This window comes from Callospermophilus lateralis, chromosome 2, assembly GCF_048772815.1.
Source record: "Callospermophilus lateralis isolate mCalLat2 chromosome 2, mCalLat2.hap1, whole genome shotgun sequence".
NCBI classification, from domain to species: Eukaryota; Metazoa; Chordata; class Mammalia; order Rodentia; family Sciuridae; genus Callospermophilus; species Callospermophilus lateralis.
In genome coordinates this window covers 160,572,196-160,644,284 of record NC_135306.1, presented here as the reverse complement: position 1 = coordinate 160,644,284, position 72,089 = coordinate 160,572,196, and the positions used below count along the sequence as shown (strand labels likewise).

The following is a 72,089-nucleotide window of genomic DNA, read 5'->3' as shown; positions in this document are numbered from 1 at the left end:
ATGACAAATATGCAATATGTGAATCTAGATTAGATTCTGGACCATAAAAAATAAAATAAACCTAAACAAAAGCTTCACCATAAATAATAAATGTTTGAAGAGAGAAATGTGTTTAGCCTAATTTAAATGTTACTCATTATATACATGTATCAAACATAACATGGCACCCCATTAATATGTACAATTCTTACATTTTTGTGTGCCATTTAAAATAAAAATAATATAAAATTTAAACAAAAAAATAGTTAAACAAAAGCTGGGAAGATGTTTGGCAGAATTTGAAATTGGACTGTGCATGAAAAGTATTTGGTTGATATTAAATTTCCCAGTGTTGGTCATTGTACTATGGTTTTATAACAAAACATTCTTGTTCTTATAAAATACACATTGATATATTTAGAGGTAAAGAGATATATTGCCTACTAAATTCTCAAATGATTCAGGAAAAAGATCTTTATACTTAGAAAAAGAGAACAAATGATAATAATTCAAATGGGATAAAACATTTTTTATTGGTTGTTCAAAACATTACAAAGCTCATGACATATCATCTTTCATACATTTGATTTAAGTGGGTTATGAACTCCCATTTTTACCCCAAATACAAATTGCAGAATCACATCAGTTACACATTCACATTTTTACATAATGCCATATTAGTGACTGTTGTATTCTGCTACCTTTCCTATCCCCTATTATCCCCTCTCCCTTCCCCTCCCATCTTCCCTCTCTACCTCATCTGCTATTATTCAATTCTCTTCCTTGTTTTCCCCCCACTTTCCCCTCACAACCTCTTATATGTAATTTTGTGTAACATTGAGGGTCTCCTTCCATTTCCATACATTTTCCCTTCTCTCTCCCTTTCCCTCCCACCACTCGTCTCTGTTTAATGTTAATCTTTTCCTCATGCTCTTCCTCCCTGTTCTGTTCTTAGTTGCTCTCCTTATATCAAAGAAGATATTTGGCATTTATTTTTTAAGGATTGGCTAGCTTCACTTAGCATAATCTGCTCTAATGTCATCCATTTCCCTGCAAATTCCATGATTTTGTTATTTTTTAGTGCTGCATAATACTCCATTGTGTATAAATGCCACATTTTTTTTATCCATTCATCTATTGAAGGGCATCTAGGTTGGTTCCACAGTCTAGCTATTGTGAATTGTGCTGCTATGATCATTGATGTGGCAGTATCCCTATAGTACGCTCTTTTAAGGTCCTCAGGGAATAGTCCGAGAAGGGCGATAGCTGGGTCAAATGGTGGTTCCATTCCCAGCTTTCCCAGGAATCTCCATACTGCTTTCCAAATTGGCCACACCAATTTGCAGTCCCACCAGCAATGTACAAGTGTACCCTTTTCCCCACATTCTCGCCAGCACTTATTGTTGTTTGACTTCATAATGGCTGCCAATCTTACTGGAGTGAGATGGTATCTTAGGGTGGTTTTGATTTGCATTTCTCTGACTGCCAGAGATGGTGAGCATTTTTTCATGTACTTTTTGATTGATTGTATGTCCTCCTCTGAGAAGTGTCTATTCAGGTCCTTGGCCCATTTGTTGATTAGGTTATTTGTTATCCTATTGTTTAATTTTTTGAGTTCTTTGTATATTCTGGATATTAGGGCTCTATCTGAAGTGTGAGGGATAAAAATTTGTTCTCAGGATGTAGGCTCCCTATTTACCTCTCTTATTGTTTCTCTTGCTGAGAAAAAAAACTTTTTAGTTTAAGTAAGTCCCATTTGTTGATTCTTGTTATTAACTCTTGGGCTATGGGCATCCTATTAAGGAATTTGGAGTCCAACCCCACAATATGTAGATTGGAGCCAACTTTTTCTTCTGTCAGACGCAGAGTCTCTGATTTGATATCAAGCTCCTTGATCCATTTTGAGTTAACTTTTGTGCATGGTGAGAGAAAGGGATTCAGTTTCATTTTGTTGCATATGGATTTGCAGTTTTCCCAGCACCATTTGTTGAAGATGCTATCCTTCCTCCATTGCATGCTTTTAGCCCCTTTATCAAATATAAGAAAGTTGTAGTTTTGTGGATTGGTCTCTGTGTCCTCTATTCCGTACCATTGGTCCACCCGCCTGTTTTGGTACCAGTACCATGCTGTTTTTGTTACTATTGCTCTGTAGTACAGTTTGAAATCTGGTATTGCTATGCCTCCAGATTCACATTTCCTGCTTAGAATTGCTTTTGCTATTCTGGGTCTTTTGTTTTTTCATATGAATTTCATGATTGCTTTATCTATTTCTACAAGAAATGTCGTTGGAATTTTGATTGGCATTGCATTAAACCTGTAGAGAACTTTGGGTAATATCGCCATTTTGATGATGTTAGTTCTGCCTATTTATGAACAGAGTATATTTTTCCATCTTCTAAGATCTTCTTCTATTTCTCTCTTTAGGGTTCTGTAGTTTTCATTGTATAAATCTTTCACCTCTTTTGTTAGGTTGATTCCCAAGTATTTTATTTTATTTATTTTTTTTTTTTTGAGGATATTGTGAATGGAGTGGTTTTCCTCATTTCCATTCAGAAGTTTTGTTGCTGATATACAGGAATGCCTTTGATTTATGCGTGTTGATTTTATATCCTGACACTTTGCTGAATTCATTTATTAGTTCTAGTAGTTTCTTTGTAGACCCTTTTGGATCTGCTAGGTATAGAATCATGTTGTCCGCAAATAGTGATAATTTAAGTTCTTCTTTTCCTATTTTTATGCCTTTAATTTCTTTCGTCTGTCTAATTGCTCTGGCTAGTGTTTCGAGAGCTATATTAAATAGAAGTGGTGATAGAGGGCATCCCTGTCTTGTTCCAGATTTTAGAGGGAATGCCTTCAGTTTTTCTCCATTTAGAATGATGCTAGCCTGAGGCTTAGCATATATAGCTTTTACAATGTTGAGGTAAGTTCCTGTTATCCTTAGTTTTTCTAGTGTTTTGAACATAAAGGGATGCTGTACTTTGTCGAATTCTTTTTCTACATCTATCGAGATGATCATATGGTTCTTATCTTTAAGTCTATTGATGTGGTGAATGACATGTATTGATTTCCGTGTATTGAACCAGCCTTGCATGGGATAAAACATTAACTCTTGGTGAATCTGAGTGAAAGGTATATGGGAATTCTTTATACTATTCCAATTTTCTGCACAGTTAAAGTTATATAAAAATTAAGTTACCCCAAAAAACTCTTGTTCCACCAGTGGAATTTTTTCTTAAATGAAATCCCATCTGGAAGCCTTATGCATCCAATAAACTCAGAGTTATTTTGAATGAAAAGAAGATGACGGCTCGAGAGCTGTGAGCACAGGTCCTCAGCAGCAGGGGAAGGGGAAGGCTGGAGAGAGATTGTCCACTGCCAGTCCCTCTCCACTGGATGTGCCTCCTTAAGGGAGCACCTCTGTCCTCATCCCTATTCAGATCCTCCTCCCTACTCTTCTCTGCCCTTTCCTCTGACTTCCACTCTCCATGCTAATCTGGGCTCTTCTTAATATTTATGCAAATGTGTTAATTATGCAAATATTTATGCAGAGATTCTGCTAACCTGTGGTCTACGATGCTTAGAAGTGTTATTTCCCAAACACACAGGGTTTAAGGGCTGCTGGTCCTATTTCTGCTCCAAGCTGCAGCCGCCCACACAGCTACACTAAGGAGGGTCTCAGAAGTGGAAGTTCTGTTGAGGAAGTGAATAAACTATATATACTACCTTCTGGTTCCCTTGCAAAATATCCTCTGGTTGCTGGAATGGAACTCTTTAGCATTGAAGAGATACTTTCTTTATTTCCTAGAGCTAATGTAACAAATTACCACTATCATGGTGACTTGACACAAATTTATTTTCTCACAGTTCTGGTGGTCAATAGAGCAAAATCCCTTTCTTTGGACTAAAATTGAGTCCAATTAGCACTGTTGGCAGGGCTAATTGATTTCAGAGGCTCTCTGACAGGAGAATCTGTTGCTTTTTTCTGCTGCTAGTGCCTGTGTTCCTTGGCTTGTGGCCTCTTCCCTCATCTTCACAGCACAGCACTCCTCTGTTATCACATTATCACATTGCCCCTCCTCTTTTCTCATCTCCCTCTGCCTCTCTCCTTCAAGACACTTATGCTTGCATTTAGGGCCTGCCCAAACACTCCAAAAAAACTCTGCCTTGCAAGATGCATGACTTCATCCTATCTGCAAAGTTTCTTCTCACATAAAGTAACATTCATAGGTCCTGGGAATTAGCAAGTGGGTCTCTTTTGTGTATATATATATATATATATATATATATATATATATATATATATATATAATTTTTTATTTTTTATTTTAAATTGTTACATATGACAATAGAAATCATTACAATTCATATTACATATATAGAGCACAATTTTTCGTATCTCTTGTTGTACACAAAGTAGAGTCACCTAGTTCCTGTCTTCATACATGTACTTAGGGTAATGATGACCATCGCATCCCACTCTTTCCTACCCATATGCCCCCTCCCTTCTACTCCCTCCCCTTTCCCCCTTTGCTCTATCTAGATTTCACTTAATCCTCTCATTCCCCCCTGCCCTGCAGCATATTGTGGATCAGCATCCTTAAATCAGAGAAATCATTCAGCATTTTGTTTTTGGGGGATTGTCTAATTTCACTTAGCTTTATATTCTCTAGCTCCATCCATTTACCTGCCATGATTTTATTCTCTTTTAATGCTGAATAATATTCCATTGTGTATATATACCACATTTTCTTTATCCATTCATCTACTGAAGGGCATCTAGGTTGGTTCATAGTTTAGCTATTGTGAATTGTGCTGGTATAAACATTTGATGTGGCTGTGTATCTGTAGTATGCTATTTTTAAGTCCTTTGGGTATAGACTGAGGAGAGGAATAGCTGGGTCAAATGGTGGTTCCATTCCAAGTTTTCCAAGGAATCTCCATACTGTTTTCCGTATTGGCTGCACCAATGCAGTCCTACCAGCAGTGTATGAGTGTGCCTTTTCCCCCACATCCTCACCAACACTTACTGTTGTTTGTATTCTTAATAGCTGTCATTGTGACTAGAATGAGATGATATCTTAGAGAAGTTTTGATTAGCATTTCTCTAATTGCTAAAGATGTTGAACATTTCTTAATGTATTTGTTGATTGATTATATATCTTCTTTGAGAAGTGTCTGTTCAGTTCCTTGGTCCATTTATTGATTGGGTTATTTGTGGGTTTTTTTGGTGTTAAGATTTTTTTAGTTCTTTATATATCCTAGAGATTAGTGCTCTATCTGACGTGTGTGGTAAGAATATATTCCCAATTAGTAGGCTCTCTATTTACTTCACTGATGGTTTCTTTTGTGGAGAAGAAGCTTTTTAGTTTGAATCCATCCCATTTGTTGATTCTTGGCTTTAATTCTTATGCTACAGGAGTCTTATTAAGGAAGTTGTGGCCTAATCCTACATGATGGAGATTTGAGCCTACATTTTTTTCTAATAGACACGGTGTCTCTGATTTAATTCCTAGGTTCTTGGTCCACTTTGAGTTGAGTTTTGTGCATGGTGAGAGATAAGAGTTTAATTTCATTTTGTTGCACGTGGATTTCCAATTTTCCCAGCACTATTTGTTGAAGAGGCTATCTTTTCTCCAATGTACGTTTTTGGCAACTTTATTAAATATAAGATAACTATAATTATGTGGGTTAGTCTCTGTGTCTTCTATACTGTACCATTGGTCTACCAGTCTGTTTTGGTGCCAATATGGTGCCGTTTTTGTTACTATTGCTCTGTAGTATAGTCTAAGTTCTGATATAGTGATGCCACCTGCTTCACTCTTCTTGCTAAAGATTGCTTTAGCTATTCTGGGTCTCTTATTTTCCCAGATGAATTTCATGACTGCTTTTTCTATTTCTATAAGGAATTTCATTGCAATTTTGATTGGATTTGCATTAAATTTGTCTAGTGCTTTTGGTAGTATGGTCATTCTGACAATATTAATTATGCCTATTCAAAAACAAGGTAGACCTTTTCCATCTTCTAAGGTCTTCTTTAATTTCTTTCTTTAGTGTTCTGTAGCTTTTTTAATAGGGATCTTTCACCTCTTTCATTAAGTTGATTTCCAAATATTTTATTTTTATGCTATTGTAAATGGGGTAGTTTTCCTCATTTCCCCTTTAGAGGATTTGTCACTTATATACAGAAATGCCTTTGATTTATGGGTGTTGATTTTGAATAATACTATTCTGCTGAGTTCATTTACTAGTTCTAGAAGTTTTCTGGTGGAACGTTTTGGGTCTGCTAGGTATAGAATCATATCATCAACAAATATTGCTAATTCAAGTTCTTCTTTTCCTATCTGTATTCCTTTAATTTCTTTAGTATGTAATTGCTCTGGCCAGTGTTTCAAGAACTATGTTAAATAGAAGTGGTGAAAGAGGGCATCCCTGTCTTGTTCCAGTTTTTAGAAGGAATGCTTTCTATTTTTCTCCATTTAGGATGATGTTGGCCTTGGGCTTAGCATAGATAGCTTTTACAATGTTGAGATATGTTCCTGTTATCTCTAGTTTTTCTAGTGTTTTGAACACAAAGTGGTGCTGTATCTTGTATGCTTTATTGAGATGATCATATGTTTTGAGATGCACCTATTGAGATGATCATATGTTTCTTATCTTTAAGTCTATTGGTGTGATGAATTGCATTTATTGATTTCCATATGTTGAATCAAGCTTGCTTCCATTGGATGAATCCCACTTGATCATGGTGTACTATCTTTATGACATGTTTTTGTATTCAATTTGCCAGAATTTTATTGAGAATTTTTGCATCTATGTTCATTAGAAATATTAGTCTAAAGTTTTCTTTTTTTGATGTGTCTTTGCCTGGTTTTGGAATCAGGTTGATAGTGGACTTAGAGAATGAGTTTGGAAGTGCTCCCTCTTTTTCTATTTCCTGAAATAAATTGAAGGGTGTTGGTATTAGTTCTTCTTTAAAGGTCTTGTAGAACTCGGCTGTGTATCCATCTGGACCTGGGCTTTTCTTGGTTGGTAGGCTTCTGATGGAGTCTTCTATTTTGTCACTTGAAATAGGTCTGTTTAAATTGTGTATAACATCCTGATTCGATTTCAGCAAATCATATAACTCTAGAAATTTTTGTCAATGCCTTTGAAATTTTCTATTTTATTCAGGAGTACAAGTTTTCAAAATAATTTCTAATTATCTTCTGTATTTCTGTAGTATCTGTTGTGATATTTCCTTTTTTATCATGTATGTTAATAATTTGAGTTTTCTCTCTCCTTCTATTCATTAGCATGGCTAAGAGTCTATCAATTTTTTTTTTCAAAGAACCAACTTTTTGTTTTTTCAATTGTTTCTTTTGTTTCAATTTCATTGATTTCAGCTCATATTTTAATTATTTCCTGTCTTCTACTGCTTTTGGTGTAGATTTGTTCTTCTGTTTCCAGGACTTCGAGATGTAATGTTAAGTCATTTATTTGTTGCCTTTTTCTTTTTTTAAGGAATGAACTCCATGCAATGAACTTTCCTTTTAGAACTGTCTTTATAGTGTCCCAGAGATTTTGATATGTTGTATCTTTGTTCTCATTCACCTCTAAAAAATTTTTAATCTCCTCTTTGATGTCTTCTGCAACCCATTGTTCATTCAGTAGAATATTATTTAGTCTCCAGGTGTTGGAGTAGCTTTTATTTCTTATTTTATCATTGATTTCTAATTTCATTCCATTATGATCTGGTAGAATGCAGGGTAGTATCTCTACTTTTTTTATATTTACTAAGAGTTGCTTTGTGGCATAATATATGGTCTATTTTAGAGAAGGATCCATGATCTGCTAAGAAGGAAGTGTATTCTCTCGTTGAAGGATGAAATATTCTATATATGTCAGTTTAGTCTAAGTTATTGATTGTATTAGTGAGTTCTATAGTTCCTTGTTCAGCTTTTGTTTGAAAGATCTATCTAGTGGTAAAAGAGGTATGTTAAAGAAACCCAAAATTATTGTGTTATGGTTTATTTGACTCTTGAACTTGAGAAGAGTTTGTTTTATGAACATAGCTGCTCCGTTGTTTGGGGCATATATATTTATAATTGTTAAGTCTTGTCGGTATATTGTTCCCTTGAGCAGTATGTAGTGTCCCTCTTTATTCCTTTTGATTAACTTATCTGACATTTCATCAACTTTGTTGTCCATAGATTCTGTTATTATGGTATCCTGGTTTGTTTGGGGCACTTTCTTCCCTTGTTTTTTCATGTTGTCTATGTGCCTTCCTTTCTTGCTGCATGGATCTGAGATATTACAGTTTCTGCCCTATATTCTTGTAGTACTGGTGCAGATTGTCTGTACCTCACCTTGATGATGGCCTTCTAGACCCTGCTGGTGTCCCTCAGTGTATACTACTGCAACTAAAGGTGGTGGCAGCAATAGCAGAGGTAACTCAAGATAATAGTGGAGGTACCTCAAGATGGATGCAATGTCTTACAGAGATGGGGCTGAAAGGGTGGGTCTTACACTGTCATTGGAATGCCTGCTCTGAGACGCAGCTGCTTCTAGGCCATTTCTGTTGTCAAAAAGGTAGGGGTTACTGCATGGGGAAGGCTATGGCCATGTCCGCAGTGTCCCAAGATGGAAACAGGTTAGGCTTGGGCTCTCGTGTTGGGGGAATGGGAGATGGCAAACTCGGACCTACCCTGGACCTGGGTCCCATGTATGTTGATGTGGGTGGATCTGGGCCAGGCCAGAGCTCCCACAGTGCTCTGCTGGTCTAGCAAGTGGATCTCTTTAGGAGCCATTCTTCAGCCCACCACTGAGACCTAAATTGATTGCTTCCCAATAGCTTTTATTTGCTCAAATACTCCAAAACTTTATGATTGTTTTCTGTCTTTCAACAAATTATTCCCCAAGTGCACTGATTTGAGTTCAACACTGCTCCTTTCCAAATCAATGCCCAACTTTTGCTGCTCTGCTCTATGACACCCGCTGCTGGTAGGTGAAGTTACAGTGCTGTGTCTGCACTTCTCTTAACCTGCACCACCTTTTATCAATTGATGCACCATGTTAGTGTTGGATAGCCCCAGCCCTGGAAGGAAACCTCTGAACGACACAGAAAAGGATTTGAGCAAGAAGAACCTCTGCCATTTTCCAGGCTTGTCTCTGGGGAGGGCTGAGGTCTCCCTGGGAGCTTCCATCAGCAACAACCACAAACATAAATCTAAAAGAACTGAACTTCCATACTCCTGCAGAATGAAAGGGGGGCAGGGGAGGTTGGTTCATGGTTAGGCTGATTCTAAAATATACGGGAATAAAAGCTTTTGGGGTGATGAATTTCCCTTTAATGCTGTCACATCTATAGTCCTAGAGATTTAACCTCTGATTTTTGGCTATAAAACCAACATTATTTCTGCAAACTTGACACCAGATGCTGCCAGGGAGAAATAGCTGAAGTGATAAAAATCTATTAAACAGATTTAGTGAAGCAAATACAAACTAATTAACAATTTTAGAATTAGGATTAAACACTAATTCTTTTAAACCATAAAAACTGAGATGAACAAAAGGAAAAAAAAAATGTTCTCCCTCTGAATAACTCAAAGGAGCCATCTGTTTGTCATTGAGAAAATGGCCCAATTGATAGATTTTGAACAAATTCTGACATATTTTCTTTCTGGATTTGAATGCAATATGGACAGTCATCCCAGAAAGAAGGCCCATTACTTCCCAGCTAATGTGTCAATCTCAGCTTCCCTCAAGCTCCAGAAAACGAGCTATTTGTGTACTGACTCAGAAATGAGGAAGCAAAGAATAAAAGGATGTCTTTATGAATCCTGCTTGAGACATATGTTTCTGGCCATTAGAAAGGAAAGACAGCCTAGAGTTCCCTGTAGCCTCAGTGTGCAGTAGCCATTCATTAGTGGGACACAGTTCCTCTACCAACTCTTCAGTGCCGTTTCCTAGGGAGGGCTGAAAGGCTTCATCTGCTACCATCTGAGTCTTTCCAAATTGGTGAAGTCTGGGCTATGAAATTGTGGCAGTTGATTCACCATCCTCCCATCTCCCCACCTGGACATGCTAAGCCTGAATATATAGTCTAATTCTAGAACACAGGCTCAAGAATTGACCCCAACTTAACTCTTTTTGCTCTAGCCCCAAATTTGGTTTCTTTAGCATCAGATCAGCTTGACTGTTGGTCTCACTCTGGGTAACTCTTGAGAAGATCTCAGATCTACTTGCACATGAGATTTTGATACAACTTGGGCCTAACCCAAATGTCTATATATACAAATGCTCAAATAATAATAATAAACTATCATTTAATGAGTGTTGATTATGTCCCAGACAGTATGATGTCTCATTGAGTCCTCTTAACAACGTCATAAAGAAGATATTATTATGATTTCTATTTTACAGATAAGAAAAATAAGTCCTAGAGAGATTTAATAATCTATCTAAGGTCATACAACTCCTAAGTGACAAGACAAAGTTAAAACCCCCAAGTCTAACTCCAGAACTGACTTTGAACCTCTATATATGGCCTGTGGCATTTGTGTAAGCCATCATTTGTTCATTCACATCCAACTTCATTCTGAAACACATTTGAGATTATTTTACAGAAATATTACCAGTATAACTCAACTGAGAATACTTTCAGGAACTAAAAGGGTAAAGTGGTCAATTGTTAAGTACCTTGTCCACCCAAATGAGATTGCCAGTGAGCCAAACCTGTCAACAGGGTACTGGGGTCAGGCTCAGGGATGAATGCTTTGCTCCTCAGAATATTGCCTCAGCAGAAAACAGAAAGCTATATAACACTCAATCCATAGGGGAACCCTGGGTGGATCAGTGTTGGAAGTTACAACTCAGAATGTCTTATTGGATTTGGGGATGATGACTGCCAGTAACATTGCAGTCCAAATTCTTTTTACCTGCCCATCCTGAAAAAGGCAAGCAAGCACATGGGTTTCTGAGAGTTGTTTGGCTTGGTCTGAGTTCCTTCCACACTGTGCAAGATTTTATTATATAACTAGAATCTATGCAGTTCTCAAGCCCTCTCAAAGACGGCTATCTAAAATTCTCCTGATGATTGAAGGTACACATTTAAACATAGAAATAGCATAAAAATTTTAAGACTAATGTTTCCAATCTGTCTTTCTGGACAATGAGTTGCCAGATTCTACTGCACGAGTTCCCAATTCTTACACTGAGCACAGGCAGAATGATAAGCAGTCACCATCAGAGACCGATGCTACATAAAGCCAGGAGGATCCGAATTTAAATGAGTTGAGCTACCTAAGTGTCCCCAGTAAATCTGAGAAGAGGTCAGCTTTGAGAAGGTCCAGGTGAGAGCAGGTAGGAATTGATTGGATCACCCTCTGACAATTTAAGCCTCTTGTCCTTCCTCCTTTGCCTGCCCCATGCCAGGAAGGCAGCTATGCCACTGGGCTTTTTATGCCAGCATCCCTCAAACTAGAGCCTCTGAACATTTTCTCTGAGTTTATGAGATTTTTTTTTTATTTTTTAGTTGTAGATGGACACAATACCATTATCTATTTATATGTGGTGCTGAGGATCGAACCCAGTGCCTCATATATGCAAGGCAAGCGCTCTACCACTGGGCCACAACCCCCACCCCTGAGTTCATGAGATTTTTGACATTGTTATTTATTTATTTATTTATTTATTTATTTATTTATGTGCCAGTAATTGGACCCAGGAGCACTTAACCACTGATCCATATCCCCAGTCCTTGCTAAGTTGCTTAGAGCCTCACTAAGTTGCTGAAGCTGACCTCAAACTTGCAATCCTCCTGCCTTAGCCTCCTGAGTTCCTGGCATTATAGGCATGTGCCTCTGCACACAACATGACATTGCTTCTTTAATTTTGTGCTTTTGTCTTGATGAAAATATAAAAATAGTCAATATAAATATCTTGGAGTTCAATTGGAAAACCAGCCCAAACTACAGAATTTCTATTTCCACGTGTAGGTGACAACATGAGCCAAATAGAACTGCTTTATCTCTCTCAAATAAATGCTAATGAAAAATAAAAGGCGTCGGGGTGGGAGATATAGCTCAGTGGCAGAGTGTTTGCCTAGCATGCGCATAGCTCTGGGTTTGATCCCCAACTCACCTCTGCAAAAAAAGAAAAAAATAAATAAATGGGATGAACACAAATGGTGTTGTCATCAAGTGAAGAGCAAATGATCTCACAGTATCTTGTAGAAACAAAAATGTGATGTTTAGAATAGAAAAAAAAATGGTGGAAGTGCTGAGACATACTGTGCCCTATTGCATATTCAGCAGAGCCACTGCCAGCTCACTTGAACCTCTGCCTTCGCTGGCAGGACATGTGGCACTTAATGATTTTGTTTTAGCAAACCAACATCATCCATCACACTGAATAAAGATTAACCTGAATGTTATTGACTTTGTGGATTTTTTTTTCATGTTTTATAAATTTGTAAAAGTTTATCTGAATGTTAACGTTTGCATAGTGCTGCTTATACTTCAATTTAGACATTCATTTTGGTTTTTAAAGAGACTTTACTTGGTTTAATACCTGCACATACTTAATTATGTTGATAAAAAAATTCATTAGCATTTTTCCCTCAAAATGGTCTCTATATCATTTAAGTTTGAAATATTTTTATTTCTGAATGTTACATCATCAATTTCTTTACTACAGTAGAGTTTGCCCTATGGGTCAGTGGGTGTGGCTAATATATGTCACCAATAAGATCGACTTCTTTACTTTTTTTATGAGCTCTTTGTTCATAATCTATTCCCCCTGAAGAGTGCTGTAAGAGCCAACAGCTTAAGAGGAAAAACTGTCCACCTGACCACATTAACTATTCTAACAAGGAAAAGAAAGTTCTGGAAGGATCTCAAGACAAGTCCTCAAAAACTAGAGTTTAGTCAAATAGGCAAAACAGAAGCACAGCAACAGACCTAGGTGGGTTAGATCCACCAGGCAGAAAGACAGCCCTCATGTTCATTCCCAGGGTTTCTTCTTCCCCTCCCATTCCCACTAATAAAGACAGGACTGGCTGCAGAACCTGCAGCTGGAAAGCCACTAGCCCCAGCTGGGAAGAGGGAAGGACCAAGAGGCAAGAGCCAGACTCGTGAATTCACAGACCATTTGCTGGTTGCAGAGAACACAGATTATGTTAGACATAATTGACCTCAGAAAACAAAACACCAAATCCCTCCCAATAAAACGCTGAGTTACTTCTGATGAGTTAAATGAAAGAAGAGAAGCAAGGATCTCACTAGAAGAAATCGTTGACATGTGAAGGCTTTGCCCTCAAGCCCCATTCATGGTCCTTGAAATGTAGCCAGCATGCTTAAGAGTAGTGCTGGGATCTGGGGAGAGGGTAACCCAGAGTTGCTTCTGCTTAACCTGAAGTGAAGACCTAGAAAATGATGTGAATGAAGGAAATAGACAAGCTCTAAGACACAGACAGGCTGGTTTGTATATTAAATGTATAAGAATATTTTTAATCCTGCAAGGAGAAATGCTTTATATCATTTTTCTTGAAACACACAGACCCTTTGGTCTATCTTTCATTTATCTTCCTGAAGACTTGAGTATAGAAAGATACTGCACTATCCTATTGAAAGCAGCGCAAGGGTGATACAAAAGGTAAGAGGCTCACACTGAAAATCAAGAGCGGGAGGGTAGTGGCGGGGACTGTGATGAGCTGAAGAGCTCTTGGGTTCACCCTGCACAGGGCTTTCGGAAGCCACCATATACATCACTGAGGCAAACATCAGTTCTGCTCATCATTAATTCCAAGACTGGGAAGGGAGCCGAGGATGAAGTGATTGTTAAAGGGCCATTCACCCAGCAAATTTGGACCAAGCACTGGCCAATTCAACCAGTTTGCTGCTGGGCATTTTTTTTTTCTGTAATACATTTATAAAGTAGCAGTCTGTAAGAGATAATAGAGGTAGATCCCCAATCCAGGATCTCATTATGTGTCTGGTCACATATAATGAGGCCACTCCCACATCTTGGCCAACAGCCCACACTAACACAGCTCTGCTGATGTGGATCTAACAAATTCCATTCAATGAAAACCCCAACATAATGGCAGCTATTAATACTTTCTAATATTAATAGGTAGCATTAATCTTACATAATAGAACCCGTCTGCATAGCAGGCACTTCATTTCAGAGCTTTTCCAGCTTTCTTTCAGCGTCCTTTCACCACTCTTGCAACTGTCTGTTAGACATCCTTCAGTTTGTCATCACTACTAAGGTGAGGGCTGGAGGGCCAATAGAGCACATGAAGCACAAAAACACAGCCACAGGTAGGGCTGTCCTCTTCTCTCACCTACATCCACCAAGAGGAGAATGAGCACAGGAGACATCCTCCTTGTATAACGCATGCTTACTTTCCTTCAGATCTCAGCTTAGGTGCCACTTCCACCAGGAAGCCTTCTGTGCCTATTTTCTCTATCTCAACAACAACAAGAAGAAAAACTGCATTGACTGTCCTCCAACAAGGTTCCCTAACACCATTGGCTTTCCAATATTTACCATTGTCTTCTGTGGGCTCCTTTCAAGCAGAGTTCTATCATTTCTTATACCAGAGCATAAAAAGGACTCAGTACCTGTTGAATCAATGGCAAATGGTTAAATAGATTATTCTGTGGATGAATGAATGGACAGGCAATAGGAGGATAGATTGGATGGATGCATGGATAAATATATGGATGAACAGATGGATGGGTGGGCGAATGGACTATGGACAGATGGGTGGGTGGATGTTCTTTGCCTTTTTAGAGGTTCTGTGTAAGAGAAGGAGCCTTCTCCAATATAACGCTTTCAAGGAGACCTCTCCACAAGATGGCGCTCCTGTTTCTTAATTTACGGTTTTTGCTGAAATTTTTCACGTTTCAAATTTTAAACTTAGAATCATTATGCGTATTTCACAGTTAATGTCCTTAGTTTACCACACTGCCCATGTTTCATGTTCCATTACATTTCATACAATTCTAAACAGGTTCTTTCCCCTGGGACATCAAGACTTGACCCTGTAGCATTTCATTTTGACACCAGGGGCTGCTTTGTGGCTTTTCCAGTTGTTTCAATTGGGGAACAAAATCAGTCCCCAGACAGTATAGGAAGTGAAGGTGTTGTTCTTCCACCATGCCATCCCCAACAATGAATAACAGAAAAGTAAAAACCTTGACTTGAAATAGCCATTAACTTTTGGAACCATGAACTTGCATTAACAAAATAGTAACCTCTTACATTTGTACAGAGTTCTGAGCCAACCAAAGCAATTGCACATTGCAAAAATAAGTTTTTTAGTACCTAAGAATGATTCCAAGCTCTTTGGATCTATTATCCCCATGTAGCCCTCATACCAACCCTGAGAATGAGGCCTTAATACCTCCCAATGTCTCGAGGATAATAAAATGAACGTTCAGAGAGGTGGTGTGTGGGTGGTAAGTGGCAGGGCTGAGGTTTAGATCCAGTTTGTCTTCAAATGAATTTGTTCACCATTGTTTGCTGTGACATAAGCCAGTTCACTCTGGGAGACAGCATCAGGCAACCCAGGGAAAGAGAATCTCCAAGTCCACTGCCTGCTTTGTGCTTGTGTTTATGCATGTGTGCATGTACACACGTGTGCCCACATGCCCACACACCAAGACACATCACGCAGCTCTCAGAGGGGAGTGATAATTACTGTTTTGAAGCACCCACACATGCTTGGTAGAATGCCAAGCGCCTTCTCATGCATCTTTTCATTTCATCTCTATCTACCTCTGTGGGGAAGATATTATTATGTCCATTTTAAATATGAGAAAATTATAGCTCAGAGAGACTAAGTGGCTTATGCTATATCACAGAAAACCCAAGAGCCAGGCTGAGATCCAAATGCAGTACCATCTGACTTCAAAGCTCTGGCCTTCCTTCTGTACCTTATGATGTCGTCGGAGGCCACCTGAGCTCAGGTAACTTGGAAATTCTAGGACGTGTTCCTGGAGCCACCTTTCTACTCTTTCTACAACTCCCCAAACATTCTCCTGGACCTCAGCACTTTCTCATTCTCAGAAATGCCCTTCCCAATAGTCTGCCTGGAGAGCATCCACACTCCTTAGAAGACCCAGGTCACATGTCATCCTTCCTACAGTGCCTCCTCTGATCCCTCAGTGAACATGCCCATCCTCACACCACATCCACGGTCCTTCCCCAAGACTCCCTGCTCCACACACACACACTTTATGGAATCACAGTGTCAAGACCGTGAAAGGCTGATGCTCCTCTCGTCCCAAGCTCACCAGGTGCCTGCCACAGCTGCTGCAGCTTCCCAGATGCCAGCAGAGGACACCTGCTGTCTCCACCTTGTGTCTCCAGCACCTTTCTTGGGGCCTGCTCACAGGAGGAACTCTGTGATGACCATCAATGACCCCTGAGTAGAAGAGGAATGAGGTAAGGGAAGCCTCAAGTTCCGGACCTTTGACAGTTTAAACTGGAGACACAGGCAGGAGCAGATCTGCGGATCTGCAAAGAAGGGAAGGGCAGTGAAGAAACAAGCAGGAGATGCATTAGCAGGTGACATCAGGGGAGACAGCAGATTCCTACCTGTGGATCAGGTAGAGGAGCTGGGTCTGTTCATGTGTACCAAAGTCTCCAGCTAGCACATTTGGAAATCACACACACACAGAGCACTTACTCTGTGCCAGGCCCTGGCTTAAAGATCTGCACATACCTTAGCCATGTTCATCTTCACAGCTTCTGGGGGCTACAGGGACAGCAGCATGTGGCCCTCAGAGGCTGAGTGAGAAGAGACCACATGGCTCCACCAGTTTCTCTCAGGAGCTTGGGAGCCTGTAGCCAGTAAGGAGTTCAGCCACTGTGAGACCAGCCTGAGAAAGACCCCATGGATGGGAGAAGGCAACTGAAAAGCCCAACTGTTCCAGCCCCAGCTGCTTGAGGGTTCCTAGTTCCAGACCCAGACAGAGGAACCCTCCAAGACAAGCCCAACCCAATACCACTGAGAGAGCCTAAGAATCACCTAGCTGAACCCAGTTGACTCCAGATTCATGAGCAAAATAGATGCTTTAAGCCACTGTTCTGGAGTTGTGTGCTGTGCTGCAATACATAACGGAAGCAGGCCTTGGATCCCTATGAAATGGGTCTAGTTGTTAGCCCTGTGTCCCTAACCACTGCACTAAGCTGCCTCTGCTTAAGTCCATACAGTGAAACCAACTAGTCCATCTCGATCAGATGCCAGATTTCCAAGTCACAACATCCTGCTAGTGATGCCTGTGTGTTTCCAAAATGCCTACAAATGCTTTGTTGTTTTTGTCATTCTCTTAGGTAGAGTTAGAAGTGACTCTAGCACTTTTGTTCTTCCAAAATATATGTGCAAATGGGCCTAAGTGAAGCCTAGAAAGATCTCAAATGCCCATGGCCAAATGAAGGTAAAGACAGGGAACCACTCTTCAGCCACACTACTCAACCAGTGGTGAGAAGTAATCTGGACCACCAAAATGCCACCGGTCAATCTGGAAGGTTGCAGCTATGCCACCTACTTTATCTAACACACATTCAGAAGGGAAAGACATATGCCTAATAAATATATTTTCTAGATTAGGCTCTGCAGACTATGGCCTATAGCCTAAATCTGACTGACCACCTGGTGTTATAAATAATATTTAATTAGAACACCGTGTATTGCCCATGGCTGCTTTCCAGTTAAACAGCAAATTAAGTAGTTGTGGGGGACTGGACAGCTTACCAAGTTAAAAATACTTACTCTCTTGCCCTTTTCAGAGAAATGTTTGCCAAATCCTGTTCAAGATAAGTGAAAGTTGACTCCTTATTTACATCCTAAGTATTTTTCAAATCATTCGCTCTTATCATCTTCAAATTTTTACTTATATGAGATATTTCGAACAAACAAAAAGTGAGACTAAATAGTAACTCTCTCATATACCCAAAGGATACTAACACTTTGTCATATTTGTTTCAGCTTAGCTTAAAAACAAAACAAAAAACAAATATAGCTAGGGTTCCCGTAACTCTTTCCCTTCTCTCCATCAGAGGTTAGCATTTTCTTGAAGTTGTAATGTTTCCTCCCTATTCCCACTTTTGTACTATTATTGCAAACTTATACAATTTGCTACAGGCTTGTACAGTTTTTATGTAAGTACTATTATGTGGCACTGTCTGTTTTTGGTAACTTTTTTTTTCCACTCAGTATTACATTTTTAAGACGTGTGTGTGTGTGTGTGTGTGTGTGTGTGTGTGTGTGTGTGTTTTGCTGGGACTGAACTCAGGAGTGCTGAACCACTGAGTCTATCATCAAAAGACAAAATATATTTTGAGTGCCCTCATTAAGTAGGTCAAGCTAAACTTGAATTTGTGATCCTCCTGCCTCAGCCTCCCAAGTAGCTGGAATTAGGGTTGTGCACTTCTGAGGTACACCCATTTTTGAGATTTACAGATATTGTCACATGTATGTTGAGTTCATTCATTTTAATTGCACTATAACATTTTGTTTTATGTGTAAACCACAGTTTACATAACATAGTTATGAAACAACCAAATGAAGGACAACCTGGTTGTTTCCACTGTCTCTATATTCACAGTGCTGTAATAAACATCTTCATTCTGTACACAAGTAAGTTTCTCCAGGGAATGTTCCTGGAGTGGAATAGCTGGACAAAGGACAGGTGATTCATTATCTTCCATTCACCCTTCTTATAGACAATTCTGTACCCTCTTCCATCTTGCTCTGGGCCCCCACAAGCTGAGTTAATGAACTAATCAGCAAGTTCTCTTGCCTTCTGCTTCCTTTGTGTTTGACCAATGAAGAGGACCACCAGGAAATTGGATTAGGGAGGAAAGTGAGGTCAGGGTATTTATTTCCCTGGTTCCCTCCCTATGGAATCACAGCAGCCTTGCTGGCCCCTCCACTGAGGGTCACAGGCCCAGGCCACCTGTGCCTTACAGCCCTCTCTGTCTCCAGGTTTCAGTAGCTGTTCCCTTAGCTTTCCCTTTCAGGGCTAAGGGTGGCTGGGTCCCACTAGTACTAACTCCTTACTGTGCTTTTCCCATACCTTTCTAAATAGCCCCAATATTAAACTCTCCTCAAATGATCAAATGTGGATATACCACCTGTTTCCTGCCAGAACCCTGGCTGATATGACATGCATCTCCAAGTTCACAGTCTTTGTAAACTGCTCCCCAAGGGAGTTGTATTATTCTGCACTCCCACAGACTGAAGCATGAGCTCCTACTTCTTTACATTCTCTTCAAAACCTGTATGACTTATATTATAACTTTTGCAATAAGACTGAATAGGAATGTCTTGCAATATGTTTATTTGTCCTTTGGGTTTCTTCATCTATTAATTGCCTGCTCATATTCTTTTTTGAATCTCAGGCTTTTTCTTTTTCTTACTGATTTAAATGAGTTCTTTAGATATTTAGAATGTTAATTTTTATTGAAATGAAAAAAAAAACTTCTCCCAATCAATGTCTGATCACTTCCCTTAATTTATGGTTGTGGCTTTCTATTTTAAGATGGTCAACATTGTCCATTTTTTCTGATTTTGCTTTTTAAAACTTAAGAAATTTTTTTTCTAACGCACAGTCATCAAGATATTGTTCTAGAAGTCTTATAATTTTGTTTTCTCCCAATTGGATCATTAGCCTATCTGGAATATATTTTTGCTCTTGGTGAAAAGTTTGACTGTTTTATTCTATTTGTAGTTTAATTTTATTTTTTCACATAGGTTAACCATCAATTTATCCAACGATCCCTTCTGTCCTCCCCACTTCACAAAGCCACATCTGCCATATTTCAAGCCTTCATACACACAAAGACTGTTTTGGGCTCTCTTGCTTTGCTCTATTCATGTATTTGCCAAAAACACACCATCACCCTCATTGTTATACAAAATTACATATAAGAAGAAGTGAGGGGAAAGGGAAAAAAACAAGAGAGAGAAATGAATTACAGTAGATGGGGTAGAGAGAGAAGATGGGAGGGGAGGGGAAGGGAGGGGGGATAGTAGAGGATAGAAAAGGCAGCAGAATACAACAGACACTAGTATGGCAGTATGTAAAAACGTGATATGTAACTGATGTGATTCTGCAATCTGTATATGGGGTAAAAATGGGAGTTCATAACCCACTTGAATCAAATGTATGAAATATGGTATGTCAAGAGCTTTGTAATGTTTTGAACAACTAATAAAAAAAAAGTAAACCAAAAACACACCATCCATGTGAAAAGTCTAGAAGCATCTTATCATCTCCCCTAAACCTGATCCTTCTCCAAAATTCTCTGAGGTATCCTCTCCCATGTGCATTTTGGGGTTTTGGTACTCTATATCAGATTATGACAATTTTCTTCTAATTTTCTAAGAATTTTCATGTGATAATAATACATTAATAATGAATATTACAAGTGATATATGAGATATTAAATAACAAAATAATGAATAACCTGTAAGTACATTTATAGAATTATTTTTCTACACTAGAGAAAATCATGTGACTTTTCTCCTATTGATGAGGAATAATAATACACTAAGAGATTCTCTGATATCAAACTGTCTTGGAATTGCACAGATAGATAAACCCTTTTTTGCTGTATTATTTCTCTTGATAAATAGCTGATTAAGTTAGGATTTTTACATCTATATTAATAAGAGATTGTTCCATGTAATCTATTTCTTTTGTTCTCTTTGTCCATTTTTGCTTAACGTGGTAGTTTTCTCTTTTTTATTAAAATGTTTAAGATTGTCTGAAGATTTTTTTGCAGATTTATTAGAACTTTTATTAAAAAGCACCCATACATAATAGCTTCTTAGTTCGATAGATTATTAATTATTATCTTAGTTCATTTAGTAGCTATAGATCTACTCAAGTTTCCTATTTTTGTTGAGTCACTTTTAGTATGAAACATTTTTCTGAATAATTATATATATCACCTTCAAATGGGTTATAAGGAGAGCAACTCTGCCTTGGCACCACAATGGCCTTGCACATATTCCTACGGACCACATAGGGCTGTCATCTGAGGCACTTTCATAAGGCTAATTACCATCCACCTCTCTATCTTGGGGAGCATTTCCTAGTTTGCAAGAGGTTGCCATGAGACAGAGTCTCATCTACCTCTCTAGGTTATGGGCATGAACTTTCATCCTTAGCCACCCCACACCCATACTTAGGGCATAGCTACAGGCTATAAAACTGCTTAACTGTAGCCCAAAACCGGCTCCGCCCCATAACAGAGCAACCTGTGACTCAAATCTGTCATCTTGGTGCCTTGTTTTGATGTCATCTTATAGTACACTGTACACAGGGAGCTCACACCATATTGATTTTTGCTGTGTAAATAGTAAACTGTATTTATCCAAGTAGGTTCATCTTGTCCATACCCATCAGATCTTTGGCACCAAACCGCCCTAAGTATTCAGTAGTCAATGCTGCTTAGATGTTGCTTGACATATTACCATGCTGTTGCTAATAGCACTCTTTAGGATTTTTGAAGTCCAAATCCCTTTTTATTTGAATACATATTTGATTTAGCTCTTGTTTTCTCACTCAGTCTTGTTAGAGGTGTCTGTCTGATTAGCTTTTTCAAAAAACCATCTTCAGTTTTTTCCTCTTTTGTTGTTTATAATTTATTATTTTCAGGTCTTATCTTTATTATTGCCTTATTTCTGCTTTCTTTGGAGTTTGATTCTTCTACAAATTTCTTGCAGGGGATACTTAATTCATTACTTTTCAATTTTCCTTTTCCTAATATTTATTTTCAAAGCTCTAAATTTCCCCTAAGCACTATTTCACTGTGTCTCACAAGTTTGGATTTGTAGGGATTTTGTCATTTGGTTTTTGTAAAATTCTCATTTCAGTATTTTTTGAGTCATGAATTATTTATAATTTTAAATTTACAAATAAATGAAGGATTATTTGGTCTCTTTCCATGGAGGATGTCTAATTTTATTAGGTTAGGGCAGGGAAGGTAGCTATTTGATAACGCATCTTCTCTCTGTGGCTAGTGATAAACACATTTTAGAACTGTTCCAAGTATTCTTGAAAATAATATGTGTTCTCTAATGACTATGCTTAAAGTTCTATATATTTCCATTGAATGAATTTTCATGAATTTTGTTCTCAAATTTTCTTCATACATATTAAATTTTGCTTATTCAATCTGTCAATTACTGAAAAAAAAGCTTCCTATTATGATGATGAGCTCATCAATTTTGCCTTATCATTCTATCATTGTTGCTCTGTGTATTCGAAGGCTGCATAAATATCGTAATTGTTTTATCGTCCTGCTTTATTATTCCATCATTATATAATTATCCTCTTTTATTCAATAAAAATGAAAACTGTATTGTCTGATATTAATATATTGTACTAGTTTTCTTATGATTGGCATTTTTATTGTATATATGTTTTTTAATTTTAATTTCATTTTTCATTTACTTTTAAATCATTCTCAGTTCCTCTGTTTTAGAAATAACTCTCCTAAATGGTATTTTGTTTTGTAGCCAAACTGAGAGTTTCTGTCTTTTAAGTGGCAGGTTTGGTACATTTATAATAATTTTATTTACTGGCTATGTTTTATTTTTATTTCATGATATTTTCTACTTACTCTAAATTTTATCTCTGTTGTCTTCTTTCTTGCCTTCCAATGGATAGAGGTCTACCATCTAATATCTATTCTCTTAGTGCTTACTCTTTATTTGGGAACATACATAACAATAACAATAAATCACATGTATATATACATATATATGTATATCTTCATCCTCACTAATAACAATATATTTTAACTTCACTTTCTGTCATCATTCATATTACTATGTCTACACGTGTCCATTTAGGACTAACCATTACTATTCTGGTTTCACAAAGTAAGGCCATATCCTTTGTATACAAACAAAGCTGTAATGATTTATTTGCTCATGGTCATTTTTCTACATCTCTTTCCTTCCTTTTAGGTTTTATTCTTTAGGTCTCATTCTTTCTGAAGTACATTCTTCATCTAAAACTGCCTTGGCTTAACCTTCATTTTCAATCATAACGAGGTAGAATTCTCAGTTACTTTCTTTCAGCTTTTGTAAATAGTATTCCATTGTCTTCTGAAGTCCATTGTTGCAGTTAAGGAAACTGCTGTAAATCTGTCATTCCTTTATAATGTCATTCCTTTAGCAATTGTCTTTGCATTCCTGTTGCTATTATGATTATCTTTTTGTTCTTGAAACTACGGTTCTCTAATAGGAGGCTTTGTTGAAATAATGCTCAAGCTTCATTGTATTTCTGAATTGTATTTCTAAGATTTCTTGCCTTTTATCAATTCTGAAAATTTATCAGGTAGCATTTTTATATCTCTTTAAATATTACAGGGATCTCTGCCTGATCCCTTTATTCTGTGTTTCTGGAACTATCTGTCTGTCTACATACATATACACATATATAAATACACATGTGCATATGAAGTTCTGGTGTTTATGGTACACACACACATGGGTGTGTGCACACACACTTTTTTCATATATCTGTCTCTCTGTCCTGCTTTTCAGGAATTTTCTCATATCTTGCTTCCATTTCATTAATTTGTTCCTCAACTGCATTTAATTTGTTGCTTAAAAAATCCAATGACTTTACTTCCAATAACTATCATTTTATTCCAGAAATTATATTTGTTGTTTTTATTTGTTTATTCTTTTATCTGGAAATTTTAAAAATCTTTATTATTTATTTTCTTTTATACTGATGTTTAGTGTCTTAAATGCTTAGAAAGCTAATAATCATTTTTTTAACCAAAGAATGCATGCTTTATTTTCAGTAAGCCAGAATGTAGGAGACTGCCATTTTCCTATAGCCCCATTTGCTCATGTGAAGTTTTCTCTAAGCCGCTTCATTTCTGTTAAGCAATGTCTTTTTTTAAATGGCCTTAAAATTAGGGTGATCCACCTTTCTCATTTCCTGATATTTTATATACTTAAACATTCTGTTCTCCTCCTGTGGCTGTTTGATTTTACATTTAGATTATGAAATATTCCAACTTGCCAGAAGTATTCAGTATTCTTTTTTTTTATTTGTTCTCTTTAGTTATACATGACATAGATTATACTATGACCATACTATGCTTTTTCTCTACTGATCTTTCTGTTATTTACTTATAGTTTTTTTAATTAGTGTCTTGTGGATGTATATGAGGGTGAGACTTACTGTGGTATATTCACATATGCACATAGGATAGTTATGTCAGATTCATTCCACTGACTTTCCCTATCCATCCCTTCTCTCTCCTTTTCATTACCCTTTGTGAACTTCTATGATATTCCTTCTATTCTTTCTTTATCCCCCCACCCTTATTTTGGATTGACTTCTGAATATCAGAAAAAATATTTGACTTTTGAATTTTGGAGGACTGACTTATTACATTACATGTAATATATACTTCAGAGCATGATAATCTCCAGATCTATCAATTTACCAACAAATACCATAAAGTCATTTTTCTTTATAGCTGTGTAATAGTCCGTTGTGTATATTTACCACATTTTCTTTATCCACTCATCTGTTGAGGGGTACCTAGTTTGGCTCCATAACTTAGCTGTTGTGGATTGTACTGCTATAAACATTGGTGTGGCTGTGTCACAGTAATATGCTTTGAATATATACCAAGGAGTGGAATAGCTGGGTCAAATGGTGATACCATTCCTAGTTGTTTGAAGAATCTCCATACTGCTCTCAAGAATGGTTCTACTAATTTACAGTCCCACAACAATGTATGAATGTATCCTTTTCCCCACATCCTTGCCAACATTTACCTGTTTTCTTGATAATTGCCATTCTGCCTGGAGTGAGATAAAATATCAGTGTAGTTTTAATTTGCATTTCTCTAATTGCTAGAGATGTTCAACATTTTTTCATACATTTGTTGACCATTCATATTTCTTCTTTTAAAAAGTGTCTGTTTAGTTCCTTTGCCCACTTATTGATTGGGTTATTTGAGTTTTTTGGTGTTAAGTTTTTTTGAGCTCTTTGCACCTTCTGGATACTAATGCCCTATCTAAGGAGCAGGTGGAAAAGATTTTCTCCCATTCTGTATGTTCTCTCTTCATGCTCTTGATTGTTTCCTTTGATATGAGGAAACTTTTTAATTTGATGCCATCCCATTTATTGATATTTAATTTTACTTCTAGCATTTTAAGTGTCTTGTTAAGAAAATCAGTTTCTGAACCAACATATTGGAGTATTAAACCTACATTTTCTTCTAGCAAGTGCAGGGTTTTTGGTCTAATTCATAGATCTTTGGTCCACTTTGAGTTAAGTTTTGTGCAGGATGAGAGGAGTTAAATTTCATTCTACTACATATGGATTTCCAGTTTTCACAGTACCATATGTTAAAGAGGTTATCTTTTCTCCAACACATGTTTTTGGCATTTTTTGTCTAATAAAGATAACTGTATTTATGTGGATTTGTCTCTTGTGTTTTCTATTCTGTTCCATTGGTATGCCTGTTTTGGTGCCAGTATCATGCTTAGTTCAGTAGTATAATTTGAGGCTCAGTATTGAGATGCCTCCTGCTTTACTTTTCTCTCCAAAGATTGATTTGGATATTCTGGGTCTCTTATTTTTCCAAACGAATTTCATGACTACTTTTTCTATTTCTGTGAAGAACATCATTGGAATTTTGATGAGAATTGCATTAAATCTATATAGTGCTTTTGGTAGTATAGACATTTTGACAGTATTAATCCTGCCTATCCAAGAACATGAAAGGTCTTTCCATCTTCTAAGGTTTTCTTCAATTTATTTCTTTAGTAGTCTATAGTTTCCAGTGTAAAGATCCTTCACCCCTTTTGTTAGATTGATTCCCAAGTATTTTTTTATTGAGGCTATTGTGAATGAGATAGTTTACCTAATTTATTTTTCAGCAGATTCATCATTGGAATAATAGAATGTGATTGGTTTATGGGTGTTGATTTTATATCCTGTTACTTTGCTGAATTCATTTGTGAGTTCTAAAAGTCTTCAAGTGGAATTTTTTGGTCTTCTAAATATAGGATCATGTCATTGATAAATAGAGATAATTTGAGCTCTTTTCCTATTTGCATCCCTTTAATTTCCTTCTCTTGACTAATTGCTCTGGCTAGAGTTTTGAGTTCTATGTTGAATAGGAGTGGTGAAAGTGGGCATCCTTGTCTTGTTCCTATTTTTAGCTTTAACAATATTGAGGTATGTTTCTTCTATCTCTAGTTTTTCCAGTGTTTTAAGCATAAATGGGTACTGTGTCAAAATCTTTTTCTGAATTTATTGAAATAATTATGTAATTCTTTTTTAAAATCTATTTATGTGTTGTATTACATTTATTGATTTCCATATGAACCAACCTTGCATCCCTGGGATAAATCCCACTTGATAATTGTGCACTATTTTTATATGCAGTTTGCCAATATTTTATTATGAATTTTTGCATCTATGTTCATCAAGGATATTGGTCTGAAGTTTTCTTTCTTTGATGTGTCTTTGTCTGGTTTTGGTATCAGGGTGATACGGGCTTCATAGAATGAGTTTGGCAAAGGTCACTCCTATTTGTTGGAATACTTTGTGGAGGATTGGTATTAGTTTTTCTTTAAAGGTCCGGTAGAACTTTTAAGGTCTGGATTGAGAAATCAATTGAGATTTGGATTGGTTTACCTCTAAATGTGAAAGAAAAGAAAAAGAAAGTTGTTTTTCTCCATCAACTTTTGAAAATCTGTCCTTATTCTGTATGTTAGGCATTTTCAAAATAACTTGTCTTGGAGTAGATCTGTTGTGATTTTGTATATTTGGAGTTCCATATGCCTCCTGTATTTGAATTTCCATTTCATTCTTAAGGTTTGGAAATTTTTCTGATATTATTTCATTGATAAGATTGTGCATTTCTTTTTTTTTTTTTTTGTAACTTTATTTTATTTATCTATTTTTATATGGTGCTGAGGATCAAATCCAGGGCCTTGCATATGCAAGGCAAGCACTCTACTGCCAAGCCATAACCTGAGCTCCAGATTGAACATTTCTTTAGTTTGAGTTTTAGAGCCTTCATCTATCCCAGTGAATCTTAAATTTGGCCTTTTAATGTTATCCCTGATTTCTTGAATATTCTGTTCATGGTCTCTTAACATCTTTTCTCTATGGTTGATTCTTATTTTCAAGATCATATGCATTGTCTTTAAGGCCTAAAAATCTGTCCTCAAAGTGGTCTAATCTATTGTTTATGCTTTTCATTGAGTTTTTAATTTGATTTATTGATTCCTGCATTTTAAGGATTTCCATTTGATTGTTTTTCAAAATCTCTATGTCTTTACCTGAAGTGAGTTTTCACTTCCTATATTTTTCTCTGATTTCACTCCTTACGTTATCTTTTAGCTCATAGTACAGTTTAACTATAATTTTTTAAAATTTCATCTCTGACATTTCCTCCACTGTGGTGTCAATGAAGTCTATTGTTAAAGCATATTGTTTGTTTGTCTATCCATCTATCAGTATACTTCTGACTGCTTTAAGTGAAGGTCTACAATGTGAGCTTCTTTTTTCTTAAAAGTCCTGGGTTGGATGTATATCTAGATAATGCTATTTTAATACAATATGTGACCTCTGCTGATCCCAATATCAGCTCCACTTTAAGAGATACCACTGAGCCCTATTTAGTGTAATCACTTCTGAGCCAAGTGTCATACTATTCAACCTCATAAGAACAAAAACTTTAAAACGATAGTAAAGTTCTGGAACAGGTCAAAAAATTAGTAGCTGAATTTAGTGAACTCACTATGACCTTAAGTGAGTGCTAAAAGGAGGGAGGAAGAAAGTTTGTGCAAATGGGGGAGAGAAAAAAGAAGGAAAGAAAAGAGAGAACAGGAGAGAGAAGCTATAAAGGGATCATTTATATCAAGGTAGAAAGGAGGAATCGATGAATGGGTAGTAGCTAACAGTGCAGGAGGATGAGTAGGTGGTAAGAGAAGCAGGTAAACTACAGCTAAGAAAACAAAGATAGGAAGATTGATTTCCATTAATGCTTTAAGCCATTAGATGAAATACATTCAGATGGGTTGGAGATACAATGTTGGCTATTGGGTTAACAATTATCAATCTAAGGAGTTATCTATATGATCAAAGCTTACATTAGAGTTGTTTTTAGTATCAGAGGGTGCAGTATTATGAGTCAACTGATTCAAATGTTGCAGAAGATCAGGATGCAGGCTCTGACGTGGCCCCTCTATTTGCTCCAGGTCACTAGTGTACCTGTTCCCCTCTGCTAGATTCTTTCTGCAGTAATGAAGATCCTGGTAGCTGTACGTGTGAGCAGAACACGGGTTGTGGGTTTTCTGCAGGTGTTCTATGGTGCAGTGCTGCCTCCACTCTCTGAGGTGCTATAGTGAAGAGAGTCTCAGGTGGTTCACTAGGACTCTAGTTTTCACTGCCCGGCTTGTGAATGGTGGACATTGATTCCCTCTGCTTAGTAAGTCTGGTGCAAGACCCCACAAATATCCAAACAATGCCCTATCACTTGCCAATTGCAATCATAGTTCAGGCCACGCACCTGTTAAGGCTGGTATCTGGACCTTTCTGCTGCATAGCCTCTGGCAACTTCCCACTGGGCCTGTATGTCACTGGATATTCAGGCAACTTCCCTCTGGTACAGTGCTGTGATACTGGAGACTGTCCTTAGGCTTCCCACGGTGCTTCCCCAGGTGCCCAGGGGCAGGGCCTGGTGACTCAACTTTCCTCTGTTCAAGACCAACACTGCTTCATTTTAGCCTGTGTCTGAGGCTACAATCCTTGCCTGGGTCACCAAGACTGAGTGGAGCTAGAACTGCCCCTCCCTGGCCCAGGTTTCCCTCCAGCCCACTGCAATCCCCTTGTTTGTGGGAGACAGAGGGCAGAAGAGGGGAGGTTCCAAGATTTATGGTTCTTAGTGGTCCTTTTAGAATCTCTTTCTGGATTTAAGAGGGCCCACTGCAGGGGGCTTCCCTCTGGTTTAACTTGAAGCTGTCTGGGCATGGAAAGATGCTGTGCTGATTTAAGAGGGTGACTTGTTGGTGGACTGCAGACTCCACAAGATGGCTGCGCCCCACCCCCCAGCTTTCTTTTCATGATTTGGTTTTAAGCACTTTGTGCTGTTTTAAGGACAATTTCTGCATTTTAAATTTTATCTTTTCAACAGTTTCTCAACAGTTTTTAAGTGGGTGAGCTTAAGAGAATGTTCGCTCCTCCTCTCTCTCTGTCTCCCTCAATGCCCTCCCGGCTCATTCACAGGTTCAGGTGAGGGCACTCTGGGTTTTGATTTCTACTTGGTAACCTATCTCCCAGTCTCTCTAGGTCTCCGACTATGTAGTGTCAAGTCTTAGAGCATTTATTTTGTCACCGACCTCTCAAATCTGCTTTAATTTGCAGCCTCTTTTCCATGATATGAGGAGATCAGACTAGCTGCCTAGTTTGCTTCCACCATCTTCAACAATCATAATAATCTTTTTTATTGCAACTCCTAATTTTCTTTCATAATAGATCATTCCTTCACTTATTTTATAATTGTTATTGTGAGCTCTCGTGTTGCTTCATGCCAAGGTTTCATTCTTAAAATTCTGCCTTAAGCAAGGTCAAGACTTCCTTACCATTCTACTGTGGATGTTAGAGCTTATGTTCCCAAATTAACAGGACCAATTATCTGCTGTGTGCATGCACACATACACACTCACCCGCTATAATCTCACTCTGCTTTGGTTTTCAATTCTTTCTTCACTTTGGGTCTCTCTGGATTCCCCTTTTTCTTGAAAATTCAGCCACTAATTTGAGTTTTTAACTATTATACCTGGAGCAAGCATTCTAAGTGTTTTTATGTGGGAAGTTCTATGCATTCTTAATCTTCCCTCTTGCTGAAATGAACATATAGCATGTAACATTATTTAAACTCATCAAATGAATCATTCAAAGAGTGAATCAATGATTGGGAAACATCACTGCATATGTCATGTGAGAGGCAGCCTGCTTCACACAAATACCTCAAGATCCATAGACATTACTTTGAATTTTAGCTCTGCAAAGTTGAATACCTAAGTAACCCCAGATAACTTACAATCCCAGAGACTTGATCTCTTCACCTATAAAATGCACATTTTGACATTTCAAATTTCCTACAGATGTCAAATCTAAATGCATGCACTGAGATTTATTTGGGATGAAATATTTCAAATTTGTGTGACACAATTCCATGCCTTTTGCCAAAGAATGGGAATTACTTTGCCTTGTCTTGAAGACTCAGGGTCATCCCTTCCAGCCTCAGTGACCATGCTGAGAAGGAAGAGGAGGATATATGCCAGGACCAGTGTGGCCTGCGGGATTTTCATCAGAAGCCTAAGACCCCAGTGCAGCATCCAGGACAGCCTCACAGTGGCATCTACCCTTAGGATGCTCATGATAAAGAGAAGTTCCCAGGAGACCTGTGGAAATGGAACAAGTACAAACCAGGTTCCACCAAGACCTTCATCTACATCCTCTCAGGAATCTTCAGGACAGAGCTGAGAACTGATTACGTTATCCCCACGTTACATGTAAGGAAACAGGGCTCACTAAATATCATACAATGCCCGCCACCATATCATGATAATTGAGGAACCCTAGAATAAGAGCTTCACCACCCCACCTCCACCAGGCAGAATTAATCTCTCCCTCCTCAGCACTTCCAGAAGGTTTCCTGCTTTCCGGATACAGAACTTTATCACACTGAACTCACTTTTTGGTCTAGTGTCTATTCTTGCCCTTAAAGTTTCTTGAGGGCATCAATTGTCTTGTATTCACCTTTGAATCCCAAACCACTGGACAAGGTGGATCAAATGGATAATTATTAAATGAATGAAACTCAGACCTCCTGCCTTCAAATTCAGTATGCTTTCCTCTGTCTCATGCTATCTCCTGGTCATCAGCCCAGGAAGCACAAGAACCCACCCTCAAAGGTTCCCAAATCCACATTCCTCCTCAACCATCAGGGTCTAGCTGGGGTTTTACCCCTGGGTAGCGGAGACTAAAGCCTTATCCATTCTTGTTTCCCTGACTAGATGGGCACAGTGTCTGGCATGGGGCTGGACATATTTTAGATGCTCAGAAGGCCTGGGTGATTGAAACGGATGGGCATTTGATCCGAGGAGCCTCAGACATAGGACAGCACTGGCTCCGGGAATCACAGCTCAGGCAATGACCTACATCAGGACCTCTTTAATGAGAAATTATGGAAATGCACTGCTGGGAGCTGTCTTGATTAACAACAACTTGATGGTGATTGCAGCTTTGTGGACTCCCCCTTCCCTCCTCCCCTCTCCTTTCCTCCTTGACACCTAGAGGCAGAACCGAGCCACCTTTGACAAGGCTTTCTCTCTCCCAATAATGCTGCTGACAGACTCAGTTTGGTAAGAGCTGAGCTAGAGGGGTTGGCAGCCCTTCCGCAGGCATGTGGCTCCCTAATGGGCAACCTAAATCAATGGTAATTGAGATCTCACCGCACCTGTCCTGCCCCAAGTTCTCAGGAAAGATGAGCTGAGCTTCTAGGTAAACAAAAGAGAATCAGGTTGGATGTTCTTCCAACACCACTCTCTCCATCCTTCTCCCAAAGCCAGTTTGTCCGAGCAGCCATATCCTGACGAGAAAATAAAGATGGGCTCCCTGTACCCACTACTACCCCTGAGATCCAGCCTCCAACCTAAGAGCAAGCTGGACCTGAGCCCCCCAAGAGAAAGAGGGGTACATCCATTTTGTGTGCACAAGGACTTCTGAGCAGTATGCTCAAAAGGCACAAAAAAGAATTGGATTCCAGGAAGGTTTGACTTCCCAAGCCAAAGCTCCATCCCTCAGCCCAGAGCCAGGCACAACCTGACAGCTTCCTGTCAGACTGTCCCTGGATTCCCCATCCCTGCGCTCACTTATCACATCTTCCTTCAGCAAACATTTATTAATGTGTGTGAGGTCCTGAAAGTCTGTGGTTCCGAGTCCTCCCTTTCCTTCCCTCCTCTACACACACACACACACACACACACACACACACACACACAATAATTTTAAAGTTAAGTATTTTATTAAACAAAAGATTTTTCAAAGAGGTTTTCTCACCTTGCATGACTCATCATTTTAGTTGGTAACTTTGGGTTTCTCTGGTCCCCAGCTTCTCCGGAGAATCATTAATTCAGTGTAAACAAACATTTAAATCATTTGGGAGCTCACTATTTGAAAGCTCTAGGGGTGAGCTTCTTGTAATGACATGATCAGTGCTTGCATTGTCTGCAGAACAAATCCTCCTTAAGGAGGAGAACTCTGAATAGAGCTCCTCCTTGACGGAACAGAGCTATTAAACTTGACCTGGCAGAACAAGATGGGGCAGATGCTATATCCATTCTCCTTAATAGAACTTAACTAGTTCACAGGGGTATCAGAAACCCTAAACCCAGAAAACAGCTCCTGGGGCTTGGCTCTGCTTCTCCTATCTAGCCCTTTTTCACCCAAATGAAAAATTCTCAGAATGTGACCCCCAAACCAGCAGCATCAACATCATTTGGAAACATGAAAGTACTAATTCTCAGACATCACCCCAGACCCGCAAAAGCAGAAATCCTAAAGCCGTGCCAGCAATTTGTGTTTTATCCAGCTCTCCAGGTGATTCTGAGGCCCCAGGTTTGAGAACCTGTGCCCTAGATAGAAGTCCACTCTTACTAAGATCTGCCAGGCCCACCACAGAGATACCACCAGCCCATCCAAGCTTTTGTGTATTATAAATAGAGCCTCATCTGGGAGGACACAGCCACAGGCATGTACTTACAAAGTGGAACCAGAGCTCTATTTTACCCTCACTCACTCCCAGTGTCACACCCTGTACAGTGAAGTCACACAGCCAGATATAGCAGCCCACCCTCCGGCCCCCTCTCCAGCCTCTCATCCCCCCACTTGCCTCCTAGTGTTCCAGCCACACCAAACATCCAACAATTCCCTGAGCAATCATGGCACTTCATTCCCTTATCTGAGCTGGTCTCTCCCTCTACCCAGAATGTTTTTTCTCCATTTTCCACCTGGAAAATGACTACAATCTTTACATGTCAGTTTGGTAGTCTCTCCTTCCAGAACATTTGTTGACTGCAGGAGAGTTGCATTCCACTCCTCTTGGCTTCCTTATCACATTGTGTTCATCTTTCACTTTGTCCTTACTTTGCTACATTTTTTAAGAGTTGGTTTCTTGTCTCCAACCCCCTCAAGGGCAGGATGTATGTCTGTTTCATCTTTGTATTGTAATGCCAGATTCATGGGACCCCAAAAGATTTGTGGGACCCCAAAAGACCTCTAGGAGCCGAATCTGATGCAATCACACAAGAGTCTTTATTGCAAGCTCGAGCCTGGACTCACAACCGTTTCCGATGCAGCGGTCACGGGGAGTGAGTCCTGGTCCTTTGTTCAGTGAGATTTTATAGGTTTTGGGGGATACTCTATGCATCACAACATCACACAGCAAATCATTTCACACCACAGGAAAAATCAAACAACAACTCTTAACATTGATTAGCACATTCACTGGCAGGAACAAGTCGGGTAGGGGTGATTGGTTAGTACAATTGGGGGATTCCTTTGAACTGATTGATTTAAGCCACGAGGGGTGTATGTGCTAAACTACATGGTTTCCCAACATGTTATCAACCACCACCCTGGGGGGTCATCTAGCATCCCAGGTATTTTCCCTGTCTCATGCTGATTGGTGGTTGCTAGGGGGTGGCTATGGGGTCCTCACTAGCCTGAGTCAGGGACACCTGGCGCAGCAGATCTCTCCTGTTATTTGCAGACAAACAACTCAGCAGGGTGGCTATGTGCCTATGTGTTCTGTGTGTTTTTCCAAGGACAAGGGTCACTCACACTCCCTCCCTCTGGACAGGCCTTTGTTTTCAAAAATGGAATCATATCAGTTTCTCAGTATCCCAATATCAGCACAGTCCCTAGCATTTTCATTCCGTGACAACATCTACAAAGTGTCAGTGTCGTACCAGGTTCTCAGCACCAGAGACACAGCAAAGATGGCCGCTGACAAATCAACCTTGTGAACTCCACTCACAGCTAAGTGACCAGCAGAAGGGGAGGGAAAAAGAAAAGGAAGAAGCGAGACCCTTGCAGAAGTACGGGATGTCATTCTTCTTACGATGATTTAGAAGCTTCCTCAAAAGCAAAATGACTTCCTCCAGCTCTGAGAAGATGAATTTCTTTCCTGTAAACCCCTCTTCAGATTCATTCACAAAGCTGAAAAGTCAAGACGAGTCCCAAGCAGAAAATGAATCTCTGATCAAGAGGCCTCTCCTCCGGTGGGGGCTTGGCTCAGTCCCAGACATTGAAGAACCATCTTGCAGTCCAGAATATTCAGTGCCTTCCCCTAGGTGGTTGCTTCCTGGAGCGTGAACAAGGACAAGAGCAAGATTTAGGAGACTTGATGCTTCCCCTCCTTGTGAGGAAGGATCTAATCACTCTGTCAAGATCAAATCAGATTAGCATGCCCCTCCTCAATTAGAAGCTTATCTAATTATAAGTTGTGAATAGCAAGTTTCTGCTCACTTGCGTAATGCAATAATAGGGCGGGGGAGGTCCTTGTGGAAGCCATTTGATTTTCTACACCCAGTGAGCCATGGAGGTTAATATAACAGATGTTCCACCGGCATGCAAAAAACATGGATTTTTCTCAAAATAAAAGAGCAGGTTTAAATGTGGAAGGAAAGAGGTTGTGACAATCAACCAGAGGAGAGATGGTGATGCCTGCACCAGGGCAGAGGCAATAAGGATGGAATGGTCATTCTAGGACATGAACAATGTTTGGGATATAGAACTAGATGTCTAGGAGAGAACAAGAGGAATCAGGAGAAAGATGGAGTACGTCTAGTCTTGGTCCTGAAGATGCTGCAGAAATAGCTAGAACAGACCTTCTGACAGGATAGACTTCGCTAGCATGCTCTCAAGCCTGAGTCCAGACACACACACACACACACACACACACACACACACAAACATCACAACAAACATTGACAGATACACATAAATACATTTACTCACTTAAAACAACATTTTGAAATAATTATTCAGAAAATGAAAGCAAAAAATACTTCAGTGATAATTATCTGGATTTTTCAGAAAAAAAATAGATTATTTTATTGCAATGTCCCACCTGTGATATTGAATCCTCCACAGGTATAAAATATATTAGATTTGCATGGTACATCTTACTTTTCAAAGAAAATTCACAAATGTTATGTGACTAAAACCTCACAGGGTTTTTTAGTTTAGTTTAGTTTTGTTTTAATTTTTCTTGTTGCTTTTTGTTGTTTTGTTTCCTTTTCTTTTTCTGTTTTGTTTTGTTTTCCTTTCCAAATGCATTTTGTGTTGGACACTATCTGTTAGCTCCCAGAACTATCCCAGTCCTTCTGAGGTCTCTCATGACCAGGAGCCAGAATTAAAAGATTATATTTTCCAGAGCCCGTTTTCAGAAGTCTGTTCTGAGTCCACCAATAAGAGACATTCTCATGAGATGCGGAAGGTCGAAGAGTAACAGGCCATTATTGGTCCTCAGACATTGACAGACAGGAGGTTGGACAAAGGCTTCCCTAAGTCCTCCTGGGAATCATCCATCACCTTAGTGCCTCTGGAAGATGAGATCATTATGATGCTTTTTGTTATGATTTTGGATGTCCCCCAAAAGCTCACACGTGAGACAAAGTAAGAAAGTTCAGAAGAGAAACAATTGGATTGTAAGAGTCTTAACCCAATCAGTGAGTTAATCTCCTGTTAGGGATTAACTGAGTGGTAACTGAAGTGATAGAGTGTGGCTGGAGGAGGTTGGCATTGGGGTGTGGCTTTGGGATATAACTCTCTCTGCTTTCTGATCAACATGTGAGCTGATTCCCTCTGCCACATTCTTCCACCATGATTTTCTGCCTCACCTCAAGCTCTGAGGAATGGAGTCCACCTTCTATAGACTAAGACTTCTAAACTGTGAGCCCCTAAATAAACCTCTTCTCCTCTACAATTGCTCTGGTCAGATCTTTTAGTCCCAGCAGCCAAAAAGCTGACTAAAATAGTTTTTTTGTAATTTTAATAATTCCCTGATTTTCTGAAACCATCTACAGTTTGTCTCAATCTTTGCTCTTCCAAATCTTTCAAATACTTTGTAAGCATCAAGTTCCCTCTATGAATTCCTTTCTGCATGTGATATCTTGGGCATTTTTCCTGACTCATACACTTTCATACATTACACACACTTAAACATCTATGAATGTTTTAAACTAACAGTTAAACAACATCTACACAAATAAACTAATAGTAACACTTCACTTTTCTTCAGTGTCATCAAATTTGTATATTTGTTTACACTGTCTGTATTTGTTTGCTAGGACTACTGTAATAAAGTAACACAGACAGAGCAGTTTCAATCTGTTGTCTCATAGTTCTGGAGGCTAGAAGCCCAAGATCACACTGTTATCAGGGTTGTTTCCTTCTGAGGGTGTGAGGGAGAAGTGCCAGCCCCTTTCCGAGCTTCTGGTGGTTTGCTGGCAATCTTTAGCACTCTTTGGATTCTGTTGCATCACATAGATCTCTGTCTTCATCTACCACAGCATTCTCCTTCTGTGTATGTCTCTCTCTGTTCAGATTATCCCAGTCACATTTGGAGGTACTAGAATTGGACTTCAACATATCATTTTGGGGGACTCAGAGTACAACCTATAACACTCTCCAATTCTGGATGGAAATGCCGAGCAGGAGTCAATTGGATGTAAAGCTGAGGAATGTAGGGGGGATTTTGGATAGAGATATCCAAATCTTGAGAGTATTGGCAAAAAGCGGTTGTAGAAGTCACTAGAAAGTTCATTCACAGAAAATGAGGAAAAAAAGAAGAGGTCTGAAAGCAGAATCTCAGGACACATTGGCATGTAAGTTAGGGGGCTGAGGAACAGGAGGCTAAGAAAAAACAGTTGAAGAGGCAGAAGAAAAGCCTTCCTGGGAAGGGCTCTAACTCATTCAGCTTGCACCATAGGCACCCACCCGGATCAAGCCCAGGGCCATTGGTCAAATAGTCCAGATTTGCAGTCAAAATCTGAGGACAGGGAAGGCTGAGACTGGAGGATCATGAGTTCAAAGACAGCCTCAGCAATGGCAAGCCGCTAAGTAACTACCCTATCTCTAAATAAAATATAAAATAGGGATGGGGATGTGGATCAGTGGTCACATGCCCCTGAGTTCAATCCCCAGTACCAAAAATTAAAAAAAAAAAACGAGGAGTGGGGGAAACGCTGAGCAGAGGAAGAAAATAGACATGCCACTCGTTAGTTTTGCCAACTGTTTGCTCAGTTGAATTTCAGTAGCTCATCATCCATGTGCCATCAAGAAAGTCACTTTACCTTTTGCTCACTTATCTGACAAGTGGAGATGACCATGACTGTAATAAGAATGAGATGATACATGTAATCACTGTAGCTTGTGCAGAATTAGCATATAGTAAATATCCAACAAAAGATAGTACATAGTTACTTTTTATTATCTGGACACTGCTATAAGAAAATATGATTCTTTATCTCAAACTTATGAGTCAATTTTCAAAGCATGAATGAGAAGCAGAATCCATCTGAGGGTAATTTTATTTACTCCAGGTTCAAAAACTCATAAACTCACCTATGCATTTTCCTGGAGCCCAGAGAAGTTAATAACTCCCCCCCACACACCCCAACTAAGAGCCTACAAAGAGAAGAGATAAGCAGAGACAGGGCTGGAATCAAGAATCCTTAACTCTAATATTAGTCCTGGGTGCCCCAAAACCAGCTGCCACTCTACCCTGCCACTGTCTCCATTGGAACCCCCAACCTGACCTTGAGCTCATCCTGGCCCAGGATGCAGCCTGTCCTTTTTCCTCCAGCCTGTCTGGTCAAGCATGGGCTGCTGAGCAAGCATGGCTATCATGGAATTGAAACCTAAAGGGGCATCTGGAAGGCAAGTGGGATGTCTGGAAGTAATAAGCTTGTGACTGCTTGTTCATTTGGCACCCAGTGGGGGTAGCACAGATTCCTCTAATCTCTCTTTCTTAAGAATCAATAAAAAGCTAGTGATGCATTCAGCTGAAATTAAATAAATGAAATTAGTTTCCTTTTTTAACCTTTTATGGGACTATTACTTTGGTCACATTCCTTAAAGTCACTCTGGGGCAATCTGACACATCATTTTGGTAACTGAAGTACAAATTTTAAAAACTGAGTCTTGATGTCCTGAGAAGAAAAGTATTTGGTTGGCCACAGGAGGTGGGAACAACCAGAAGAAAATAGCTGATTTGATCTGAGCACAGAAGGATCACTAAGTAAGGCTGGGTGTCCCCGGCAGGAAGGACCAGCGTGAGCACAGATGTGGAGGGAAGAAACACAGCATGTGGGAATTCAGACATCATTGTAGTGAGCATCAGAGATTGACTGGGGTTGGAGTGAGGCTGGTCGCAGCGGTTCCTGCACTGCCTGTGGCCTAAACAGAAGCAGTGGGGTTACCAAGGAGGGCATCTTGACCAACATATTTCACTGCTTGAAACAACAGAATTGGAGGGCAAACTTGTCTTTTCTGACCCTAATTCATAAGTGCGAGAGGAGACCTACCTGATTTCAAATCCCACCACTGCCATTCCCATCATGTGAGATTTTTATGGCAATTATTTAACCCGTGACAAACCTGTTTTCTCAAGTACTGGAGATAATAATAATGCTCCCCTTAGAGGATTCAAACTCAATTCCCACATGGTCAGGCAAGTGAAATCCATAACTGCCTAGGCATAGTAGATCAAGGAGAAGTAGAAATTCCATTCAACTCCTAATGCTAAACGTAGTCAAACTCAAAATGTTTTACAACATTGTATGTGCTGAACACCTGGCCAACTTGTAGTCAGCGTGTGAATGTTTGACTATCTCATAAGTCAAATATTGATTGATATAAGATTGTTTCAAGAATTGAGACAATGCATATGAAATGCTTCATATAATAGAGAATCCACACAAAAGGAGTACATATATTATAATCCATTTATATGAAGTTCAATAGTAGGCAAACCAATCTACAATGACAGAGACCCAAACAGGGTGTACCTGGGCAGGGGATGGGTATCGGTAGTGAAGGAGCATAAGGGAGTATTAAGAAATAAAAGGAGCATGTTGGAAATGTCCTAGTCTGGTTCTAAGTTGTTATCTGTGTAGAAACACACATTAAAAATTCATTTATCTGAAATTTTTAAAAAATCATTAAAAAAAAATTCATTTATCTGGTTGGCAAGGATGTAGGGGAAAAGGCACACTCATACATTGCTGGTGGGACTTCGAATTGGTGCAATTATTCCGGAAAACAGTATGGAGATTCCTCAGAAAACTTGGAATGGAACCACCAGCTATTTCACTCCTTAGTTTATCCCCAAAGGACTTAAAATCAGCATACTACAGTGACACAACCACATCAATGTTTATAGCAGCTCAATTCACAATAACCAGCTATGGAACCAACCTAGATGCCCTTCAACAGATGAAAGGATAAAGAAAATGTGGTATATATACACAATAGTATATTACTCAGCCTTTAAGACGAATGAGATTATGGCATTTGCCAGTAAAATGGATAGAGCTGGAGAATATCATGCTAAGTGAAATAAGTCAGTCCCAAAAACCCAAAGACCGAATGTTTTCTCTGATATGCAGATGCTAATTCACAATAAGGTCGGGGGACCTAGGGAAGAATAGAAGTACTTTGGATTAGGCAGAGGGGAGTGAAGGAAGGGGATTGGGCATGAGGATAGAAAGGATAGAAGAATACATTGAACATCATTACCCTATGTACATATATGATGACACAACCAGTGTGATTCTACATTATGTACAGCCAGAAGTATGAGAAGTTATACACCATATATGTATGATGTGTCAAAATGCATTCTATTGTCATGTATAACTATTTAGAACAAAATTTTAATATTCATTTATCTGTACACTTGCACCCTGTGAACTTTATTGTATACAAGTTACACATTAATCAAAAAGAATGTATTAAAAGAAGTCCGTCATAGTATAATAAGTGTTTAATAAATTGCTGTTGTAGCTGTTATTATCATTACCATTTTTATTGTTATTGTTATTATTATTAAGCCTCAAGGTCAATATACCAGCAAAATGACAAATAAGCATTCACCTAAAACTCACTGTGTTCTGGGTACATATGTCAGATTATATTTTCTAAAAATGGATGTATGTATGTTGAGTGTATCACTCCCACATGCTCTTGCTACATCATGAATTTCATTCCTTCCACCAAGAAGTAACATCAATGTTGAAAGAACAAACAAGGCTCGTTGTAGGAGAAAATGCACTTTTTATTGAGGAACAGCTCTGCATATTTATAGAGCCAGGCGGGGGTGGTTTGACAGTTGGCATGGGGTGTTTTCTGATTGGTGGGTAAGGATCATGTGAGTCAGCAGGGCTAGTCTGATTGGTTGGTAAGGAACATGTGAGCCAGCAGGGCTCACCATTGGATGGCTCTTCTCGGGAGATGGGGAAGTTAGTCTTTGGAGCAGGGGCGACTCCCAACAAATGTCCCATCCTCTTGAATCCGGTCTAGGCTTGTAAAACTACTCTCATCAATAGAGCATGGAAAACATGTCATGTGGCTTCTGAGATTAGGTTATAAAAAAGCACATGGCTTCCATCTGGCTCTCTCTTGAGACACATGTCTGAGAGGTTCTTCTTCTCAAGATGTAAGTCTGACTACCCTGAAGTTGCCATGTTGGAGGAATCACCTACACTGCCTTGAGAAAGATGTCTAAGAAGCCTTGGCTCTTCCAGCCTTGATGTTAATGTCCCAGTAGCCCCGGCACTAAATACATGAGTCAAGAAGCCTTTTAGATGACCCCAGATACCACCTAATTCAACCTCATAAGAGACCCTGAGCCAGAATCAATCTGAAAATCTTCTTCTGAATTCATGACCCAGAGAAACCACAAGAGATAGTAAATGGTTATTGCTTTAAAGCAATAAGCGTTCAGGTGACCTTTAGGCAATAATGGATAACTAACACAGAGTTTGCTACCTGGGAGGGGTGATGCTATATCCACAACAACAAAAGAAAACTAAAAGTGGAGCGATGACCTTGAGGGCAGAGGTGGAATCTAATAGCCTTCAAGGAGGCTATCCATAAGAGCTTAATGGAAAGTAGGAAAGATAAAAATAAATGATGGAGAAAAGGGGGATCTTTGTTATATAGAATATTAGCCTCTTCAGGCTGATATATATATTGGATGACTGAAGCAATAGAAAATTATTTGCCTACAGTTCTGGAGGCCAAGAAGTCCAAAATCAAGGTGCTGTCTAGTTAGATTATTTGGGAGAGTCCTCTTCCTGAATTGCAGATGGCTACCTTCTTACATGGAGGAGAGAGAGTTGGATCCTCCTCCCCAGCCCTATAAGGATTAAGGTTACCCTAATGATCTTATTTAACCTTTATCACCTTTCCATAGGCCATATCTCCAAACACAGTCACAGTGGGTGTTAGGGCTTTAATATATAAAATTGGGAGAAACACATATTCAGCCTAAAACATATAGTGAGGACAAATTTAGAAATACTATCTTTTGTGCTAAAAGAGAAAGCAGAAAAATATAGCTAATACATTAACTGATTTAGCAAAGGAGATTTCCAAGTAGAATGTTGAAGGTACCACTTGGCTTCTGATTGCTTATAATAAAAGGTGAAAAGAGGGAAGACATGGGTTAATTTTTTTTTTAAATGAGCATAAAAGAGCCAAGACTTGCTGAGTTTGAAAATAAAGATATCTGATGCCTAGACTCTCCATTCAGGAAATGATACTAAAAGTTTAAAATGGCCTCCAGGCAAAAATCAAATCCAGAGTGCTGTCAAGGAAATGCAGTCTAAAGATAAAACTGGGGGAATGAACATGAAGCCTTTTATTAAGATCTCGGAAACACGTAAGGTGGTGCTTCTGACAGAAAAGCAAAGAATAGGGCTTTTGGTGATGTTGATGTGGTGTCCCATAGCCACCTCAGAGGAAACTCGAGACAAAAGGAGTTCATCTTGTGGATATTTGTGGTTGTGACTTGTATCTACTGGAGCGAATGCCAATAAGAACCACAGTGTCTCGTGGTGACTGTAAGCTGACTGCTGTGTCTGGAACACTGGGTACTTGGACCAAGAAGGACCACAAAAATGGGTATTTGGATCTCCAAACTGCTACACAAATACAGGCTGAGAAAAGCCCCAGTTGTGAACACTGTTTCTAATGGGAAAGAATGGATGACACAGGTGCCTTCTGTCTCTGAGCTCAGAGGGTGGAACCAAGAGCCACGGAACTATTCACAGCCATGGGACTGAGTTCTAATCCAGATATTGCCCATATGCCCAGCAGAATTTCAGGATTGCTAAGGAACCCTGGGTGCTCACCATTTCCCTTTTCTTCCTTTAGCAGGAAGATCTCTCATGACTATCCTATTGCTACCTCACCCTGTGGATTAGACAAAGGGAAGATAGTATGTTTCCTTTGTTCAAGGGCTTATATATTAAAAGGAACTGTACAGGAGTTACTGTATTTGAATAATACACCCAAGGAACCTCATTGCACATCAAGGGTCAGGACCTCATGATGAAACTGTCATATGATGAGACTTTGGGGCATTTGGAAGGAGTGAGTGGAAAGGATGTGAATCACCAGGAGCCAGCAGGTAGATGAGGCAGCTCGCCCCTTGGGAACCTCGACTTGTGGTGTAATCCCCTCCCACACAGAATCAGGCCTGGCTCTGGGTGACCAATCTAAATCAAAGAAGAAATTAAATGAGCTTGGGTCACATCAGGGCTTGTGGCTTCTGCCTGGACTCTCAGACCTCATGCCAGCTTCTATGATGTGAGACACTCAGGCTGCTCCATGGAGAGGAACCAAGCCCTCCCCACCCAATAGCCACTGGCCCTGGGAGTCAACTTCTTTGAGAGTAGATCCTCCAGCCCTCGGTGACACCTGACTGCAAACCCATGCAAAACCCTGGGGCAGGACCACTCAAATGTGCAGCTCCAGAATTTCTTTTCCAAAGAAATCTTGAAGAGCAGCTCAGTTTGCCTACTCTTTGCCTGCCGGTTCACCTCACCCGAGCCATATTACTCGTAGATCAACCCAGTGGTTTCTTCTCTGCCCAATAGTGACTGCAGCTGTCCCAGGGAATAGTCTGGAGGGAACTGGGTGACTGTAGTGTTCAGTGTAGTGAGGCGATAAAGGCAAAGGAAAGGTAGTGGATCTGCTGGCCCAGGATGCCAACATCGTGTGCCACTGCCAGGGAGGGAATAATGCTGGCCATACAGTTGTTACTGTAAAATGTGAAATGAGATTTTCATCTTTTACCCAGTGGGATAATTAATCCAAATGTTACTGCATTCATTGTAAATGCTGTGGTAATTCATCTACCTGGATTGTTTGAAGAAGCATAGAAAAATGTTCAAAAAGGGAAAGGCCTAGAAGGCTGGGGAAAAAGGCTTATCATATCTGACAGAGCTCATATTGTATTTGATTTTCATCAAGCAGCTGATAGGATCCAGGAACAATAGAAAAAAGAACAAACAGGAAAAAATTTGGGTGCCACAAAAAAGGGCATTGGCCCAGTTTATTCATCCAAAGCTGCTAAGAGTAGACTGCAGATGTATGATCCTGTTTCTGACTTTGAAGGCTTCTCTGGGAGCTTCAAAGTTCTAGCTAACCAGTATAAATCTATCTACCCTACTTTGGAAATAGACATTGAAGGTGAATTGAAAAAACTCAAGGGTTATATGGAAAGGATTAAACCAATGGTGAGAGATGGAGTTTATTTCCTATAATATTTATAGCCCTACATGGACCACCAAAGAAAATCTTGATAGAAGGTGAAATGCAGCATTGTAAGATATTGATTTTGGGACTTAACCTTTTGAAACTTCTTCAAACTGTACTGTTGGAGGTATCTGTACAGGTTTGTTTATGCTGCCTCACAATGTTGGTGAAGCGTATGGAGGTGTGAAAGCTTCTACCACTAGAGTTGGTATTGGTGCCTTTTGTACACAGCAAGACAATGAAATTGGAGAATTATTACAACAGAGGGTAGGGAGTTTGGCATGACTACAGGAAGGAAAAGAAGATGTGGCTGATTGGATCTTGTTTTACTCAAATATTCTCATGTGATCAATGGATTTCCTGCACTGGCCCTTACCAAGTGGAATATTTTGGACATGTTTATGGAAATCAAAGTTGGAGTTGCTTACCAGTTAGATGGTGAAATCATACCTCATTTCCCAGCAAACCAAGAAGTCTTAAATAAAGTTGAAGTTCAATTTAAGACTCTCTCAGGGGCTGGGGAGGTGGCTCAAGCGGTAGCGTGCTCGCCTGGCATGCATGCGGCCCGGGTTCGATCCTCAGCACCACATACAAACAAAGATGTTGTGTCCGCCGAGAACCAAAAAAAATAAATATTAAAAAATTCAAAAAAAAAAGACTCTTTCAGGAGGGAATACAGACATATCAACTGTGAGGATATTAAAGAACTACTTGTTAATGCACAAAATTATGTTTGATTTATTGAAGAGGAGCTTCAAATTCCAGTTAAATGACTGGTATAGGTCAATCCAGAGAATCCATAATTCAACTGTTTTAAGAATTTCCAGAAATACTCTCTGAGCGGGAGGGGAAAGATTTTCTTAAATATTTCTTTAAGACCTGTAAATTCAAGAATATTGATGTGAGTTTTAAGCCCTACAGTCATTTCGAGTCTTTTAGGAAGAATGGCTATTGTGGAGATAGACTTTGGCATATTCCAGTGTCACTCCCCTCAGCTGGAATAATTGCTATATCACATGTTGCTCCTGCTGCTCAAGGTGCCACGTTTTCTTTCAATGTTTTACTATTACTATAGTAAACCCATGTTGTTTGAAATCTAAAATAGTTACTTTCAACGTAGTTTTTATTCATTACTGTCATTGTGTGTTCTTAGGTTTCACCATGGTAAGAACAATTAATGCAGTTTTGCGCAAATATTTTAACATACTGATCATTCGCTGTAATCTTTGCTAGAAATTCTTTGTTAGAAAAGGATGAAGAGAGAGGGTTCTGTAAACTGTTGCAATGCTAAAAATTCAGTTTAAATTGTGAACTGTTTATTTTCTGCTGAAACCATTACAAAATTGAGCTTTTGGCGGCGGGAGGGAGCTTATTCAGAGGTCCTTTAATTTGTTCAGAATATAACTTATTTCTCTCTATAAATTATTTAATACATTGAACATTTAATTAAATGTGCAGAGAAAAAATATTCCCCAAAACAACAATCTTAATGTTAAAAAAAGTAAAACGTATGTTGTGATATTTGATAGATATTTTTATTGAGTTTCAGACATTAACTGAAATGTATCTTTCCTTTTATTTTAACACACCATTATTTCTAAGTCTATTGGATTGATTTTTCAACATTGTGCCTACAAATATACGTACAAAATCATCTACAAATGTCTAAATGAACCTAAATTGTTGGCCATAATTTTGATCATGCCTTCATTTCTTCTTTCTTGGGAAAAAAGGGGGGGTGTTATTTTTGACAATTAGACTTAGTATATTATGTTGTAGCTTTTCCTACAATGAACTATTAAATGTTTAAATTAGGTGCCACTTTATTTTATTATACCATCAATAGTTGATTTAAAAGAACCAAATATTTCTAGTAAAAAAAGAAAGGAAGGAAGAAAACTTGAATGGGTATTATGGTTGGATGTGAGATGTCCCCAGAAGCTCACATGTGAGATCATGCCGGAAGGTTCAGAGAAGTGATTGGGTTGTGGGAGTCTCAACCCAGTCAATGGATTAATCGCCTAATGAGATTAACTGAGCGGTAACTGAAGGCAGGTAGGGTATGGCTGGAGGAGGTGGGGCATTAGAGGCATGGCTTTGGGATATATATTTGTATCTGGCAAGTGGAGATTTCTCTCTCTGCTTTCTGATCATCATGTGAGCTGCTTCCCTCTGCCACACTCTTCTGCCATGATGTTCAGTCTCACCTTGAGGAATGGAGCCAGCTATCTATAGACTGAAACCATGAGCCCCCAAATAAACTTTTCCTCCTCTATAAGTGTTCTGGTCAGGTCTTTTAGTTACAGCAGCGAAAAAGCTAACTAAAACATGGGAAACAATGATTACTGTTGTTTAAAGCTATAAGTTTGGGGGCAATTTGTATCACAGCAGTAGATAACTAACTCGACTCTACAGGGCATACAAATAGAATCAGCTGTAATCATGGCCACAAAGAACTTGCAGTAGAGTGAAAAAAAAAAATGTGGAGACACTGGTGAACACATTGTTTAGGCCAGCATGAGGTTCCCTTGGCCAGAATGTTAAAGGGCAATTTCTTTCTTCTGCTGAGAAGGTGGGTGTCTGGGGCGGTGAGATATTGGGAGCTAATTTCAAGAAGAGACTAATGCTTTAAACAGGAGAATTTCCATTCAACATGAAACTATCAAGTCCTGGCTCTGTTGTTGCAAAAGAGAGCTTTCCATTTACTGAGATCGCTTGCTTTTGCTGTCACCATGTGGCAGAGGCAGGTGGGGGATTATTGCCCCTATAACACAAAGGACAAAACTAAGGGTTCCCCTGAGGCACTGGCTCACCCAGGCCCAGGGCACTACCTGCCCCAACAGCTCTCCACAACAGTTGCCTTCCACTGCCCAAAGACCCAGAAATCAAAATGTCTCGAAGCTCAGTCATAAACACACTTTAAGGAACAACATGGAGGGAAATACAGGCCAGTTGCTCTGATGGGGACCCTCAATAGGTAATAACAGACTTTGGCTCCCTTAAAACAATCTCTCATACCTATTAAAATCTGTTCCTTAGGCTGCTGAAGTTGAACTAATACTCTAGCCAAGATTATATCTCTATGTACTATGTGACCTCAGGTCTTTCTGGGTCTCTGGGCCTCATCAACATTATGTGGGGTTATACCGTCTGTTCCCTGAGGCTCTGTCATTGTGGGATTTGTAAGGAATTAGTGTGGCCTTCAGTGTGCCTTCAACCCTAAGGTTAGCAATAATAACACCCATAATAACACCCAGCCATTCCCATCTTGAGTTTCCAATCTACAAGATCAATGCCAAACAGGAAATTGCAGGCGGTAATTTATTCTGAATTCTCCCACCATGGAGTCTGTTTAATATACATTGCTACATGAACTCTAATAAAACATTAAACAGACAAAGAAGGTTTCTGACAGCCCTCCTGGCCCCCTGACATATGCTCCCCTTTCTTCCAGAGCCCCCTGGAGAGGAGACCTCCCTGAGATCGCAGCTGTGATCAAGAATAACTGCAAGAGCCAGGCAGGAGGGTTATTGCAAAAACAGCCAAGCCCATAAACTTAAATGACATAAGAAAAAAATAAAACATTGTAAAAATAATAATAAAAAGGCCACACTTTATTAATATCAGAAGACTTCTAATCAATACCTACCCTTGGTCTGAATATCTACAGGAGGAGTATCTGCCTGTCCATCCCTGTACAGTTGACTTAGTCCTACTGTATTAGTCTGGGTCCCCTAGAGAAACAGAACCAGAAGGGGAGAGTGAGGGAAGGAGAGATGGATTTACTATAAGGAATTGGCTCACACAATTATAGAGGCTGAGAAGTCCAAGATGTTTAACAGCAGCAAGTGGAAGACCCAGGAGAGCCAATGGTATAAATTTCAGTTCAAGCCCAAGGCCAGAGACAGAAGACTGAAGTTCCAGTTCGAAGGCAGAAAGAATCCTTTCCTACTCAGCCTTTTGCTACATTCAGGTCTTCAGTGTATGTGTGAGGCCCACCCACAATGAGAAAGGCCATCTGCTTTGCTCACACTACCAATCCAAATGTTAATCTCATCCAAAAACATCCTTAAAGACACACCCAGAATAATGTTAACCCAAATACCTGGGCACCTTGTGGCCCAGTCAAGTTGATACATGAAATTAATCATCACATTCATCCCAGGCCCACAGTATTGGGGCTCATCCTAAAATATAGTAAGATTAAGGTAGATCTGAAAACTTTCAATTCTGGGGCCTGGTCTGCAGGGTTTGGCTCCAGGGACCCAACTTAGCATAGAGCTGAGCCATTATCCTTTCATATGAGAGAAGAGTAAACTGTCATCTTTCCTTATTTCATCAATCTCTGCATTAGCATATAGAATCACAAATAGCTAGAAATCCATCAACACAGTAATGAAAATTCAGTATTATGAAGGCTGAATTTTGATTCCCCCAATCTCAGCAAGATGTCTGAGAGCTTTGGGCAAGTGTTGTGTCCATGCTGAACAAAGAAATGACCAATGCGTCCAAGTCATATCCTGGCATGGGAAGCAGAAATGGTCCAGCAAAATATGCAGAACCAGAACAAGGCAGGTGACATGGAACAGATGGTGCTTAAGTAGCTTCTGTGTAAAGAGGTCAATTTTACCCTGGGGAGTCAGGGTTGGCAGTTAGCACACAGCCCACTCCGAAGTGTACCTCCTATTGTGTGTGGCTACTTAAATACAATTATGACTAGAGTAACTGTTGAGTAAACAAAATCCACCATCTCACTTGTTTGTTAACCTATTTTTTTTTTTTTGTACCAGGAATTGAACTCAGCAGCACTCGACCACTGGGCCACATCCCCAGCCCTATTTTGTATTTTATTTAGAGTTGCTTAGTACCTCACTTCTGCTGAAAGCTGGCTTTGAACTCATGATCCTTCTCTCAGCCTCTTGAGCCACTGAGATTACAGGCATGTACCACCACACCTGGCTTTTGCTAACCTTTTTGTTAGATTGACACATTCTTAAATAAAGAGCATATTCTAATACCATTAAGGCAGGCTGATTTAATTGCAAGAGCATACTCAGCATGTGCAGTGACCACCACAATATGCAGCAGGGACAGACTCAGGAAGCAAGTCCCTTATTCCTCCCCCACACAAGAGAACAGACAGAGCCTCTCCCAGCTGAAGTGGGTGAGCCCCTCCTTACCCTGTATTGAGGCAGAGGTCTCATGTGTCTTGACTCCGAGCCCAGCACTGTTTCTGCTATGCTGTGAAGAAGCAAACTCAAGCTTGATTCAGAAAAAAAAACACAATTGTCAGGAAAAAGTGGAATATCAAGTACCAAGAATCCCATCTCCTGTCTTGCCTCCATATTCCTCCAGTTCCTCCCACTCCAGGGCATCACACACACACACACGGTACACACACACACACACACACACACACACACTCACATATATGAACACTCATACACACTCACATGCACATGCACAGAGGTGGGTGTGCTGTGGTGAAGATATGAGAACAAAGCTGTTTGTCCTGGTCACAAGAAACTCAAGGCTGCAGAGGACATACAGCCCAGGCATTGGCTTGGCTGCATGACAGCAGAGCAGACACTTTGCTCTTTCCCAGTGATGCAGAAGACCCCTCCCCATGATGGGTGGTGTGGCCCATAACAATTCATGTGGCCCATAAGTGACCTTTCTTATCACAAACCTGCTTCCTCTCTGACTTCAGTCTCTGCCACCCATTTGTCCCCAAACTGCCCCCAGACTACAACCCTGGAGACTTGACCTGCACAAGGACTCTTTGACCCCAGAGCCTCCCAAAGACTCTTAGGACACCTCATAGCTTCTCCAACTCCAGCCCTGAATGCACCAACCCAAGTCCTAGCTTCTCGCCCAGTGTCTGCTCAGGCCTAGCTGTCCTAGGCAGACTAAAGACAATATCAGGACTTTCCCTCCATTCCAAATCTGCACCCAGGAAACTAGGGGATGCAATCTGAGTAGACATGTTTCCAAAGAAGACATACATATGGCCATCCAATAAGCACATGAAAAGATGCTCAACATCATAAGTCGTTAAGGAAATGCAAATCAAAACCACAATAACATACTGCTTCATACCCATTTGGATGGCTACTATAAAAACAGAAGAAAAATAGTAACCTTTGTCAAAGATGTGGAGAAAACAAAACCTCATGCATTGTTGGTGGAAATGTAAAATCACTGTGGAAAATAATTTGGCACAGAATTTCCATATCACTCCCAGATGCATGCCCAAAAGAATTGAAAGCAAGCACTCAAACAGATATTTGTATAGCAGTGTTCATGGCAATAATATTCACAATAGCCAGAGATAGAAAAAAGCCAAGTGTCCATTAATGGATAAATAACAAAATGCGGTTCCTACATTCAATGGATCCTATTTAACTATAAAAGGAAATTTAATTCTGACACATGTTATAACATGAATGAACCTAGAAACCTTTATGCTGAGACAAAAAAGCCAAACACAAAAGTACAGATAGTGCAACTAATTTTACTTATAGGAGGCACCTGGAGTAGGCAAGGTCATTGATATAGAAAGCCAAATAGCAGATACCATAGCCTGGGTGGAAAGAGAGCATGGAAAGTTGCTATCTTATGGGTGTGGTTTGTTCAGGATGATGAAAAGCTTCTGGAAATAGAAAGTGATGTTGGCTACTCAACATTGTGAATGTATATAATCCAATTGATTTGTACACTTAAAAATGGTAACTTTTGTGTTACACATATTTTAACACATTAAAAAAAAGAAATTAAAAAAAAAAAAAACAATCAGGGACTGGGGTTGTGGCTCAGTAGTAGAGCACTCGCCTAGTGCATCTGAGGCCCTGGGTTCGAACCTCAGCACCACATAAAAATAAATAAATAAAACAAAGGTATTTTTAAAAACTAATTAATGTGCTTCACCATTTAAATGGAAGATGGGAAAAAAACATAATTGACTCTTTTTTTTTTTTTTTTTTTTTTAAGTGTCGGGTATTTAACCACTGGGCCACATTCCCAGCCCTTTTTTATGTTTTATTTTTAGAAAGGGTCTCACTGAGTTGCTTAGGACCTTACTAAATTACGAGGCTGGCTTTGAACTCTCAATCCTCCTGCTTCAACCTCCCCAGCCACTGGGATTTCAGGCGTGCACCACCACACCCAGCAGGTTGACTCCCTTTTGATGTCCACTGCTTAAAAGAATTTGAGCAGGACAAACCTCGGAGACCTATCTTACTCCCAGGCTAGGACTCAAGCACTTAGGGGATTAATTAAGAGGTTCTCCCAGGAATGCCCAGGACAGGACAAAGGCTCCAAGGTAGATCCTGGCAAGCCATTGCTCTCATCTAGGTGGTGATGGGGTCCACAGGCAGGAAGGCCAAGTGGTTTTGGGATGAGAAGGGGTCAGAGAGGCAACAAGCTTACTGCATCTTTAAATTAAGGCTTATGAACTTCCTCTAAGTTTCTGAGCAACGGGTATAGTACCTTAAATTAACCAACTTCCAGGAGAACAAATAAGCTCTACCTGCTTGCCCAGAGGAGGTGGTAGTACATTGTAGGAAGAACTCAAGCTTTGGCATCCCACGGGCCTGAGTTCAAGTTCTGACATTTAGCAAGTACATGGCCTTAGACAAGTGGCTTAACCTTTAAAGGACTTAGTAAGGGCAGTAATACCTACATCCCAGGAGTAGTGCAAGACTAATAATCAAACACCTATTACATGCCAGATGCAGTCCTCAGCAAACCCATAAAGCAGATATTTATTTATTAATGAAGACTTTACTAATTTAGAATTTATTAATGAAGAAACAAAACAACTTCATTTCTCACTCATCACACTTTTTTTCTATGTCTTCCACGATTCTAGGCCTTAGGGAAATGGCAGCAAACCAGACAAACACATCCTGGCCTCCAACAGTATCCTTCCCAGCAGAGAAGAGAGGTAGGTAACAAGCTAAGGTGACTTCTGTGTGTTTCCTGAATGTAAGGATCAGGATGTGCCAAAGGCTTTGGGAGCAGCAAGGGGGGTCTGGTCCAGAACATCAGGAAGACGCTCCCAGAGACATTAACAACAAAGTTGAGACATGAAGATGGAGAGGAATTGGTCAGAGAAAAGTGAACAGAAGAAGGGAAAGCAGGGAGAAGGGACCCACCAGGTACACAGGTAGAGCCTGAATGTAGCCTGTGTGTGGCACTCAAAGACCCAGATGGAGGTCATTGCTGCCCTCCACCAAACTTCAGAGATAACAAAAAACACAGGGTTGCAATTCAAAGCCCGGCATCCAGTTCCAGCTCTGGCCCTCCTTGAGCAATTCTTATCCCAACTCTGGATCTCAATCTCCCAACTGTAAAGAAGCAATTTATAACATTTGGCCTCTGAAGATTGGTCCCACTTCATTCATTCATTCAGCCAACAATGACCAACTCCCTCTTACCTGGCCAGCACTTTTCCAGAATATGAGAATACATCATTGAACAAGAGAAAGACCCTTGCCCTAGAATAGAGCTTGTATTCTAGAGGAGTGAAGACAGCAACAAATATACAAAATACATAGCAAATAAAGGAATAATATAATTTTTTAGAAAGAGTTGGGTGCTGTGGATAAAAAGAAAAGCAGAGCCAGCATTGGATTTCATTTTAGATGGGGTGCTTAGAGTGAGCTGCACTGAGGAGGCATATTGAACTGGTGAAGATCGAAGGAGGTAGATTTCAGAACTATTGGAGGAGGGGGCAAAGGAAACACAGCAAAGCCTCCAAGCAGAGGGCGCACACCAGATTAGAGAAACAAGGAAGCCAGCTGTCTGCAGCAGAGCATGCAAGGGAATAGCAATAAAAAATGAATCCCAAAGGGTGAAGGGAGAAGACCAAGCAGATCAAAAGGGGCCACTATGAGGACTCAGGGTTCTATAAATTGCTCCAGAGCCCCCAGCCTCCTGATCAGTGGCAACCCCTTTGACATACTTGGGTCCCTGGCAGGAACTTCAGGATAGTGATGCCAGCTCAGACTCTTCCTCCAGCTGAGGGTTGTGGCACCCTCTCAGGAATGGCCTCCCTGTGCCTTGGCAATGAACTTGGCAGCCTGGACTCAGACATGCAGTGTGGCCCTCACACAGGCCACATACCCAGGGATCTCCCAGCCCATTACTCAGCAAAGCTCACTCCCTCTGGCTCAGCCTTTCCCCTCATTGCTGGGCACAAAGGAAATAGAAAAGAAAACTGTGTTCTGGATTGTTGATGGTTTGGTTTTTCCCCCAGCCGATGCTTTTACTGCTAATTGATCTTTATTGCTCACTTCCATCATTTGGAAACCCATTTCAGCCTCCAATTGCTCTTTGTGCCTCTGAAAAGTAAAAAATCACTAGGCTTCTAACTGAACAGTAATTATCTTGGTATTGCAAGGCCAACCAGGCCCCTTACCCTAGTCCATTACCACTCTTCTCTTTCCAACTTGGGAAAAAAAATATATGAATCAATGCAAGACAGTCATTTATTCTCCACTTTACGGGCTGCACACCAAATAGGTTGTCAAGGTCTTTTTAAAACCACTTTCCTCCCTCACATTCTGCTCAGCAAGTTGCTTTGTCTTCCTCTCAGCCATTGATTTTCACATCTTGTTAGGGTTGTTCTAAGCTCCTAAGGAATTAATAACAAATTAGCCAAAGTCCATGAGCTGCAGCTCAGCTCGCTGGGCTTACCTGGACAGCTAGCCTGGGCTCTACTGCCCTTGTCCTTCACTAAAGTGAATGGGGTGCCCTCTAGGATGGAGCCTGGGCTGGAGCAGCCTTGGGATTCTTGGTCTTACCCTGCATTGCCAAGAAAGAGGAGGAGACTGCTCTGCATTTGATCTTGGCATCCTGAGAACTGAGTATTGGAAATGGGAGGAGAGCACAAGAGAGTGGTAGAAGGATATCTTTTGGAGCCAGACAGACCTAAGTTTGAAGCCAATCCTAACCACTCACTGCCTGTGTAGTCTTGTGTCCTAGTATTTGAGTCACTGAAGATCGCCATGAGTATTGTCATATAGGTATCAGAACTGTGAGCATCCAGCTACAAATCATGCTGAGTGTCAGCAATGGGGAGGGGCCAAGGAGGTGTGATAGAAGAAGCAGGGGAAGTGCAAGTGTGGAGCTGGGTGGCCGCCTGGCCAAAAAAGCAGACCTTTGAATGACAAAATCAGGAATCCAGATCTCAGTGTCCAGATTATTAAATATCCAGGTTCATTCCAGGTTGGCATCAGTGTTCAAGAAGTAGGTGCTTGAGTCCAGGGAAAGACTCTGATTGGGACATTGCCCTACTGGCAAAGCAAGAAACAGAGCATTATGGCTAAGAGCAAAGACCAGGGGCCAGACTTCTTCAGTCCAAATCCTGATTCTGCCACTTACTAGTTTGTAAATTTCTTTCTTTCTTTCTTTCTTTCTTTCTTTCTTTCTTTTTTTTGGAGGGAGGGGAGGGTGAGAGGGTTGCTAGATATTAAACTCAGGGGCACTCGGCCACTGAGCCACATCCCCAGCCTTATTTTGTATTTTATTTAGAGACAGGGTCTCACCGAGTTGCTTAGCACCTCACTTTTGCTGGCTTTGAATTCACAATCCTCCTGCCTCAGCCTCCCAAGCTGCTGGGATTACAAGCATGCACCACCGTGCCCGGCTAATTAGCAAATTTCTTAACTTTTGGGTCTTGGTTTCCTTATCTGTAAAATAGAGCAAATCACTGTACCTCAAGGAGTTATTGTTTTTTTGTTGTTTTTTTTTTAAGAGAGAGTGAGAGAGGGAGAGAGAGAGAGTGTGAGTTTTAATATTTATTTTTTAGTTATCGGCGGACACAACATCTTTGTTTTGTATGTGGTGCTGAGGATCGAACCCGGGCCCCACGCATGCCAGGCGAGCGCGCTACCGCTTGAGCCACATCCCCAGGCCCGAGTTATTGTTAATATTAATGAGTTAACATAGGCCAATGGCTCAGAAAAGTGCCTGGCACCTAGGAAATGCTACATAGGGTGAACTTTATAAACAAAGAAAAATGAGGACTATCATAGAAAATTTAATAGCACCTTTTGGGTAGAGAGATGAGTATTGAGGGTGGAAGTGGAGATGAAAATCTGAAGTGAAAAGGAGTTTCCAAGAGTGAGGAGTTACCAGCAAAGACCGCTCTAGGTAGATGACTCCCTGGAAAACCCTGGTGACTGGGAGGCCAACTGAGCAACATGGAGCGTTGCTTGCATGCGTACCTCGGGGCAGGTTTTGACTGAGTTAGAACAAATAATACTGTAGAGCAGAGAAGGTTGAAGATGGCGGCGAATGGAGTGCATCACCCCCGTGTACCGCGTCACTGTGTGGGTGAATGACGAGTTAGAACAGCCAAAAACTATCTTGTTAGGAATTTCCAGCAAAATTGGGGTGCACCAAAACCTAGAGGAAGGATTTCCAACACCCAAGAATCGGTTACTGGGGCTCAACCGCGAGCGATTTGTCCACACGGAGAGTCTAGCTGCTTATTCAGCAACTCGCCCCGCTGCTAGAGACTGCGGCGCATGCTGGGAAACGGCAAGCTGGCAACGCAGAGATACAGCGCTGCTGATTCTGCGGGCTCCTGCCGGTTGTGCCCTCACTGTGCTCAGTGCTGAATTCTGGGTTTGAGACGGGGAAGGAAGCGGTCCAATTCGATTCTCCACACCAGTCAGACCACCGAGGAAGCCAGCGGCCACCATCTTGGAGAGCTGACATCACCATCGCCAGTTTTCGACTGATTGCAGCTCATTCAGTGATAGATCAGGTCTGTGACATTAAGACCATCTTCCATACAGCGGGGAAATCACATAAAATCTCTCCCCGGCTTTCCCGGGGCGTGATTAACAGAGTGAGAGTGAGTAGAGGCGTGGGGGAAAGGCAAAGGCACCTGACCCCCAACTCCTCCCTCCCACCAGCGGCTGAAACGAAACCTGTTACGCCAGCTCTAGGAGGAGGGGCTAGCGGAGGGAGTCAAAACAATAAGGTGCCGGTTCGAAAAGCTGTGGTTACACATCCTGGAAACTGCAGGCACAGAGTGTAGTTTGAACTGCCAAGAGGTATCACAAGGGGATAGACCTGGCTGACAGGAGAAGCCAGGGGACTAGAAACCAGGAAATAACCTAAGCTAACAGGTTTTGAGAGACACCAGTGGGGGGAGGAGGGAGCGGCCTCACATGGACTGTTTCCTACAGCCGGAGGGCAAAATCTTGACCCGGAAGGCACAGCACCACCTACTGGAAGCGAAGAAAATAGAAACCTAACAGTGTCCCTTTTGTCTTTTAATTTTTTTTTTAATTTTTATTTTTTTTATTTTAAGTTTTTTTCTTTTCTACAGTTTACTATTATTTTTTAAATGTAATTTCTATTTTACTGCATTTTATTATTTTTTTATTATCATTTATGTTTATTTTCTATTCTTTTCTCTTTCTTTCCTCTCTCCCTCTCTCTTTCTTGGTTTGCTTCCTTACCTTTTCCCCATCTTTCCTCTTAAGCGTGACCACCCAGATTACATACAACTTACTAAATGCAAATAGATGAATACTACGAATTGGTCCATAGTCCGCCTAAGCCCTTAACTACCCCCAAGTACTCCTGTCTATTCTCTTGTTCATATCCTCCTGCATTTGAGCAACCCCCCAAAGAAGCTAACATATACTAACCTCCATACCATCAAAGCGTCCAACCTCAACATAAAATCCTAAGCTCAAACCTCAATTCTATACATGCCATCAAATTCTGTAGGCCTCTAATGAAACTAATGAATTTACCTTAAATCACAATTAAATCCAACATCTCTAAACATTGTCTCCCAACACAAAGGAGAGATACTGGAACTATAAAAACCAAAACAAATTTAAAGAAGAAAACAGAAACACAACAAACAGAGTTGGAAAGCAACGTGAGCACCATGAAAAAACAAGGGAAAAAGGATTACAAACAATGCAGAACAACTTAAATTCACAGGAGAACCTAGAGGCTTCAGAAAAATGGTCAGAGAAAGAACTCAAGGCATACCTAACTCAGATGGAATGGAATCTTAGAGAAGACTTTAGACAGCAAGTCCAAACAATGAAAGTATACTTTGAAAACGAATTAAATAGGAAAATTCAAATGTCAAAGAACGAGCTATACCAGAAGATAGAGATTTAAAAAAAAAAATCAAACAGTAATCCTAGAAATGCAGGAAACCATAAACCAAATTAAAAACTCAAACAAGAATATTACAAATAGACTAGATCAAATAGAAGTCAGAACATCAGATAATGAAGACAAAGTGTATAAACTTGAAAAGAATATAGTCAACACAGAAAGGATGCTAAAAAATCACCAGCAATCTATCCAAGAGATATGGGATGTTATAAAAAAACCAAACTTGAGAGTCATCAGGATAGAAGAAGGCATAGAGGCTCAAACCAAAGGAATGAACAACCTATTGAATGAAATAATCCTAGAAAACTTCCCAGATATGAAAGATGGAATGGATTGCCAAATCCTGGAAGCCTACAGGACCCCAAATATACAAATAGACCAACCCCAAGACACATAATTATGAAGATATCCAACATACAGAACAAGGAGAGAATATTAAAAGCTACGAGAGAAAGAAGGCAGATTACATTCAGGGATAAACCAATTAGGTTAACAGCTGATTTTTCATCACAGACGTTGAAAGCAAGAAGATCCTGGAACAACATATTTCAAACGCTGAAAAATAATGGATTCCAACCAAGAATACTGTATCCAGCAAAATTAAGCTTCAGATTTGACAATGAAATTAAAATATTTCACGATAAACAAAAGTTACAAGAATTCGCAGACAGAAAACCAGCACTGCAAGGCATTCTAAGCAAAACACTACAAGAAGAGGAACTGAAAAACAGCACCCAAAACTAACATTGGGAGGTAACTCAGTAAAGGGAAGAACAAAAAATATAACCAAAAAGGAAAAACAAGCCAAACTAAAATAAATAAATAAATAAACATGACTGGAAGTACAAACCATATTTCAATTGTAACCTTAAATGTTAATGGCTTAAATTCACCAATCAAGAGACATAGGCTAGTAACCTGGATTAAAAAAACAGATCCAACAATATGCTGCCTTCAAGAGACTCATATGATAGGAAAAGACATACACAGGTTGAAAATGAAAAGCTGGAAAAATCATACCACTCACATGGTCCTCGGAAGCAAGCAGGAGTGGCCATACTCCTATCGAATAAAATCAACTTCAAACCTAAGTTAATCAAAAGGGATAAAGAAGGCCACCATATACTGTTTAAAGGAACCATCCACCAACAAGGCATAACAATTATCAATATGTATGCACCAAACAATGGTGCTGCAACATTCATAAAACAAACTCTCCTCAAGTTCAAGAATCAAATAGACCACAACACAATAATTATTGGTGACTTCAACACATCGCTCTCTCCATTGGACAGATCCACCAGACAAAAGCTGAATAAAGAAACTATAGAACTCAATAACACAATTAATAACCTAGACTTAACCGACATATATAGAATATATCAGCCATCATCAAGCAGATACACGTTCTTCTCAGCAGCACATGTATCCTTCTCAAAGATAGATCATATATTATGCCATAGGGCAACTCTTAGTAAATATAAAGGTGTGGAGATAATACCATGCACCTTATCTGATCATAATGGAATGAAACTGGAAATCAATGATAAAAGAAGGAAGGAAAAATCCTGCATCACCTGGAAAATGAACAATATGTTACTGAATGATCAATGGGTTACAGAAGACATAAAGGAGGAAATCAAAAAATTCTTAGAGATAAATGAAAATACAGACATAACATATCGGAATCTATGGGACACAATGAAAGCAGTTTTAAGAGGGAAATTCATTGCCTGGAGTTCGTTCCTCAATAAAAGAAAAAACCAACAAATTAATGAACTCATCCTTCATCTCAAAACCCTAGAAAAGGAAAAGCAAAACAACAGCAAATGTAGTAGAAGGCACGAAATAATTAAAATCAGAGCAGAAATCAATGAAATTGAAACAAAAAAAAAACATTGAAAAAATTGATAAAACTAAAAGTTGGTTCTTCGAAAAAATAAATAAGATTGACAGACCCTTAGCCATGCTAATGAAGAGAAGAGAGAGAACTCAAATTACCAACATATGGGATGAAAAAGGCAATATCACAACGGACACTACAGAAATACAGAAGATAATTAGAAATCATTTTGAAACCCTATATTCCAATAAAATAGAAGATAGTGAAAATATCGATAAATTTCTTAAGTCATATGATTTGCCCAGATTGAGTCAGGAAGATACACACAATTTAAACAGACCAATAACAAAGGAGGAAATAGAAGAAGCCATCAAAAGACTACCAACCAAGAAAAGCCCTGGGCTGGATGGATATACAGCGGAGTTTAACAAAACCTTCAAAGAAGAATTAATACCAATACTTTTCAAGTTATTTCAAGAAATAGAAAAAGAAGGAGATCTTTCAAATTCATTCTATGAGGCCAACATCACCCTGATCCCGAAACCAGACAAAGACACTTCAAAGAAAGAAAACTACAGACCAATATCTCTAATGAACATAGATGCAAAAATCCTCAATAAAATCCTGGCAAATCGAATACAAAAGCATATCAAAAAAATAGTGCACCATGATCAATTAGGATTCATCCCTGGGATGCAAGGATGGTTCAATATATGGAAATCAATAAATGTTATTCACCACATCAATAGGCTTAAAGATAAGAACCACATGATCATCTCGATAGATGCAAAAAAAGAATTCAACAAAGTACAACATCCCTTTATGTTCAAAATACTAGAAAAACTAGGGATAACAGGATCTTACCTCAACATTGTAAAAGCTATATATGCTAAGCCTCAGGCTAGCATTATTCTGAATGGAGAAAAATTGAAGGCATTCCCTCTAAAATCTGGAACAAGACAGGGATGCCCTCTATCACCACTTCTTTTCAATATAGTTCACTGGCCAGAGCAATTAGAGCAATTACACAGATGAAAGGAATTAAAGCATAAAAATAGGAAAAGAAGAACTTAAATTATCACTATTTGCAGATGATATGATATTATATCTAACAGACCCAAAAAGGTCTACAAAGAGACTACTAGAGCTAATAAATGAATTCAGCAAAGTGGCAGGATATAAAATCAACACACATAAATCAAAGGCATTCCTGTATATCAGCGACAAATCTTCTGAAATGGAAATGAGGACAACCACCCCATTCACAATATCCTCAAAAAAAAATAAAATACTTGGGAATCAACCTAACAAAAGAGGTGAAAGATTTATACAATGAAAACTACAGAACCCTAAAGAGAGAAATAGAAGAAGACCTTAGAAGATGGAAAAATATACCCTGTTCATGGATAGGAAGAACTAACATCATCAAAATTCAATATTACCCACCAGCAAAGCAGTGGTCATTATAACTCATGCATCAAATTGAATTATCCATATTAAGCCATTCCACGGGGCTCTTCCCAGTGTCTACAAAACAGCAAGCAGCTTTCCCTTAGATGGAAGTTTATGGACGCACCTTTGGACCTATGATCCCTAGGGTCTCAGATCCTTCAGTATTCAGATAATGGAAAAGGAAAGATGGACAAGAAGCAGCACACCCACTTCTTAAAATCCCTGGCCAGAAGTAGGCTACCCTGCTTTCACTCTAATTCGTTGGTGAGGACTAGTCACAGGGTCACTCCTGGGAGTAAGGAGGACTAGGAAATGTAGTCCCTGTGCCTTCCAGCTCTACCATGTAGAAAAAAGGAGCGTGTCATTTGGTGGACAATTGGCCCTTGTAGCCACAGGGCTCTTTTTTGTTCCTTTGTCCCACATAGAGTTACCCCACTGTGTGGCTGTGATCTGTTCCCATGCCTACATCTCCCACCAGATTATGAGCTCCCTGAGGGCAAGGGTCTCACTCTCTAGTATCTGGCACCAGGCACCAGCGCTTAGGCCTGTTGGATGAATGGGACATGAGTCATTACCAGCTCAGGAATTTCGAGAGTTTGATCATGTGGGTAGAAGATTCTCCCTGCAGCAGCTGAGCTAGACTGGGGAGGGCAGAAACACCAGAACAGATCATGAAGGGAGACTTTTTTAAGTCACCCATCAGTCGGCAGTCTGGAAGTTTGCTGGCAGCTGGAAGTTTGCTGGGGCCCCTTCGGCTGTGAACAGATCTGTTTGTTTACTTTCACCTTTCCTTTTCATTATATTTAATAATTCTCTTAAAGACAATGTAAATTGTTAAGAAAATTGTTTTCTTTTAGTGTCTTCTGGAATGTTACATAATTTTTTCTTTAGCCATTATTGCCAGAATTCCTATCTTCATCCCGGTGCCGGTGAAGACAAAGATAAAACCAATCTACAGCTTCTGCAATAGCCATCATTGAACTGCTTGCAGAACTTGCCTGGACTATGTGTCACTTGTATGCATTGTAAACTCACTTGTATGCATTGTGAACTATGTGTTAGTGCAGCAACTTGTGGTAGTGTTGGGGTATTTATGCTGATGGTGTCATCGGTGGTACAATTTTTCCAAAAGGAGCCGTCAATTGGCTTGGTGTATCTTCCTCCCTTCTGCTTGTCATGATCGTTCAGCTAAAATTTGGGGGCCAACAGAGGTGAGGCAAAGAACCTCACCCCCCCGCTGGTACAAAGACCTCTCCACAGGTGTGGCTGTATACTGGACCGGTAGTCAGTGATGGGTAAGATCCAATTGCAATGGTACCAACCTAAGACAGGAGGCTGACGCCTTGAGGTCAGCTCATCCCATGACCGGTAAGGACCATATGTACTATTGGACAACCTAAGGCAGGCACGGTCCCTAAGCCACATGCTTGTTGTTTAAACAGAGAGGGGGAGATGTTGAGAGCCACAGCCGAAGGGGCCCCAGCAAACTTCCAGCTGCCAGCAAACTTCCAGACTGCCGGCTGATGATTGGCTCACAGCGGTCACCTTTTTCATCTCTGTGACCAAAAGACCTGTCGAGAACAATATAGAGGGTAGGTTTATTTAGGACTCAAAGTCTAAGAGGTCTCAGTTCGTAGATAGCCAACTCCACAACTCTGGGCCCTAGGTGAGAAAGAGCATCATGGCAGAAGAGCATGTCAGAGGAAAGTCGCTCAGGACATGGCCATCCGTGAGCAGAGAGAGCTCTGCTCACCAGAGACAAAATATACATCCCAGAGGCACACCCCCAGTGACCCACCGCCTCCAGCAACACCCTACCTGTCTATAGTTATCACACAGTTAATTCATATCAGACAATTAATCTATGATTAGGTTAAAACTCTCATAATCCAATGATTTCACCTCTGAAGTTTCTTGCATTATCTTACAATGAGCTTTTGTGGGGACAGCATGTATCTAAACCACAACAGAGATTTTTCCAGAAAATAAAATAAAACACAGGAGAGAATGTTTAAGCCTCTTTGAGAAGTTCGCATCTTCATCTGCATGGTATTTCTTAGGCCAAAAACTGCTCCAGATCCTTAGGGTCTCAGGTCCTTCAGTATTGAGAGTTCCGAAACATGGACTCTTCCTGGTTAACACATGTAGCCCATACTATGCACCAAGAACTACCATGAATCCTCACAATCACCCCATTCAAGATGAGAAAATTGAGGCTCAGAAAGGCTAAGTTATAAGATACTGTCTCTACCCATGGACTCCTCTTTCCTTCTCTGGAAAGGGACAGTTTCAGCCCATCTTCCATCATTTCTGTCAGTAAGAATTAGGTTTTGGGGGACAGCAGATGTTGCTAAAGGGAAAAGCAGACATTTGGCGCTGTCTAACCCCTGAGTGTACTCTAGGACTCCTGCTACATAAATATTACTCAGGTAACAGCCTGCAACAGGTGAACAAGGTACCAAGATTACTCTTCACTTTGAGTTCGAAGCATTTTTCAAGCCTAGAAAGACTGAACTTTTCATTGTTGTTTACATCTTACCACATCTTTTGGTCAAATTAGAAAACAGTCAGGGTGGAAGCCAAATAATAAATTGCAAGACCTCAAGCCCATCTCAACATGACACCGTGCAGAATTAACAGTGATAATATTATGACAGGAAGCTGATCTTCTCTCTGCATTCAATGCCAGGGCTGAATACCCAGAGGCCAGCTGTGCGGAAACGCGGCTCTACTCAGCCATGCTTCACATCCCCTGCACCGGGCATTTCCATAATCTTAACTGGATAACAACCACAGCCCCTCCTGGGAAATCACTGCTTCAGAAATGTTTTCATACCGATGACAAGAGGAACAGCTGTAATTTGTCATTATAGAAATATCCAATTATCAGGCCACTGAGTGATGCCTCCAGCCTCCTGTCCTCGCTGCCATCAGTCTGGGCTCTGAGTTGCACACCTGTCAGGGCCAGGGCCTGCCAGGAAACCATCATGGAAGAGACTGGCTTCCACCTCCCATCACCTCCAGGAAACTTCAGCAGCCCCCATCTCTGGGGGAAGCCAGTGCCTCCGAGGCTTCCTGCTGATGCCACCTTTTGATGCAAGTGCAGGAAGAACAGATCATGAGCGGCTCAATGCCCACCAGCACTGCTGCCTCCTCTGAGAGGGCTACTGTCAAATTCTGGCAAAAACTGCTCTTTCTCTGCAGTTTTTCACACAAGAAGATGAAGTGGCCTGCAACAAGTTAAAGCATTCAAACGTCAAAGCCAGGCAGGCCAGGTTTCCTAGCTATGTGACCCGTGGGGTATACTTGGGACAGAACTGACCATGGGTAGAATACACTGGAAAAACAAATCAATGGAAAATAGCTAAATCTGATCCGATGCTAGAGCCAACACGTATAGATACTGCATGCTATGTAAATATTAACTCATTTTATCTTCACGACAATCCTGCCAGTTGATGTTATTATTGTGCCTGTTTCACAGATGAGGAGACTGAGGACAAGAAGGTTAAAGAATTTACCAAGGGTGCCTGGCTACTAGTGGTAGACCTGAGATTTATTCCAGGCAGTCTGGTTCAGGGGTTGCACCCCTAACATTTTCTGTTCCTTTAAACAAGTGTTACTATTGTCTGTGTCACAGGCACTTTTGTTAAGTTCCTGACACAAGAAATGCCATTTAATCTCCACAAAATGTTATCCCAAATGTACAGGTGAATTAATTGAGGCTCAGAAAGGTTAAGTAATTTGCAAGGGTTCACACAGCTCCTAAGTGACAGAGCCAGGACTCAAACTCAGGTGTTCTGGTACAGTCTGCATACTGAGCCACTGTCTATATAGACTTTGTGACAGTTCCTTGACTACATTATACATTCTTGCATTTAATTAATCCTCCCAACAAACCCTTGAGAAAGGCACTATTATCACCCTCATTTATAAACTTGCAACTAAAGCTTATAAAATCTAAACAAATTACCGTTAGTAATTAAGGACTCAGGATTCAAATTCAGTCATTATCTGGAAACTTCTATTTAAAACTTATGCTACAGCAGCATTTTACCCTAACCTCTTGTGTGTTCATTCACAGGACTTGTGAATTTGAATTTAACTGACCTAAAAGACAAATGATCTTCTCAGTACTTGGCTCTAATGCCACCACTTCCACAATGGCTCCCTGCATCGCTGATAGAAGTCACCTCTTGTTCCTCTGTTTAACCTTTGAGCCAGGGTGGTTCTTGATCCCTGCTGTGGACAGTACTGCATGCTTGAGCACAGTCCCCTAGTGTGTGGTGACCTGCCCCAGTCCTCACTGGGGAGATGCCTGAGAGCAGGGCTGGTGGGACCAGGGACTGCAGCATGAGACAGCAGTGGCCACCGCCTGACCAGAAGCCTGGTGATAAACAAGGACCACAAGGGCAGGCATGGAAAAGATCACAACAGAAAAATCTGGAGAAATAGCAAGCAATTGGAGAGGGGTCACTAGCTTAGCAGAGCCTAGGAAGCTAAATCCTGTATCAATAGTGGAGAACACTAAGAATTAAGGAAATGGTAAAATGCAGAGAATTTGGCAACACTGGTGCTCGTAGGTCTGGGGATGAAGGAGGTAAAGGAAGTTAGACTGGTGAAGAATTATTTAAGAAGCACTTATAGCCCTGAACCCCTTCCCTGACTCTGTGCCTCAGGCACCTGTCCTGCCCCATGCCAGGGAAGAAGGGAGGTCTATACTCTGAACGTAACAAAATGGAGGGAGTTTGTCCTGAAGAACCACAGAATCAGACGGAGGCCAACATGCCATATTGAATGAAGAGAGAATGCGGAGATCCTCATCTTGCTTCCTGACGTAGGCTCCCAGAACAAAAGCACCCACTTTTGCCTTCTAGGGGACAGAATGGAAGGATCTATAAGAAGAATATGATTGGCTTGAGAGGAATTGCTTTTTACAACAACATTGCCCTGACAAATGTCATGACTGGATCACCCTAGAGAAAAACCCCCACTTGACAAACACTACCTACAGGCCTTTTAGTCCCCAACTCCTAAACATGAGCAGACATCTGAAGACTACCAGAGACCTCAGGAAAGTCTCCAACTGAAGGACAGTGCTGGGAGCCATCAGCCAAGTAGGTATGACAAATTCCTTGCCAGCTTACTCCCATGCTGTCTAGTGGAAGGACTTCTGAAAGGTGACCTTGCTCAAGGACCAGGGCAGGATCCGTGTTTAGGGTGTTCCCCCTTTAGAATAGGGCGGTTTAGCATAATAGGAGATTAGGGAGTTCCCCCTTTAGAATAGGGCAGTTTAGCATAATAGGAGATTAGGGTGTTCCCCCTTTAGAATAGGGCGTATCCTGCTGCTGAGTTCCTCTTGAATGCTTAGGGTCAGACAGTATATTTTGGGAGACAGAAGCCCAAGAGAGTGGATTTGGGCAGAGAACGTGTGAGTTTCGGGAATAAAGAATTGCTGTTTGAAGGAGGGAAATGAATTACAGTAGATGGGGTAGAGGGAGAAGATGGGAGGAGAGGGGAGGGGAGGGAGGATAGTAGAGGATAGGAAAGGTAGCAGAATACAACAGTTACTAATAGGGCATTATGTAAAAATGTGGATGTGTAACCGATGTGATTCTGCAGTCTGTATTTGGGGTAAATGGGAGTTCATAATCCACTTGAATCTAATATATGAAATATGATATGTCAAGAGCTTTGTAATATTTTGAACAACCAATAAAAAAAATTAAAAAATAAAAAAATAATAAAAAAAAATAAAAAGAATTGCTGTTTGAATCTACAAGCTGTGTGGAGACTCGTGATTTGTGCCCAGCCAGAGACTGCGGCAGGACAGGACCAAAGGAAACCAGGGTGGGTCAGGGACAGCAACCTGAAGGAAACCAAGAAGGACAACATTAAAAAATAACTTTAACATTCTCAGAGAAATAAAAGAGCATGTTATATCTGTGAAACAAGAATAGGGTGCTATAAAAAGAGGAGTGACACGTTCAGAAAATAAAGAGGAGCTTCAGGAAATTAAAAATATGAGAACAGAAATGAGAAACACAATAGAACAGCTGAAGGGCTGAGGAGATCACCCAAAATAGCCCAAAATGAAGAACATAAGGTAAGATCATTAAAGAACTAATTCAGTAAGTGCGACATCTTAGTAGTAAATATTGTAGTAGTTGAAATTGCAGAATGAAAAATTCAAGATTTTCCGCATCTATAGACAATGAATTTCCAGATTGAAAGAACCACTGAGTGCCCAGCAAAATAGATTTTTTAAAATACCCAACCCAAAGCACAGCAACAGGAATTTTCAAAGCATAGAGGACTTTAAAAAAAAATTCTATACAAGTTTTCAAAGGAGGTAAAGAAGAAATAGGTCACATATACAACTTAGGCATTAGAATAGTTTCAGGCTTCTCAAAAATAATCTCAGAAGATGATATACAATCAATCAACAAATATATGAAAAAATATTCAACATCTCTAGTAATTAGAGAAATACAAATCAAAACTACTCTATGATTTCATCTCACTCCAGTCCGAATGACAGCTATTAAGAATACAAACAACAATAAATGTTGGCAAGGATGTAGGGGAAAAGGCACACTCCTACATTGCTGGTGGGACTGCAAATTGGTGCAGTCAATATGGAAAGCAGTATGGAGATTCCTTGGAAAACTTGGAATGGAACCACCATTTGACCCAGCTATCCCACTCCTCCATTTATACCCAAAGGACTTAAAAACTGTATACTACAGGAACACAGTCACATCAGTGTTTACATCAGCACAATTCACAATAGCTAAATTGTGGAACCAACCTAGATACCCTTCAGTAGATGAATGGATAAGGAAAATGTAGTATATATACACAATGGAATATTAGTCAGCATTAAAAGAAAATAAACCATGGCATTTGCAGGTAAATGGATGGAGTTGGAGAATATCATGCTAAGTGAAGTTAGCCAATCCCAAAACACCAAAAGCCAAATGTTTTCTCTGATATTTGGATGCTGATTCATAATGGGGATGGGACAAGACCAAAGGAAACCAGGGTGGGTCAGGAACAGCAACCTGAAGGAAATCAAGAAGGACAACATTAAAAAATAACTTTGGGTAAGCATGGAAAGAATGGAGGAACTTTATATAAGGCAAAGGGGAGGGAGGGGAAGGGAGGGGGCAGGGGGGTAGAAAAGATGGAGGAATGAGATGGACATCATTACCCACACGTATAAGACATGAATGGTGTGACTCTACTTTGTGAACAACTAGAGACTTGAAAAATTGTGCTCCATATGTGTACTATGAATTGAAATGCATTCTCTGTCATGTATAACAAATTAGAATAAATATTTATTCTAAAAAATAATTTAAAACAAAAAAATAATAATCCCAGATACTACAAAGCAGTAAAACAATGCCTTCAAAATTCCAAGAGAAAATTATTTGGTAAAAACCTTAGCCAAATTGTCAATGGAGAGTGAACATCCTAAAATACATCTTCAGGATATGAAATTCTCAAAACAAAACAAAAGAAAAATGGGTATCCCGTACCTCCATCCTCAGGAAGCTACTAAAGCATATACACCAAATAACAGAGGAAGAATGGGTTATGAGAAATAGGGATCCAACACAAGAGAGAGGTGAAAGAATCCCTAAGGTGATGATGAAGGAACATCTCCGGTGGCACTTGTGCAGCAGGAATGATAACCAGCAGTTTATAAGGCTATGAAAAAACTAGACCAAAAAGATGAATTGATAGCAAATCTGATGTGAATGAAAGGAAATGTACACAACCTTTGGAGAGTTTAGGACTGAACTGGTAGCAAGCACGTGAAATATCCAACACACACACACACACACACACACACACACACACACACACACACAAACAAAAGGCGATTAACTCCAAAGACATCAAAAGTTGTTTGGAGAAGGAAAAGTAATCAAAGTTTACATGAGGCCTCCTCTCAGACCGGAATGGCACCCAGGGCCTAATATAATCACTGAATATAGTTCTAATTATAATTATGTTGAAAGGATGGAGAGATGGGAAGGGAGCATGTATTTGGTGGAAGAAAATGGACCTAGATCTTCATTTTCCATGGTAGTCAATACACGATGCCTAAAACAAAACAAAACAAAACAAAAATCAAGGGGTGGGGATGTGGCTCAAGTGGTAGCACCCTCGTCTAGCATGCGTGAGGCACTGGATTCGATTCTCAGCACCACATAAAAATAAAATAAAGATATTGAAAAAAAAATCAAGAATTGTCCATACTGTTGGAGACAAAACACATGGTCTTAGCTTTTTCCTGCTGTGCCTTAACAACCCCACCAGAACAATTGTAGAGGAGGAAAAAGTTTATTTAAGGGCTCACAGTTTCAGAGGTCTCAATTCATAAACAGCAGGCTCCATTCCTTGGGGCTGAAGACCAGTCAGGACATCATGGTGGAAGAGTGTAGTGGAGGGAAGCAGCTCCCATGATGATCAGGAAAGAGAGAGAGAGAGAGACTCCACTATCCAGATACAAAATATATACCCTAAAGTCACACCCACAATGAACCATTTCCTCACCTGCCTCCAGTCACCACTCAGTTAATCCCATAGGGATTAATTCACTGATTAGATTAAGGCTACGTCCCAACCATTTCTCCTCCAAACCTTCTTGCATTATCTCACACATGAGCTTTTGGGGGACACCTCACATCCAAATCATAACACACATTTAGAAAAGGTGAAAATAGTTGCCTCTGTTGTGGGTGAGAGAAAATAAAAGAAGACAACAGGGGTTGTTTGCATCTTATAATATACCTTGTAGAAAGTGATTGAATCTTGAAACTATGTGCATATAAAATTACGACAAAAAAACTTAAACTTAAAAAAGTTTTCCTGAGACTACCATGGGAGGCGAGAGCAAGCCCAGACCACCCACACCAGCCCGCACGGTTCCCAGGTTCACAGTTGGCCCGGGTCCACCCTTTCACCCGTGGGGCAGACACCCACCAGAGCCTAGCCTCTGGCACAGGACCACCTATTCCAACCAGCAGACTACTACTGGAGTCAGGCCTCCGGCCCAGATCTGTCCACTCCGACCTGCGCAGGACCCAGGTCCAGGATGGAATGCCCCAAACAACAATGCACACTATGCCTACTCAAAAAAAAGGCAATCAATCTCTCAAACTGGAGGGAAAGAAGAAATACTGGGGAATGATACTGGCCAAATTATATTGTTATCCTGTATGTACATATGAATATGTAACAACAAATCCCACCATTATATACAATTATAATACACCAATTTAAAAAAATATGGGAAAAAATCCAGACTGAATGCCATACCTGTGCTAATCTTGCACTTGTTCTCCACAGTGGTCATGGCAGGGGCAGATACTGAAGGTGCTGAAGATGGGCAGGTACTTTCTTTCCTTTAACACCATTAGTCACTCTTACCCCTCCAGGCATTCCAGCTAAAATGTCATCACTACTCTTGGTCTAGAAGCAACAGGAAATAAAAACAAATTGACTGGATGAAATTAAAAAAAAAAAAAAAAAAAAAAAAGTTTTCCCTGGCTTTAGGATGGGAACTGAAGAGAACAGGGGGGTGTTCTCTGACAGAACCCAGACCGTTTCAAGCTTTGGCAAGAGGATCAGGGCAATGAAACAAATAGCTATCATCCTACTACTGCACCCTTGTACCTCCTCATAGTTCATTCATTCATTTATTCAACACATATTGATCAAGGTCCTGCTGTGGGATAGTAGTTTCACATCTATTACTTCAGATGATCTGGCTTTTAGGTGTTAGAGGAAAATCATGTGACTGGTAGCTCCTTCTCTTAAGTAGGAACAGTTACCACTGGCTCCCCTGGGGAAGAGAGGGTGAGTCCCAGCCCTGGGCTGCTGGGGGTAAAAGAGAGACAAGAGGGTCTCCCTCTGGGCTGCAGCACATGCTCCTCTTGCGTGTCTAACATCAGACATCTCACCACCCAAGGGGAAGCCTCCTTCCAAACTAATTCTCTCACAAGATCAACTTACATTTCCCCTATTAATAGAGTACATGAGGGAAGCGGGAGGGATGAGGAAATGCATACATGTTGCATACATGGTGGAATATTTGTTACCTACAAAAGCACGTGGTTGAAGTTCGACCCCTTCACTAATGAGTGGGGAGGCATCTCCACAGCACACAAAGTCTGGTCATCTGATATATGCCCTCCCTGAGCATGTCCTCCTCACCGGAAGTCAAAAGCCCTCCTGTCCCTTCTTTGGGAAGTCTGCCACCTCCTCTACTTGGGAAGCAGCTCCAACGTCCTTGGAGTTGCCACATAAGAGGCATCTGAGATGTATTCCAAGGGCTCAACTGAGACTGCCTGAAGGTCATGATGTGAGAAGGCAAGGTCAATGGTACCCATGCTAAGAAGGAAGGGCCAGTAGGCACCCACCTACTCAATGGAGTCAGCCATTCTATTCTACCACAGAGAGACAAGAGGAAGGAAGAAAGGGAAGGAGGCAGGAACAAAAGTGGAAATACTTAGGAGCTCCCCTTAGAGTTTATGCAATATCACACTCAGTATCAATCACACACCTTCACCATAGACTCCCTGAATACAGCCAAGTCAAGGGCGACTAGCCCACTCGAAGATTATTTGGTACACTTGCCCATTGCAAGAGCTTATTTCAGATGCAAAAGATGAACTAACATTGTGCTTCAGTGTCGGTAGTAAAAAGCAAATAATTTTGGGCACAAGAACCAAGAAATAAGAACAGAGCTCTAATGCTTCCATAGAGAAGCAAATATTTGCACTTATTAATATCCTGAAACCCATGTTACCATGAATAGTTCCTTCTCCTTTTATCCCACGCCTTTTGTCTAACACAGTGATATATTGCCACCCTTTCAAAATCCTGACACAGATGACATTGAAGCAAATTATGTACCTCGGCCAGATTTCGCAGTTGAAATGGAGATAGCTGATGTGTACATTTTTCCATCTAATTAACATTCCATGGTTTGAATAGCTGTTATCATGCCCTGGGTCCCATATGAATGGGTGAATAGATAGAAAGATTCATAAACAGCTTGGCTTGCACAGAATGAGATTTTTCCCCAGACAAAGAGGAAATGGAATGAATCATTGTTATTTGGATGGTAGCAGTCATGAGAAGCTAGTGCAAGCACTGTCCCCTGGGTGCACAGCACAAGTGTGTTGCCTGGCACCAGCAACCACTTCAAGAGGACTTTTGCCCACTTCATATCTCTGCATTTAGCCATGCAATTTTTTCCTCCCAGGTCTTTGTATCATATGTTGGTTTCAAAAATATGTTCCACTTTTTTTGATACTCCTCCACTCAAGAGGGATAGATTAATTCTCTTCCTCTTGTATTTAGTGATTTGCTTCCAGTAAAAATGCCCCTCTCCTCTCTTTTCTTCTCCCTTCCCCTCTCTCTCTTCCTCCCTACCTTCCTCTCTCCCTCTCCCTCTTTTGTCAGTCACTGGGAAAATAAGCTGGCCACTCATGTGACTTATCTTAACTTTTATTATTATATTTGTGGAAATAATTCATATTTTTCTCCTGAATATTCAAAAGTCAACATGACAGCTGTCTCCACAGCAAGATGACAACTACTTGTACTTTGAAGTAAGTGTGAGGTTGCCAGAAGGTTGGTCAGGGCTTCAGTAAGCTAACCACTTTTCTGAGAATTGCACATCCTACTGGAAAGGAAGAAAGAGAAACGTGAGGAAAAATGTCAAGGGCATACCT

General features: G+C 40.2%; 1 pseudogene; it reads left to right on the top strand.

Annotated features, from left to right (window-relative positions):
* Positions 1–41,966: 41,966 nt before the first annotated feature.
* On the top strand, positions 41,967–47,358 carry LOC143389470 (adenylosuccinate synthetase isozyme 2 pseudogene; annotated as a pseudogene).
* Positions 47,359–72,089: the final 24,731 nt, after the last annotated feature.